This window comes from Arabidopsis lyrata (genome assembly GCF_000004255.2).
Source record: "Arabidopsis lyrata subsp. lyrata unplaced genomic scaffold ARALYscaffold_2, whole genome shotgun sequence".
Lineage (NCBI taxonomy): Eukaryota > Viridiplantae > Streptophyta > Magnoliopsida > Brassicales > Brassicaceae > Arabidopsis > Arabidopsis lyrata.
This window is the reverse complement of record NW_003302554.1, coordinates 13,850,514-13,911,461: the sequence shown is the minus strand read 5'-3', so window position 1 is coordinate 13,911,461 and position 60,948 is coordinate 13,850,514. Positions and strand designations below refer to the sequence as shown.

The following is a 60,948-nucleotide window of genomic DNA, read 5'->3' as shown; positions in this document are numbered from 1 at the left end:
TCAATTACATAATGGAACCTTTTTTTTTTCATCAAAATGGAACCTAAAGCGAGGAAAAAGACAACAATACAGCTCACTCCACGAATACATATATAAGTAACAATTTTTGTGTGTGCATGTTTGCATCATATATACGTACATTTTTGCGTACAGTATTGCGTATATCTCACACAAGAAGACAGAAGCATTTACTCTCTATCCTCTTATTATTAAAAGGGAAGTACAAATTGAAAAATGGTCTAATTTGGCCTCAATTTCAATTTCAATTTTGGATTTTGTACATGGTTAATCAAAATCGTCAAGGGTAATTTGGTCAAAAAAATTTTGACTCTTCATTAATCGTATAGGATCCGCGTGTTTTCAAAATGGGTGGGTCTTGGATCACATAAGATCTAATCAATACACAATTAACTAATCGGGTTTGATCATCTACAAAAATGCTTTCTTGCAATCCTAACCATTCATCATAATTGGTATGTAATTAAAAGCATATTCGAGCAAAAAGATTATCTATATCTCGCCTAATAAGTAAAAGATATTCATGTAATATTCATTCCAATATAATCGTAATTATAAAAGACTCCAAAATATCCTTATTTCTCCTAAAAGCGTGAATCATTCATTAGTTTACCAAATACGAATATATGTTATTTACCGTATCTTATATTTTTTGCTTTTTTCCAAGATTTTCGGAAATCTTGGATCCAAAAACCCTAACAACCTACTACACTATAAATAGAGAACGTCATTATCGTTTCTAACTTATCAAATAATTACTTATATTCGTAACAAACCTCTCATTGTTCCTTTTTGTTTTTCAAATAATGGCACAATCAACTGCTTTCCTTGACGATGTCAAGTCTGCTTGGAGAGGTTTGAGTGCAGGTGCATGTCCTTCGTACCTAGAAAACACTCACGACCAAATTTAGTGAAAATCTACTTATATTTTTAATAACCATCTCTGTTTATGGATGCCAAAAATTAAACTATCGATTCTATATTTTGAATGTATACAGGTTACCAAATGATGGTTTTGCTCTCACAATCTTTGAGAGCAAGCCTAAGCCGGATCTGCAAGTGGATGTAGCAGGACATTTTGTATCTCCAATTCCCTAAGAGGGACATTAAAAAAAATGAGAGATGGTCGAAGTAATATATTTTTCTTCCTTTAACTTTTAAGAAATATGCAATAGTACTAATTTTAATACCCTTTTGTAGTGCAGTCTGAGATGGTTAAGGTGAGTAGGTGACATGCACCATCTACATCTCACTCCCAATGATTTAGTTTTCTTCTTAACCGTGCAAAGGTAAGGACTTTGTTTCTTCACTTTCATATTGCAACATATTCATTTACTTCATTTACGAAATCACGCATGTTAGATTGTTTAGCAATATTTAATCTTATGCTTACATAAATCGATAAATGACCTTAACTAGCTAATAACTATATCTATAAAGCGCCTACAAGAAATCTGAAAACAAGTGTTTGTAATCAATTTACAATTCATACTCATACAATTGAATCAGGTATATTTCACACAATATAGATTTCATATCAATTAACATCATTTCCAATTAAATAATTGATTCTATAGCCAAAATCGAAAAAAATCTATAGCACCATGTATATCAGGCACATACATACAGAGAGATAGAATTACTGATTCGTTGAGTTACTAACCCGTTATCAGCAAGATTGATTAGTTTCGGGCGACACATCGTAATATCGTATCATGAACAATGATGACAACAAAAGAGTTGGAATCCGGTAGATTTTTGTAGAAATTTGTGGTTAATTGCAGAAGTTCTGCAGATCAGTGAAGAAAAAATAGGGTTTTTCAGATATGAATAAGCAAACAGACGAGGAAGATCGGCGAAGATTTGATTTTTGATGCTCGGATTTAAACAACAGATGGGTCTCTTGCCGTCAAGAGACTGCTTTTTTCGATAGTAACTAAGAACAAAAGATGTCGTTTACAATTCTTTTTTAAAAAAAAAAAAAATTATTCGCCAATGACATTTACTTTATTTACACAAGGCCTTATTTTCTAATGTAATGTAAAATCAAGCCCGACGTTTAGTCTTAGATTAAATAATACTGTTTGCCCATTTAATATTTATACTTTTTTAAAAAAATTGAAAATCGAGTATATTTGAAATATTCTAAACAATCCCATATATTTAACTTGGTATTCCAAAAAAATAATTATTCTAAAGTACATAATTATACTTTACTTCATTCTTGAAATATATAAATAATGCTCAAAATTCTATCCATTAATTTCTTCGATTACATTATGTTTGTAAATAATATATATATATATATATAATTATTTATTATGTATATGTGTGTTTGTAAATTCGATAGACTACATAAAATACTGATTTATTCTATTATATTAATAAAAAAGATATTACGGGTCGGGTAATAATTCAGAGATAACGTGTTGAGTAACCGAACAAGTAGTAAAAAATTCAATACCTGATCCTTACCCACGGGCAATAAAAGTATAATAATTACTCGACTTTAAGGTCACTGGTACCCTTATTTTGAAACGGGCCGAATATAGATAACGAGTTTTATTGTCTGGCCTTAAATTACTATACCTACAAATCATCTTATTAAATCAATATAAATTAACACATTTACTTTGCTAATAGAACCACTAAAAATGTCTTATATTAGTTGACTACATTATAATTTCTGCTAACAAATAATTAATCAACCACACAAAAATTCCTATATTTATTTTGTTAAAAAAATTACTTATACAATTTAAAAGATATAGTATAAAAACCCAAATAAAAACCTTCATCCGCGGCATACCGCGGGTTGAATCCTAGTATCTGCTATTTTCTCTTACAAATTACTTCTGTAAAACCGCGGCAATATTCTAGTTATATGTCAAAATATCACATCATATTTCTAGATATCTTAGTTCGATCCTCTTGGACCATTAATTACTAATTAGAACTATTTCCTTGTCCACTAAAAGATAGGATTTTCTAATTATAAGTTATAACCCGTATCCCAAAACAAGCGAATATGTTACTAATGTAGTGCTCTTGGCTTATATGTTAGTATTTTACTAATGTGGTGTTATTGGCTTAATATTCTTTAAATATCTATTATGCTAAAACAAACATTAATTTGGTCCATTTGAAAACGCTGTCATATTATTTTGGGTCGTTTAATCTAGAATTATACTTTTGTCCCAATAATTTATATATAGTTTTGTTCTAAATGAAAGAGCATTAAATTGAGCTGAATTAAAAGATACTCTAAAAAGAGGACAAAATAATTTAGGGTAGGAAAAGATATTCTATAAATATTTAAGGTTGTCTAACTTTTCTTCTTGTGGGAATTACCAGTTTTGCTTGGTTGTATGAAAAATATATATAGGGGACAAGAGCTGCCAAAGGAGCGTTTTCTTCATTTGTTTTTGAATTATTAAAGTAAAATAAAAGAAAAAATTATTAAAGTTTTATATTTCTTCAGTACCCCTCAAAAAACATGTAGAAATTACGACAAATACCGTGGGCTCTAAATGGTAACATAATTTTCAGGAATTTTTGAGAAAAAAATAGTTACATCAGTTGAATGTTGGAGGAATTGTTGAGGAATACTGTTTCAAGATATGGATTAGGAAAGTAGTCCCATCACAGTCATCTTTTTCATTTGATTTGGGTTTTGGACGAGACTTTATATTTTTGAGAAAGTAAGTAATCTATGTTTTTACCAAAACAATATGTTAATGAATTATGTGACTGTTATAATTTAGATTTTTCATATATATTTAAGAATAATGTTTTTGAAGTTGTAAGATTTTTAAGCTTTTCATATTTTGATGTTGTTTAAGAAATATTTACATTCTTGGTAAGTTCTTTGTTAGTTTGTGAGGTAATTATGATAAAAAAAAAAACTTTGATTAGTTTTGTTGACAAGAAAAATTGTAGAAATTGCAAACGTTAACAAAATTTTTCAAAAATCTATTCTTATTTTATAAATTGCAAACATTATCGTTAAATTATGATTTTATCTTATGTTTGATAAAAAATTTCAATATATCAAATTTAGGATTTAATATTTTTATTAGTTGGTTTAATTAACCTTGTTGACAAAAAAAAAAGAATTTAATAAGTATTTCCAAAATTTTATTTAATAAGTTATATAGAAAAATTCAGTCAAATTCGGCCGTTACCATTTACATATTCAGTTATTCAGCCAGATTCAGATAAAAATCACCATAAAATTCAACCAGATTCAGCAATTCAATCAGATTCAGCCGAATTCAGCGGTTACCATTTAGATTTTAAGGAACCTTCAACTTTCTTTCAGTCGTTTTCTCTCTCCATCTCTACTTGACCCGAGGCCTATACGTACCACTTATCAAAATTTAGAATAATATTATCTATAAATTGGTGGTCACACAAACCACGCAAAGCCTATCAACGTCCGTGTCGGCAAATATTCACAAAACTTTCTATCTCGACGTGTACCTCTATAAAAACACATGTATGATCATACGTATTTGTAACTTTATAAGCTGAATAAAATTGCAAATAAATACGGTTGGCACTTTTGTACATATATATAGAAAATCTTAAATGTACGTGAGACAAGTTTAGTGGAAACTGGAAAAGAGATTCATGGCCGAGTTTGGTGGGTGAGGCTGACAACGCCATGTCACTCTCCGACGTCCCGTATGCTCGTTTCCCAATCTCTATTAGGGCTGACATCATTCTCCTTCAAATCATTTCCATTCTCTTAAAAAGGAAGAAAAGACAATCGGACAAGTTCTGTAGAATGCGTGTCATCAAAAAGTATATATTATTTGTAACATTTTTTAAAGAATGTATATTGATGAATGTAAGTAAAAGATGGAAAATTAAGACTCTGGTTTATGCCCGTTGGAGAGGAAAACGATACGAGTCATCAGGGCTGACTGAGAACGCAGGCAACGGATGCTAGGGAGCCAAAATGATAAAAAAAGAAAATCTATTTAAAAAAAATCTTTTGAACTAATTTCTTAAAAATTTGAATATAATTTTATAAAATAAAACTAAAATTAATATTGGAAAATATTATATATGTGTATAGTTTGTGTTCATAACAAAATCATTGAGAAAATTCATGTTAAGCGCTTCAGAACTTTTATCTAAGAAGAAAAGACCATAAAATTCAAATTTTAAAATTTTATAAAAAAGTCAACAGAAAAATAATAGAAGTAGTAGAACATTCTCAAATATATTTTTTTGGTTGGCTGATTCTCGAATAATTTTAGACTAGTCCTTATCATATTTTTCTGTTTTAAAAAATAAAGATAAAATCGATTAATTGTAGTCTACAATTCATGTCGAATTTCAATTCATACATCGATATCAGTATAAATTACTAGGTTATATATGACGCGGTCGAAGTCAAACAGTTATATGATCATAATGAAATATTTATGATTGTATAGATTCTTTTACTGTCTCACCTCTACATGTTGACTTGTGGACTGCATTAAGAACATTCATGGGCCTAGCCCAGTATAAAGTATAAACAAAACTTTGCTGTCATTATATATTTTTACTTATTTAATTTAATTCAAAAATCACTCATTAGGTGGTTAACCCAAGTACAGCTTTTGCTTGTTTAAGGTTCTTGCATGTTTAAGGTTTTGTATTTTGATTCGTTGTTAAGAGCTCTCAAATTATTCGTCCATGGACCATTGGGTGTGTAGTATGGACAGATTTTTATGGGGTAAATTTGGACAGTTCATAATGGGCAATGGTCCAAAAAAATGTCTATGCCCAATAAAGACCATCTTCAGATGAGCAAGTTCTTGGACAACCCATTTTTATTATTTTAATTAATTACAAACCAAATATCATTATTTTGACAGGAAAAATGTGGAATTGTGTGTTTCCCGCCAAAACCGTGAAATTGTAAATTTGTGTTTGCCCGCCAAAATTAAAAAATCACGATTTTTGGCGGAAAAATTGTGAGTTGCGTTTTATCTCAAAAACGAATATCACAATTTTTCAGCAAAAATTTGCGTAATATTGTCTTTCCTTCAAAACCATAAGTAATTTAATAAAAAATAATTTGTTAAATTTAACTATTTCACAAAAATAAAAATTTATAAATGTAAAATATTATAATTTGAAAATTATTTAGCTCTAAATATAATTTAAATTATAAAATATGATTAAAATAAAGACATGTCAATTCTAGTAATTAGGCATATGCCTATTGTCCATATGGTCAAGTCCATATTATCCGCGGACAAAACTGATCTTATGCCCAATTAGACCATTTGTTTTTTGGGAAAAATGTCAAAAAATCATGAACTTTCAAATTTAGGACGATTTAATCATGAACTACGAAGAAAACATATAAATCGTAAAGTTTTTGTTGATTTTAAAATTAATTAACAAAGTTTGGTTAACTAGCCATTTTAGTCATAGCGTTAAGTAGGCTAACAGAAATCTAAATTTCCGTTTACCTTCTCAGTTATGTCAAAATGATATCGTTTACTGTAGCGACAAAACGACGTCGGTTCGACGATTTGGGAAAACTTAAACCTAAATCTTCAAATCGATTTCATTCCCTAACTCTAGAATTTCTCTCTCGCTCCCTCTTTTGAAAAACGAAGAAGTTGGTGAAGAGGGACATGGTATGTGTTCCACAAGAAAATGGAGGTGGTGTAGAGGCAGAAGAAAACGATGTAGGTAGTGTCTAGGCAGAAGTAAATGATGGAGGTGGTGTCGAGGCAGAAGTAAACGATCGAGGTGGTGTGGAGAAAGAAGCAAACGATGGAGGTGGTCTCGAAGAAGAAGTAGGGTTAAGGAATGAAATCGATTTGGGGATTTAGGTTTAAGTTTCCCCAAATCGTCGAAACGACGTCATTTTGTCGCTACAATAAACAATATCGTTTTTACATAACAGAGAAGGCAAACGGGAGTGTAACACCGTAATCATTTTCTGTTAGCCTACTTAACGCTATGTCTAAAATGGCTAGTCAACAAACTTTGTTAATTAATTTTAAAATCAACAAAAACTTTACGATTTATATATCTTTTTCGTAGTTCATGATTAAATCGTCCTAATTTCGAAAGTTTATGATTTTTTTAACATTTTTCTCTTTGTTTTTTTTGGTCTGAACCATAGCCCGTCGGTGTATATTTAGACTTGGCAAGTCCATGGATGACTCGTCCAATTGAGAGCTCTACTTGTTTTAGCTAATAAATATAGGATTACATTGCAACCCCGAAAAAGTTTAAATAATTAAATCCACATGTCACATCACATGTGATTTAAACTATTAAATACTCTCATAATTTTGTTCTTACTTCACGATATAGATTAGACTAGAGTCTAGTGATCGACCTCTTGCTTCATTGATTCGACCCAAATTTTCCGACAAACGTCTTTTGATTAGATTAGACAATTGAACGATAACAAAAGGTTTCTTACAGTAACCTATCAAAGCTTTGACGGGACTTAATACAAGATTATTCGATTTAAATAACCAGTCTTTGTTTAATTATTTGTCAATTAATTTTTTAAATTAAATATTTTTAATAACTTTGAACCAATAGTAATATGAGACAATTAATAAATGCATTTTGAAATTTACGATACATTTATATCAATCAATAAATAATAAAACAAAATCTAAAAAATAAATCTTTGTGGAACAAACTAAAAAGTTAAAACATCAAATTTGTAGGAACAAATGGTGTATAGGTCTTTGACCTCATCCCTAAATCCTTATGGATCTCTTAAGTATGAATTAGTATTATTGTATTAAAATTAAAGACACTCCCACTTATGGGTGTCTAAAGTGTCTATATACCATAGAGGGTTTAGGGATGAAGATGGTCTAAGTTTAAATGTGATATCTTCAATAGAATTTGTGATTTTTTTTCAAGTGTGCACATATTTTTCACGTAACGTGCGTTCAATCAAATACCTTATAGTTCTTATTAAGACATTATAACGAACATTTTTCTGATTTTATCTTGCCCCTGAGGATTGTGTCTAAAGTTTTTGTGTTTGGACAGTGAGGACTTGAAGCTTGGATCTTCATTAAAATGCTCAGTGGTGTCCTCCCGTTTTAGATCTAAAGCTTTGTGTGATGACCTTTCAAAGGGGTTCAAAATAGACTTGCATTCCTTCACCCATCCTTTGATAAAGGTTATAGAAAAGACGGGAAGCGTGAAAAGACGAGAAACTGCAAAAAGTATGACGTCTTATGCATTTCTTATGTTTCTCCATTTGTGTTGATGCAATTCTGATCTGATTTTTAGGATAATTTGGAATTTTATATCTTCATTTTTCTAAATCTTCTGGTTTCTTTTTGTATCAGTTGTGGTTCTGCTTCTCATGAGACCATCATCTTGCTTCATGAGACCATCATCTTCTAGGAAGGAAGAGCAGATAAATCCAGCATCTTCTAGTAGGGAAGAGCTGGGGCGGAGGGAGTGAAGAATTATAGGGGTCAAATGACCCTAGTGAAATTTTGAAAAATATTGAGTTTTTATTAAAAAAAAATCATATTGACCCCTATTGACCCCAGTCCAACAAATAAATTGACCCCTATGAATGTTTAGTTCACGTACAAGTAAACGGAAGCCTAGTAATTATGTTGAATTATACATATAGAAGCCCAATAATTGTATTGAGTTATATATAATATTAGGCCCAACTAAAATCTATCAAAATTAACATAAATATAGAAGCCCAATAATTGTAAGCTAACCTAAATATATATATCTATACTAGTATAATCGCAGCACTTTTTGTGACGGGTGGGTAAAAAAGCTTTCAAGTATATCGGATATCCGACCCATTTTAAAAATTCCTTCACAAAAAATTTGTTGGGTCGGGTTATATTTAACCCAACTCATACACCGGATATTCCATATTTAATAATTTAGATTTTTAGAAGATATGATTAAGATTTATAATTATGATTCTCCTATCATCTTTGTTTGATTTGTTTTTAACTGTTTTGAATCATCATATAATACATAAAGTAAAAAAAAAAATCAATTTTTTTTCTGCATATACTGTGATTCGAAATTTTAAAAACGGACATATATTATCCAATTGACGAAAATGTGTGTTCAACGTTCTACATCGATTAAAATATTTAGACAATGATTCAGAATCATATCATAAATAAGAACATTAATAAAATAAATGAGTTTTTTGGCGGGATGGGTTTGGCGGGACGGGTTTTTGAATCAACAATAATAAAAAGATTAAAATATCATTAATCCGCCGCTTCAATACGGATTTAATCCTTTTTTTTAATACAAATCACAGGACGGGTTAAGAAGTTACGGAACGGGTTATATTTCGGAAATGATTTATATGGCGGACGAATTTGAATCAATATTTATATACCGCTTTAATACGGGTTAAATCCTTAGTTTATTAATAATTATCTCGTGGACTCGTGGTATACCGTTACTTAATAACAATTGTAAACTATAATATAAATAAATATGTTATAAGAAGATACAATTTACAAAATATTTTTATACTAACTTTAAAATTAAATCATCCCGCGGTGTACCGCGGGTTAAAATCTAGTATATATATATTTTAACAGCTAACCTAAATATTTTTACATACGTTGTTATAGCCTAAAACGATTCCAAGATATGAGTGAGCGTAGAGTCATCTTTAGAATCTATATTTGTGATGACATTGTTATGGTTTTAGTAAAGTTTAAACTTTTGTTTCGTTAAAACTTTTTTTGACCCCAGTGAGTCGTTGTCCTGGCTCCGCCACTGGGGAAGAGGAGATAAACCCAAAGGATGTTGAGAGAGGACCAGATGAAGAAGAAGCGGAGCGAGAGTTTGTGTTTTGGTTCTCGCTTCAAAATGAACATGTCCGTGCACGTGGTGGTGGAGTGTTAGAATTTGCTCAAGCAGGTCAAAGACAACATGTACTTTCATGGGATCACCCCCGGGATTCAAGAAGCGACTGCCAGAAATCTGAGACTGTAAAAGACGAATAATACAGAAGAATAATAGGGTTGTGCCGACCCTGTTTCAGATTTTACCATTGACACAAGCCGGTACTTAGTGTTTAGTTCTTTTTCAGTTTCATTCTTCTCCCATTAGTGTTAAAAACACACAAAACAGCAACATTGTTTATCATTACCGCAATAACTGAAATTAGTATATAAAGAACACATGATCATATGATCAAAAATCAAAAACTCAGGGAAGCTAATGAAAAAGAATTCACCGATTCAAGGAAAAAGGAGAAGAAAACTCTCTGTTTTTATTCAAATCCAAAGGTGCCTAAGGAAATAAGATCCTATTTATAAAGTTCCAACTACTAAACCTAATAGGATCAAAAGAATAACTAAAATTACAAGAAATCAAAGTACTTCAAAACTTAAACAAAGCAAACTTCTACAAGACTTGCAACATCAACTTGGCAGGCTTTGAATCGTCTTCTCGTTTCGTATAGACTCAAGCTGAGGAACCGAAAAGATTCCAGTCATTGACTTTGAAGGTAGAAAGTGATTGTTTAATGACATCACACATTGGCATAATTCCAGATTGTGAAGCTGGGACAGCTAAACCAGATCCCACAGCATCCGCGCTTTTGCTCAGAGGGCTGCACAATACGCAAACACATGAGACAAAAAGTAGACATGTGAAACAGCAACAATCTTTTAATATTCCAGTTCTGTATTAAAACGATGCATATCTATCTATATTCAATTGCTTGCAATATATCTACTATGTGACTCAAAATTTCAAGTTTGTGGGACTTACTTTATCAGGATTGGTTCATACGCAGTAACTAAGACATCTGTATCAACTCCCTTAAGACGAAGATTTGCCACATATACCTGCAGAATAAAACACCCTCTCATATAAACCAGTTGTGTCTCAAGTAACAAACCTTTAGAATTATGAGACAGAACAAGGAAAAGCTTCATACTCTCACTAAGTTTTGTGCTTCTCTTCCTTGTCTTCCTTTGGATATAGCCTGTAATGATCGTTGTTAGGGAAAACAATTACAAGGAAACTCATTTGCAAACAAACGAAAAGATCATGTGTATGGGCATTACCATCTCTCCAATAGCAGTCGTCGCAATGGCAGGAATGTTTCTGAAAGACAGTCCAGGCGCCTCAATGACCTCTGATTGCTCTATCAACTGAAAATTACACAGCAACATTACTAGATTGTCTTCATATATATCAATCTTTGTAAAGACTAACCAAAACAAAACCAGTATTAGTTCTATTTCGACTAGTTTCAGAGACTGAATCAACAATAACCAAAATAAAGCCTCACTAGTATTATCTCAGGCAAAAAGGGTCCAAGTTTGGGAAATCTATACTTGTTAAGCTCTATGTTTGTACTCAAGAAACTAGATCTACTCTAGAGAAATAACAACACTAGTTCTTAAAGTTGATTAGTCTACCAAAAAAAAACATAAGAAGAGTTCTAGTGTAGTAGTGTGTTACCTGAAATCCTTCAGCATCTTGCTCACGAGCAAGATCGTTAAGGAACCAAGAAGCACTGCCAATGTCACCAACCTCAGTCTTGAAATCCAACAACTCAAAAATCAAACTCTCATCTCTTGAAGGATCCACAAACACTTCCTGTGAAAACCAACAATCAAACGCCAAATACAGAGTAAACTAGAGATTCTTCAGTACATCTTAATTAGAAATCCTTGACTGAGAATAGAACCAAACCTGATGATCTGGAACTTGTCGGATATTACTCACATCCTGAAGATTCACAATAAAGAAGAAATGAGGAAACCAGTGAATTTCAATTAGCAGCGAAAAGGGTTATTGACAGAACCTGAAATCTTTGAGGGAAGACGGTGGAAATAGCGCCACCAAACAAAGGCCTCACCGAACACAACTCGCCAGACATGTTTTGCTACATTCAAAAACATAATCCAATTACAACTCTGAAAAAAACGAAACTTTGCCAAAAAAACGGTAACCAACATAAAAAAAAAAATCCTAAAATTTGAGATTAAAGAGAGAAAGGATACCACTTTAGAAGAGAATTTGCTATAAACTGAAGGTTGCAAGTTGCGAGCAAATTAAACAAATGAAGTTGACTACTTATATCAAAAGAAGCTTTGTTTCAACGCTATCAAGAAGCGTTTGCGTTATTTTAACGCGACGAAGAAGCTAGACTTTTATAGTTTTATAAACTTTTAATTGTTTGAGGATATAACAGAACCGGAAAAAAAATTCTCAAATTTAATTCCAATTTTGGTCCTTCCAAAAATTGAAAATCTAAATTTTTTTTTTTTTTTAAATGTTTCATGTGATTTTAAGGTGATGGAGACCAAAAAGAAAAAAAAAACGAATTACCAATAAAATCAACCAATTGCGCCACTACGTAAAAGCTTTTACATACTTACCAGACTGAGAAAAGTGAAGGTTTTTAAGGAATGTTCTTCAATGTCTATCTGTGTCTCTGCGAGTTCGATTTGGAAGAGAGAGGTGAGAAGCTGAGAAAAACATTGAAACGGCGTCGTTTATTTATCACAGATTTTTAACAAAATAACAAAGCCTTATTCTGGCCCAATATAGCTTAAAGCCCGTTAACTTCTTTTATTATCTTACGGTTTTGTTTGATAAACGAATCGAACCAAGGAGATGAAGTAACAAGAGAGGTAATCAAAAGTCAAAACCACTGGGATAATAATACTAAGCACAAAATTAAAAAAAAAATGACACCTTTTTCTTCCGCTTCATTGCTATCATCTTCAACCTTCAAATTCTTCATCACAAACCCTAACCTCCGATTTCTGATTCCTCGATTGAGCTAATGACTAATCGATTCTTTGTGATCTCTCTCGTTTTTTGGTTTTCTATTTCAGTTTTTTTTCAACATGAGTAATCAGAAGAAGAGAAATTTCCAGATTGATCCAAAATACGCCGATAAAACTTGGAAGATTCTGGAACATGCGATTCATGAGATTTACAATCACAACGCTAGTGGTCTCAGTTTCGAAGAGCTTTACAGGTACTTCCATAGATTCACTTTGATTCATCTCTTGTTATTGTTCTACTAAACTTTGTGTTGCTTCTTTCAGAAACGCATACAACATGGTTCTACATAAGTATGGTGATAAGCTTTATACTGGACTTGTTACCACTATGACATTTCATCTCAAAGAGATATGTAAGTCTATTGAAGAAGCTCATGGAGGTGCTTTCTTAGAATTGCTTGATAGGAAATGGAATCATCACAACAAAGCGTTGCAAATGATTATGGATCGGACTTACGTTTCTAGTACTAAGAAAAGGCATGTTCATGAGCTTGGACTTCATCTTTGGAGGGATAATGTTGTGTATTCGAGTAAGATTCAGACTAGGCTTTTGAATACGCTTCTTGATTTAGTTTATAAGGAACGGACCGGTGAAGTTATAGATAGGTTGTTGATGAGGAATGTGATTAAGATGTTTATGGATTTGGGTGAATCTGTGTATCAGGATGATTTCGAGAAGCCGTTTTTGGAAGCTTCTGCTGAGTTTTACAAGGTTGAGTCACAGGGGTTTATTGAGTCTTGTGATTGTGGTGATTATTTGAAGAAAGCGGAGAAACCTTTTGTGGAAGAAGTCGAAAGGGTTGCTCACTATTTGGATGCCAAGAGCGAAGCGAAGATTACTAGTGTTGTTGAAAGAGAAATGATTGCTAACCATGTGCAGAGACTAGTTCATATGGAGAATTCAGGTTTGGTTAATATGCTTTTGAATGATAAGTATGAGGATATGGGTAGAATGTACAGTTTGTTCCGCAGGGTTGCCAATGGTCTTGTTACTATTAGAGATGTTATGACTTTGCATCTTAGGGAGATGGGAAAACAGCTGGTTACCGATCCAGAGAAATCAAAGGTTCCCGTTGAATTTGTGCAGCGTCTATTGGATGAGCGGGATAAGTATGACAAAATTATCAACATGGCATTCAACAACGTTAAGACGTTCCAGAATGCGCTGAATTCTTCGTTTGAGTATTTCCTCAACTTGAACACCCGTTCTCCTGAGTTTATCTCCTTGTTTGTTGATGATAAACTACGAAAAGGACTAAAAGGTGTGGGGGAGGAGGATGTGGATCTTATTCTTGATAAGGTGGTGATGTTGTTTCGCTATTTACAGGAGAAAGACGTTTTTGAGAAATACTACAAACAACATCTGGCAAAAAGGCTTTTGTCTGGAAAAACTGTGTCGGATGATGCTGAGAGGAATCTGATAGTTAAACTGAAGACAGAATGTGGGTATCAGTTCACTTCGAAACTGGAAGGTATGTTCACTGACATGAAGACCTCACACGATACACTGCTAGGATTTTATAATAGCCATCCCGAGCTTTCAGAAGGACCGACACTTGTTGTTCAGGTTCTCACAACCGGTTCTTGGCCCACATAGCCAACCATACAGTGTAACCTACCTGCAGAAGTTTCTGTTCTGTGTGAGAAGTTCAGGTCATATTACCTCGGGACTCACACCGGCATGAAATTGTCTTGGCAAACCAATATGGAAACAGCAGATATCAAAGCAGTGTTTGGAAAGGGTCAGAAGCTTGAACTAAATGTTTCGACTTTTCAAATGTGTGTCCTTATGTTGTTCAACAACTCTGATCGACTGAGCTACAAAGAGATCGAACAGGCAACTGAAATCCCCACCTCAGACCTAAAGCGTTGCTTGCATTCAATGGCGTGTGTAAAAGGTAAAAACATGCTAAGAAAAGAACCAATGAGCAAGGAGAGGACTCATTCGTTGTGAACGACAGGTTCGCAAGCAAGTTCTACAAAGTGAAGATAGGAACTGTGGTGGCACAAAAGGAGACAGAACCGGAGAAGCAAGAGACAAGACAGAGAGTAGAAGAAGACAGAAAACCTCAGATCGAAGCAGCTATTGTGAGGATCATGAAGGCAAGACGAGTGTTGGATCACAACAACATTATCGCAGAGGTCACCAAACAATTGCAGTCGCGGTTCTTGGCAAACCCAACAGAGATAAAGAAGAGAATTGAATCGCTCATTGAGCGTGATTTCTTGGGGAGGGATAATACAGACCGAAAACTTTACCGCTATTTAGCGTAAAAAGTTTTGAGATGATTGATTACGAGTCCCTCTGTTTATTTAGCGTAAAAATATCGTTTTGTAAAAAGAAAACACTATTTAATGTTTTATCTTGAATACCCTAAACTCCAAGATTCTTCTATATATATTTTACCAAAAAAAAAAAGATTATATATATAAATACATATCTTTTTTTTTGGGCAAAATACATACATATCTTGTTCATTGTTTTTAGGGTTTGACGTCATTTGAGTAAAATGGGTTCATGTTCGCCAGCAGTTTCTAGAATTGTGGAGAATTGGAGAGAGCATCCTCCATCTTCGTATTCCCTCAAGATTCAAAACTTCTCCCAACTTGAGAACTCCACTGCCTCCTCTGATCATAAATACCAGTCTCGTCTTTTCTCCTCTGGTGGATATAACTGGTATGGATTTATCGTTACGCACCATGTATATATAAGGCCCAAAATATCTTATCTAGGATCTAGCTAATGTTATATGTTGTATATAAAAACAGGAGATTGATCCTTTATCCGAAAGGAAACGTAAAGGACAATGGGAGTGGGTTTATTTCGATGTACGTTGAATTAGACAGCACAAGCTTGATGGAATCCATACCACAAACTCAAGTGTTTGCTGAACTTCGTTTCTTTGTATACAACAAGAAAGAAAACAAGTATTTTACTATTCAAGGTGAAGTATACATCTCATGTTCTTTCTTCAATATTTTTTTTTTGAATAACCGCGGGTCTCCCAAAGGCTTCCTAGGCCCAAAGACTAATCCCACGAGGCTGGCAATTCCCCTATGTAAACCTGCCAGTGGCCGTGCCTCGAACCCCTTTATCATTTATTAAGTAAGTGATATTTATATATGCAGATGTAGAAGTAAAGCGGTTCAATGCACTTAGAATGGTGTGGGGATTGATCCAAGTTCTTCCATATGATACATTCATTAACCCTGAATTTGGATACATCTTTGAGGGAGGTGAATGTGAGTTTGGTGTTGATGTCCTTGTTGCTCCACCCCTTACTAATTGGGAAATCCTCTCTTTTGATGAGAAACTCTCTCATCCCAAGTTCTCTTGGACTGTTAAGAGTTTTTCTGACTTGAAAGAGGATGTTTACACATCAAATAAATTTTCCATGGGAGGAAAGGAATGGTTAGTAATATAAATTATTTTCCAAAATTTTGTTTATGGACTAACAAGTATGTTTCTATATATACACATGTATGTGAATGTTAACATGTCCATACTTAATGTTTTGTAGGATTCTAAAGCTGTATCCAAAGGGTGACTCTCCAGCAAATGGCAAATATTTATCCCTTTATCTGCATTTAGCTGATAGTGAAACACTAAAACCAGATGAGAAGGTTTTCAAGCAAGGACATGTGCGAGTTCTTAACCCGATTGGATCTAATCACGTGGAAGGCCAATGTAGTTTCTAAAAAATTAAGTCTTCTAATTATACCGAGATATTCATTTGGAGTTCGGTCTTTCTCATTAACCATGTTTCGCATTTTACTTTCTTGCAGATAGCCGTTGGCACAAGGAACCAGGCAAGGGTTGGGGTTGGGATCAGTTTATGTCTTTAGCTGATCTTCGGAAGACCTACTTGGACAAAGAAGATGCGTTGAATGTTGAGGTCGAATTCAAAGTTGTTTCTGCTACCAAATATTCTCCCATTTGATAACCTCTATTTTTTACTTTTAGAATATCAATAATCTACCATTCTTCTACTATAGTACTACGGCACAATGCTATATGTCCTGGACCAATTTGTTATAATTTGAGTTCTCTAGTTTTCCATAAATTTGCTTTTATAAGAAAATATGTTGTATATTTTGTTTCTTCGTTTTTTACTAGAAGGACTTTTGTTGCTTCCATACTGATATGCTCTAAGTTTACTCCAAACATTTTGATTATACATAAATAGCCAAAAGATCACATCTCTTCTCTTATAATTTCTCCAGTTAAGCCACTCAAGTACCACACATTCTCCAGTTAAGCCACTTAAGTACCACACACTATTTAATCTTTCAAACAGGACATGACTAGTATATGCATTTTTTAGCCATCTACGATGTATACTTTTATATAATAATGTAGTAATATTTTCATTACTGATCGTAGTTTTTTCTCACATGTTTTACATTTTTTGGATTGATAATATTAAAAGTTAAAATTACAAAATTTATCAAAATCTTCTTAGAGAAAAAATGGGTTATTTACAACTGATGAATCTGGTGTAAAGTTATCTAAAAAAGATATGTACTTTACTAAGAAAATCTGGTCTATCTCTCTTTATTTTCCTCTATCCCTATAAATTTTTTTTTTTTTTTTGTTAAACGATAGTGTTTATAAAACCCTAATATTTATCTCGACGCCCCAAGATTCATCTTTATATATTAATCAATCATAGTTTTAAGACTTGCACTGTGTTGAAAAAAATAAAATGGGTGCATCATGCTCAGCACCAGTTTCTTCTACAATCAAGAAAAACTGGAGAGATCATCCTCCTTCTTCTTATTCTCTCAAGATTCACAACTTCTCACAATTTGAGAATTCTACTGCCTTCTCTGATCATAAATACCAATCTCGCCTTTTCTCTTCTGGTGGATATAACTGGTATGGATTGTATTTTCATGGTTTAGCATTAATCATTATATCTTATCTAGCCAATGCAATATATGTTTTTTTATAAAAACAGGAGATTGATCATATATCCGAAAGGTAACGTAAAGGACAATGAAAGTGGGTTTATTTCTATGTACGTGGAATTAGACAGCACAAGCTTGACAGAATCCACACCAACTGAAGTCTTTGCGGAACTCCGCTTCTTTGTCTACAACAAGAAAAAAACAAGTACTTTACTAAAGGTGAACTATATATATACATCTCATGCGTTTGCCCAAAAAAAAAAAAAAAAAAAAATACATCTCATGCTTCTCTTTCTCTAAATTCACATTCTAAAATCAGTCATGGATGTATTTTATATATTTTTTAGTAGGGGTGGGCATTTAAACCGAACCGAACCGACCCAACCCAACCGAACTCAAACCGACCTAAGCTGAACCCAAGCTTATACTCAAACCATTCGGTTGGGTTTATTCTCAACCCAAATGGGTCGGTTTGGTTCGACCGATAACCCAATGTGTTTATTTAATTAATTATTTAATTATATTAAATAAACCGAACCGAACCGAACCCAAACCGAACCCGAAGTTAAACCGAAATGCCCACCCCTATTTTTTAAGTGTTAAAATAAAGCGGTTCAGTGCACTTAAAATGGCGTGGGGATTGCGAAAAATTCTTCCTTGTGATACATTCATTAACCGTGAAAATGGATACATCTTCGAGGGAGGTGAATGTGAGTTTGGTGTTGATGTCATTGTTTCTTCACCTCTTACCAATTGGGAAATCCTCTCTTTTGATGAGAAACTCTCTTATCCCAAGTTCTCTTGGAGTGTTGAGAACTTTTCTCAGTTGAAAGAAAAGGAGTTTTACACATCAAAAAGATTTTCAATAGGAGGAAGGGAATGGTGAGTATCTATATAAAAATTGTATCTCTATAGACATGTGTGTATGAATGTTCGTAATATTTAATCTTTTGTAGGTTTCTAGAGCTGTATCCGAGGGGCAACGCTAGAGCAAATGGCAAATATTTATCCGTTTATCATAATTTAGCTGATAGTGAAACACTAAAACCAGATGAGAAGATTTTCACGCAAGTACATGTGCGAGTTCTAAACCCGCTTGGATCCAATCACTTGACAGCCCAAAGTAATTAATTACTAAAAGACAGTTGCATTATTATCTTAATAGTTTATAATCTTTCTATATACAAACTGAGATATTAATTACTCTCATTGTAACTATGTTTCACATTTTATTTTCTTGCAGTGAACTGCTGGCACAACCGCACAAGGAATCAAACTTTGTTTGGGGTTGGTATCACTATCATTCTTTAGCTGAAATTCGGAAGACTTACTTGGACAAACAAGACACGTTGAATATTGAAGCCGAATTTAAAGTTGTTTCTGCCACCAAATACTCTACCATTCTCTAAACTCTTTTTTTTTTTGTTTACTTTTAATTTAGAATAATATTATCAGTTATCTGTTATTCTTCTACGTACTATGAGTAGAGTATTAAGACACAATGCTATGTCTTGGACCAGTTTTTAATTTTTCATTCATATTCTCATCTGGATTCTATTAATTTGTTTTTATAAGAGGAAAAAATGATTCCTTTAATCTCCCAATCTATTTTCCAATGTTTCTTAGCAAAGGTTTTTATCTTCAATATCGAAAAATGAGTGTCGGGTCAATTGGATCCTAGTAGCTACGGGACGAATAGAACCAAGGCCAAAGTAAAACTAAACTCGAGACGAACGTCCAAAGGGAGTAAATGGAATGGTTGGAACCTCATTCAAAAGTAAATTTGAAGTAGAAAAGTTTGTTTGGATTCTATTTTTGAAGAAACTCCTATGATTTACTCCCCCCGACTTAGATCTTTGCTTGTCCTCAAGGAAAGCAGAAATCCTTATCAAAAGAAGAGGTTTGAAAACACGAGAACTCACATTTTCTTCGGGATCATGATCTTATCAATTGCCTGCAAACCACTATCACAAAACTCATCAAACCGTACTAGACTGTACTTCGCCATAACCGTAGCAACAAAATTAAGTCCCGAGATCTAAAAGAACTTTCAGAATCAGATAACTTAACCTTTTAACATTTATTAGCAGTGGCGTGTATTCTCACAAAGGGGGTATCGAACACGTTATGGGCTTGGTAAAAAGGCTATTTGGTGGCTCTAAGTGTTTCGGGTTCTCAAACAGTGTAAAACGGATGCATGTCATTATGCGAAATCACAGTGAGACACAAACCAACTAGGAGGTACATAGCTTCCCTTAAGCTCGGATCAAATCAACCAACACACTATCCCAATCAAATCAATAAGTACCCCTGATGCTTAACAATATAACCAATAGTAACTCGACATTTCCAGTTCCAATCACTCTCCTTTCCCGCTTCTTCTTTTTATTTTCGTTTTTTTTTTTTTTTTTTTTTTGAAGCGGGGGAGTGGAACCGGTGTCTCACAAAAATCTGCATCAAGAACAATCGCAAACAGCAGCATATACCCATGAATATAACCTCTAAACCACAATGGCTCAATCTCATCACATATCGACAACCAGTAAACTACAACTCACTATCCTAACAAAAGGAAAGCTATGTCGGTCCGTATACTCCGTAGTTTTTGCACATGGATGCATATCATGATGATCATATAAGAATGCATGAGGTTTCAAACAATGGGTGGGGAAACAGGTGCGGTACTAGACTAAAAATGAGTCTAGCCATTCAGAATTAGCAAAGAGTGGTAAAAGTGATGCGAACAAAACTCTGAATGTATGATCCATTACATGATTCTCAAGCCCCTAAGTGAGATAAATTAAGTCCATATTAAGTTCAAGTATATAAGATTAAGCTCAATTCATCCAAATTTCAAAGAGATAGGGACTACTATAGAGTGATCAAGTGATGGATTTTCCTGAACTTCCAAGTTATCGAATAGTGCTAAAATGGTCCCAAGGCAATGAAATCAAGCAATGTGCAATTTCCCAAGAAAATATCATAGTTCTCAAACAATTTTGACTCAATAAAAGACACAATTTTGACTCGATAAAAACGAACTGACTGACTCAAACGAAAGCAACAAAAGAAACAACCAAAGCAAACTCGATTAGTAGACAAATGACATCATCCCCCCGACTTGCTTCACACCGACTCGGTATGAAAACAATTCGAAGAAACGATGCCATACACACTCAAAAGAAAAAAAATGAAAATGCGAAAAAGAAAAAGAAAAAAAACTTACTTGGGATACATTGTGGGTTGCCTCCCACCAAGCGCTTATTTTAGGTCATAAGCTTGACCGCTTAACACAATTATTAATCATAAGAATCAAAAGGTTGAGCCAATGGACCTTTTGTCCTTCTCCTGTTAGTGCAAGAAATGAGATGTGCCAAGTAATACATAATTATCCATGGTAATGAGATAAAATTCACATAAAGAAAAATTACTACAAATGTAGCATATACTTTGAAATATTCCTTGATGGTTAAATGCTCATGAGGATCAAATGCATTTGGAGGAAAAATAAAGTCAATTTCCGGCTTACATGATGTTTGAACAAAATAATCAACTTCATCCCCACTGATCTCATATAGCACAATATCTCCATCCATATAATCAACCTCAGGATCGTCATTCTCATGCAAAATCCTATCAATATCAAGCATAACTCCTAGTAAAGATTCATCAAGAAGAGATCTAGATATTTCAGGCATTGAAAACTTAAACTCGAGATCATGAACATTCAAAGCACAATGATATTCAATATCAAAACATATTTCATGGTAATCCCTAGCAAGTTTTGCTGCTCTTAAAGTATCTAGTCGTTGAGACTCACATATCAAATCGTAACATTCATCAATGATCATGGAAGTATGCAAACTAGAAGTCACATCTTCAATGCATGACAACTGAATATCCTCAATATCATGAATTTCAAGGGTTGAAACGCATGTACCTTCTAATTCGCTTGGTGGAACCCAATATATTACCTTTTCAAGCGCACGAGCTTCTTGTTCTTCATAGAATGTGACTTCTCTTCCTTCACATGCTGCCCGGTGTGATAAGAGATTACACCGGATCAAGATCGCTAAATCACTCCTAACAAATGTCGGATGTTCGTTGTGAAGTTCATCTAACTTCACTTTTTGTTCCGGTGTAAGAACACTCTCATCAAATGGTGGCTCCGTATATGGCTCATCCTCTTCTTCTTCTAGCCAATCATTATATTCCATGGCCAGCACAGCACCTAAAAAAAACAAAAGTGATAGTTAGCAAAAAAATAAAAATACTTTAGACTAAAAACTAATCCTAAATCCTTAGGTAACGCAATTGGTCCCCGGCAACGGCGCCTTTTTCTTTTTTTTTTTTTTTTTTTTTTTTTTTTTTTTGAAAGAAAACATGATTCAATAAAATAGAAAAGGAATAGGGTTTAGAAATCTTCTCCAAGTGTCAAGAGGATGGATTCCTTTGCCCAAAGTTATTTACAAACCAAAGAACCAAGTTTAGAACTCAAAAATATCAAAGATAATGTGTAAAGAGTCGAGCATAGGGTTTTAAAACAATAGGAAACGAGCCGGGTCGGATCTGGAGTGAATCGGGTCAATTCTGGGCCAAAAGTACGTCTCGGGAAGGGATCGAACGATCCGGTGGGTGGATCGATCGATCCCGAGTCACTGGAAACTGCTTCTCGTCCGCAGAGGATGGGATCGATCGATCCACAAGTGGATCGATCGATCTGAATCTTCTGGTCTCCAACTCCGCAACTGCTTCAAATGCTCGGCAGAATGACCTGTCTTCACTAATTCAGGTATAGCTCTTGAATGCACCGTTGGATTTCCTTCAAACCACTTGTAAACTCAAGATAACATCTTCATCTAACTTGTGTCAAAAATGCAGAAAGATCTAACGGTGGGAAGTATTCCATCTGAGGAAAAACGTCTGACATTTCTAAACGAAACTGCATCTCCAAAAGTGTGTTTATACCCCAAAACAGCTCGTTTTCCTCCGAAGCAACCTAAAACCTGTAGAGACTCGATAAACGACTAAAAGACTCTAAAAACACACTTTGACTCGATAAAACATATGATGTAAGAAAGAAAACAAAGACTCAAAACCGATAAAAACACAACATATCAATTTTTCAAAAACATTTTGTTCAAGGTAAAAACTAGTAGAACCGCATAGATTCAGTATAGTAGAAATAAAATATCCTGACATATTTATTCTTGGAAAATTGGAGTAAATAACCACAAAAAACAACAAATTAAGTAAGTAACCATAAAAAAAAGAGGTAACGATATTCTGTATATATTATGTAATATACACATTTATACCCCCCCTTACACGGTCCTCATCAGTTTCTAATCCCGGCTATGTAATCTCCTCACACCACCCTCGTCTCTTCCTTTCTCCACCGTCGAATCCAGATCTCGACGTCGTATTCTTCAGGAATCCTCTCCGACTTCATTCTTCCGTCTTAGGGTATTCAATCAAAATTTTTGATTTCGTTCTCTTTAGATCTAATCCAGGCTCATTCGACCACAAATCGAAACTTCTATACGCAAACATGCTCAACGCTCAGATATTTTGTCGGTTTCTCCGCAACGTTGCCGCCGGTAATGGCAAAAGACTGTAGCTCCGATGACAAAAAAGCTGTGTTTTAAAGTTGTGGCAATTGAAAAAATAGAGAAATAATGCAGGGCTAAACTTGTAATTATTTAGGGTTTTTAGTTACTTACTGAATTACTTAAATCAGATGGCTAAATTCTTTATTTTTGGTCTAAATATGGCCACTGAGCTAATTCACCCTTTATTCTTATTGGTATCTATCGGGTTTTTTGGATTATATTCATTCTCATATATATTCGTCGCGACTATTAGCGGTCTCAATTTTTATTTCATCCAGAGGAATCAGTACATATCGGTTTCTTTGTGGGATAATGTTTCAAGAACAATCTAATTCGGGTTTTGGTCATCTCTTACAGACGGTTGCAACTTTCTTATCATCATCATCTCTAGTTATCTATCATTCTTAAATCTTAACCATTTATCTTTCATAGATCGTTTATAGATTGCTAAATATAAAAGACGAGATTTTCTTCATTCAAATAGTATTATCGATTTTGAAAAACTGCGGATATCGAAAAATAAATTTAAAAATTGGAAAGTTTGTGATTAATTTCATTAATTATGAAAGCTAGAAAAGTTGAATTTTACATTCATCATTCAAATGTTCAAACTTACGGCGTCGTTTCACAGACGACATGAAACTAAAACGAGGAACAAAAGTACAAAACCAACCAATCACGCCATCGCTAACAGTAATAATCAAACAAAGTAAGTAACACGTTAACGAGATATTTCTTACCGAATCAACCGTAATAATCGCATCAAAAGTTATAAACGCTCCAAATTCTGCCACGTAGATAGACTCACTGTAGATCTAACGACACTAGATAATTAGATATTTTATTTTATTTCTTTCAATGAGTACAGTTCAGCCACGTCTGTCTCTCAGACCAAAACGCAAGTATCGTTCTTTGTTTTGTTTCTTCTTCATCGTTGATTTGTCAAACTCAACGACGCCAAACCCTAAAACAATCATCGATTCAACAATCAAATTTCCCCGATTGAAGGATAAAAATCAAACCTTTAGCAGTTTTCTCTGTTGATTCCTGTGATAAAATCTTTCCTTTTTGCATCAATTGCGTTTGGTTGATGAAGAGGATCTGAAGAAGCTGAGATTTAGGAATGATGGGTTTTGCTGTATCGGATGAATTGTTGGGTACTGTTGCTCCAATTGTGGTGTATTGGTTGTATTCTGGGATTTATGTAGCGCTCTCGTCTTTGGAGAGTTATAGATTACATTCAAAGGTTGAAGAAGAAGAGAAGAATCTTGTATCGAAAGCTTCTGTTGTGAAAGGTGTTCTTGTTCAACAGGTTGTTCAAGCTGTTGTCGCTATCCTTTTGTTCACGGTAAAGTTTTTCTCTTTTCCCATTTTTGAGTTTATTGCTTTTGTGAAAAGTAAGGTAACAAATTGGGGAAATTTTAATAATCTGATACTGACGTTTTATGTGTGGAATTGGATGATGAAGGTTTTTGTTTTAAAAAGGTTGACTCTTTTTGTGTTGATGTAGTTTTTCCACCCATAAAGAGAAATGGGTTACGCATTAATGATCTGATATTGGCATGTTTTTGACCAAATTCTAAAGTTAAATTGCTAAAATAAAGGATTTTTCATCTGAAAGTTGGATCCTTTTATATCACTAATAGTGGAATGATTCTCAATCTTTCATGACCGTTAAATCGTTATATTAGTGTTAGAAAAATAGTTTTGAGGAAAGCTTTAGTATCAATAGGGATTGAAGAGATCAGTGATTTGGCAATTGTATTTGGACTTGGGAGAGCTTAGGTTGCTTTAGAAGTCACCAGAGGGCTCTATCTTAGGCCCGGTTGGTCCTCTGTTCCTCACTTGTGTTTAGATTCAGAGAGGACTGGTTCTTATCAGCTTATCTGATGAGAAAACTTTAGTCAACCAACAAACAGCTGATCAATAATAGAAAACCTTGCTAATTATGATCTTTTTGCTTAAGCAAGGTCTTTTGTTGAATATAAATGTCCGGAATGTTGTTATATTCCGTGAAGCGGTATCATGGGTTCTTGGTTTGCATTTGTCTGATCCTGAGTACTTGTAATATAGACATGCCTCTGATAGATTGATTCATCAATAACATGGAATATCTTATTTTCTGTTTGTACTGGTTTTTGTTTTTAGCCGTCTTACATATATGCTTCTCCATTGTCTATACAGGTGACAGGAAGTGATGCCGAAGCAGACAAAGCGCAACAGTTTTCCCTATTGGTCCTGGCAAGACAGTTTGTGACTGCCATGATAATCCTAGACACATGGCAATACTTTATGCATCGATATATGCATCACAATAAGTTCTTATACAAACATATCCACTCTCAACACCACCGTCTTATCGTCCCTTATGCATATGGAGCGTTATACAACCACCCAGTGGAAGGTCTTCTCTTGGATACTGTTGGAGGCGCCTTATCTTTCCTAGTCTCTGGTATGTCTCCAAGAACTTCCATCTTCTTCTTCTCTTTCGCCACAATCAAAACCGTGGATGACCATTGCGGTCTCTGGCTTCCTGGAAACTTATTCCATATGGTCTTCAAGAACAACTCAGCTTACCACGATATCCATCATCAGCGCTATGGAACCAAATACAATTTCTCTCAGCCTTTCTTTGTTATGTGGGATCGGATTCTGGGAACTTACATGCCTTATTCGCTTGAGAAAAGAGAGGATGGAGGATTCGAAGCACGCCCGACTAAAGAATTCAAAGACGATTAAAGATTTTGGAATTTGGATATATGTTATGTATCTGCCCTGGCCCCTGTGGTTGGATAATGGATGGTACTTTGTGTTATTGGAGGTGTAGTTTTAAATCAGAAACAGAACTGGTTTGCGTTTTGCGTTTCTTCGCAAGAGCGAATCTGGAGTTTGAGATTTGTATATAAACATTATTGAGTTGTTGTTCTACTTTCGGTTTTTTTGTTTTGCGTGTAACATTACTACAACAAACTTGTTTTTTTTTTTTTTTTTTTTTATAATCTATTTATCTACGAGCCCATTCTTGAAAGATTTTGTATTAATTTGTTTTATAATTTTATTGGATATTCTTTGAATTTTTGTAGAGCAAGCTGAAATCTTACAGATTTAAATTGACGAAGGAGAACCACCGTCAAGAAGAAGAGGAGATAGGAACTAACAATAGTCTTATCTAAAATATATAGAGTTCCAGTTTTGTTAATGTTTGTGAATTAGTTTCCTTTTTCTTTTTCGAAAAAAGAAAAGTCTTAAAGAAGTTTGATTTCCAAACCTAATGAGAATAGGAATTATAATTCACTATATAAAGGCTTCTGGTGAGATTGGTGGAGACAGAAAGAAGCTCAAGCGATACAATAGAAAGGAAGAGGGGGAGTTACTTACAGGAAAAGCAACCTTATAAACCCTAAGAGAGCAAAAGGCAAAAGCGGTGATCTACAACAAGCGCTAATGTGCACTTCCACAGCAATGAATGAAGGAGACGGATGACAATTCTGATGCTTCCTGATGATGTGGTATTAAACTGCTTAGCCCGCGTCTCAAGATTGTACTACCCAACTCTCTCCTTGGTCTCTAAGAAATTCCGTTCTCTCCTTTCTTCAAAGGAGCTTTACCAGACCCGAACCCTCTTAGGCCGCACCGAGAGTTTTCTTTATGTGTTCTTACGGCACGCTTCCCCTTCCAACTCTAACCCACAACGTTAGTTCACTCTCAGCCGGAGACCAAATAGTTCAAAAAGGATTTTGGTCCCGATTTCATCTCCTAATTTTCCATCTGCACGATGGTCAAAAGTTGCGGCGGTTGGTCCTAATATCTACTCCATCGGCGGATTGGAACATAACATGTCAAGTAAGGCTTCGTCTAACGTCATGGCCATGGACTGTCGTTCTCACACATGGTGTGAGGCCCCAAGCATGCATGTGGCCCGTGAATTCCATTCTGTTTGCGCCTTTGATGGGAAAATATATGTAACGGGAGCAAACGAAAATCTTGATTCAACGAATTGGATGGGTGTTTTTGATACAAACACCAGAACTTGGGAGTATTTACAGATCCCTGGCAAGGAGCTATGCAGAGCCTCTCAGTTAGAAAGCGTATGGTATGAAGGAACCTTGTATGTGAGGTCCGAGAAAAAGAATGTAACTTACAAGCTGCATAAAGGTAGATGGAGAAAGGTAGATTATGCTATGAATTATGGATGGGGTCGCTCATCATCTTATTGTGTGATAGAGAACGTGTTTTACCATAATTTTGGTACTACGATATATTGGTTTGACTCCCAAAAAAGATCATGGAAAATTCTGAAGGGTTTGGAAAGTTTGTGTAAGTCTCTTTGCAATAAAAGCGCCAAGTACTTGGTGGATTATGGTGGGAAAATTGCGGTTTTGTGGCAAGATTATGTGTCTCTCAAGTTCCCTAGAGAGACATCGATTTGGTGTGCGGAAATTGCGATTGAAAAACGCGAAAACGGCGAGATTTGGGGGATGCTAGAGTGGGTTGACATTGTCTTTACAACCGATAATCCATCTAATTTAGTGCATGCTCTTACTACTACCGTTTGATGAATATGAGTCATGATCATGTGACCATTAATACTCCTCCACATGTTAGATTACCACATGGAACAATTCTTTGCTACTCGTTAGCAGTGTCTACAGTCTACACTACCAGTACCTGCGAAGCCTCTTGCTTGTCCCACAAGAAACACATCAGATCCCAAAGTTCATCAACAACTAAATAATCTCTTCATCAAACTCATCGTTTCTGGGAGATGACACAACACCCATATATCACATCCCCAAGTTTTCTTTTTGTTCAATGCTCTGCTTTTTTCGATTCTATTTCATTAAATTAATGTGTTTTCTTATATCTCCAAAGCCCATTAGGCCCATTACAAATACAAGGCATCCATACTTTAAAACGCTGTCGTATTTAACTGTAGACATGATGTTTTGTACAACTGTTGATCGATCGATACTCTCTAAGTTTTTAAGGGTTTCTTATCACTTCGATATTTTTTTCCTTTCATGGATGAAGATGGAGATAAACATGTTCGTGCGAAAGGATCTGATGAAGTTGATTGGATAAGCAAATTACCAGATTGTTTGCTATGTGAGGTACTCTTGAATCTTCCCACAAAAGATGTTGTTAAGAGTAGTGTTTTATCCACTAGATGGAGAAATCTCTGGAAACACGTACCTGGTTTAGACTTAGACAATTCTGATTTCCAAGAGTTCAACACATTCTTGAATTTTGTTGATAGCTTTCTTGATTTCAACACTGAATCATGCTTACAATACTTTATGTTGAAGTATGATTGTGATGATGATGATTATGATCCTGAGATTTCTATTATCGGACGTTGGATCAACACTATTGTCACGCGCAATGTTAAACATATCGATGTTTTGGATGATTCATATGGGAGTTGGGAGGTTCAGTTGCCTTCAAGCATTTACACTTGTGAGAGTTTGGTATCTTTAAAGCTTTGTGCATTAACTTTACCTAGTCCCAAGTTTGTTTCTTTACCTTCACTCAAAGTTATGGCTCTGCTTATAGCTAAGTTTGCTGACGATTTGGCGTTAGAAACGCTGATTACGAAATGCCCGGTTCTTGAAAGCTTGACTATTGAGAGGTGTTTTTGTGATGAGATTGAAGTTTTACGTGTGCGGTCTCAGTCTTTGTTGAGCTTTACTCATGTTGCGGATAGTGATGAGGGTGTGGTTGAAGATCTTGTGGTTGAAATTGATGCTCCTAAGCTTGAGTATCTGAGGCTTAGTGATTATAGAGTTGCGAGTTTCATACTAAATAAACCGGGCAAGCTTGTTGAAGCGGATATCGATATTGTGTTTAACTTGTCTTCCGAAAATAAGTTTAATCCAGATGATCTACCAAAAAGAACTATGATTCGTAATTTTCTCGTCGCGATTTCTACTGTCAAAGATTTGATCATTTCTTCGAGTACTCTTGAGGTACACTACAATGTTGAATTTGCTTTTTGAATGTGCAACTTTATTCTTTCCTGATACTTTTATTTTCCTTGCAGGTTATCTATGATTTCTCAAGATGTGAACGACTACCCTTATTCCGTAACTTATCTGTCTTGTGTGTTGAGAGTTTTACGGCTACAGGTGGGAAATGTTACCAATCTTTCTTGAGAGCTGCCCGAATCTAAAAACTCTTGTCGTGGTGAGGATTGTCTATAGAACCATGAACTTCTTATCTTAAGATGCAAAATGGTGAAAGTATCATATATTGAAATTGTGTTTCTTCCACTCTGTATGTGCAGAAATCTACTAAATATCAAGAGAAGCAAGGAGATATTGTTTTCTCCGGACCTCGGCGTTTCCTATCATCGCTCGAGTATGTTAAGATAGAAAGGCCATTGAAAGGAGAGGCGATGGAGATGAAACTTGTGAGTTACTTACTTGAGAATTCAACAATCCTCAAGAAACTGACTCTATGCTTGGATGATTCCATAAAGAAAGAAGAATCTGTCATCCTAAAAGAACTCCTTGCCATTCCAAGTCTCTCTACATCATGCAAAGTTGTCGTTCTCTGATGACCTTCATAGTCATCACCAATAAACGTGCAAGGTTGTCTCTCAGTACCTTTTTTTTTTTTTTTTTTTTGGAACACCAGTCTCTCAGTACTTAATTATGAATTTCTCAGTACTTAATTATGAATTCTTTGTTTTCTCTTAGTTTGTGATAATATTGAAGTGTTCTATTTCGTAAAAGAATCATATTTTTGGCTCAAATCAATCAGTATCACTCCACCGTGGTTAATATATGCGGCTAAGATATGCTTTGGAAGTAGTTAAGAGAGAATGCTAGTGCTTTCTTCTTTAGTATTGCAGGAGTTGAATGAAACTGTAAAAAGTTTTCAACTCAAACTAGATAACATGAGTATCAATACGAAGCTTCGAGTGTAAGAGAATAGAAACGTGAAAAATTGAAGTTGTGAACTCAACATGAACAAGAAACCAAAATCGAAAACGAATTGTCGACAGAGCCAAAGATCCGAAACCAATACAAAAAAGCTTAAAATTTTTGATGAGTACACAATGTTTTTTCTCTGCAACCAGTACTATCGCTAGAACAGAGCCATAAAACATAAAAACTAATAGGGTCTAGCTCTTGGGAGCAACCTTTTCCTTTGCCTTTTGAAGCTTCAAAACCTTCTTCACAATCTTTTGCTCCTCCACAAGGAAAGCACGAATGATTCTGTAACACAAGAACCACCATCAGATTTTGACTTTGGTTACAAAGACACACAATAAATACAGAATAGAGCTCAAGAACAAACCTTTCCCTAACAGCAGAACCAGACAAAACCCCACCATAAGCACGGTTCACAGTCCTCCTGTTTCTTGATAAACGAGACCTCTTGTACTCAGATGGCCTCAAGTGAGGGATCTAAACAACCAAAGAGATTAGATTATGAAGGAATAGGCAGACACAACTACATCTACCAAACTATGATTTGCAAGATTATTTAAGATTTCTGCCACCAAGTATAAAAGTGATTCCTTACATACAAAAGGAGAAAACTTGAAAAGACAAGGCGGCACTAAATTTAGCTTATGATAAAGTTATGTACTGATGTGGATTCATCTTAACCAGCACAAGACCGTCAATAAGCACAAGAAACAATCAATACAATACAAAATCCAAACTAATACAATTGCTACCATCAAGATTGCAAAACAAACATATCTACACATAGTGAAAAGTTTCCAAGATGATTTAACATTTCTGCCACCAAGATTAAAGAAGACTCATTAGTCATTAGAGAAAACTTGAAAGAGACAAAGCGGCACTAAATTTAGCTTATGATAAAGTTATCTACTGATGTTGAATTCATCTAACCAGCACAAGACCGTCAATAAGCACAAACAAATCAACCTAAACTACTACATTTGCATCAAACAAATACAATGGGTCAATCCAAAATCAAACAAAGGAGACAACTTTAAGCTCAACAAGTACCAAATCGAATCAGAGAGGGTATGAATCAGAAGAATACTTACACCCTGAATACGCTTGCCGGTAACGGGACATTTAGGTCCACTAGCTCTCTTCTTAGTGGTCTGATACGTCAATTTACCTCCTGCACATCAACACTATCATCAATATACAAATACATTTCAAATCTTATAGATCGATGGATACAGATTTGTGATTTCAGCTGATAGATTGAAGAAGATGGATGAAGAAACAAACCTGGAGTTTTGACGATCCGGTGCTGGTTTGATTTGGTGGCGTAACTGTGTCGTGATCGGTAAACAAGACGCTGCACCATTTTCGCTTCTCTCTCTCTCACTCACCCTAGGGTTTTATCCTCAGCTTGACGGAGCAGAGAATTGACTTTCTAAGCTATATTATCTTTATATAGGGACTTCTTTCACTTCGACACCTTAAGCCCTAGATCGGACGGATCAGATTACATCTTGAATTGTGATCATCAACGGACGAGATTTTATGGGCTTGTTAGGTATTATTAAGCCCAATATGACTCCGCCTATGGCCCAGCTATCGAATGTTATAAGAGGTTTGATGAATCAGAACACATTGCTACTTGCCTCTTCAGTGTGTGGTCCAGGTCCTTGTATTGAAGATTCATGTTCATGTAACAAATGTTCATCAACTTTGGTTGTGGTACTTATAAAAGTTTTTGAGGTGATTTTAAAATGCTAGTCAAAGTTAACAATAGATTTGTCGATGTTCTTGACATTACCATTAGCACAATGAAAATGTACACTCGCCGGCGAATCATTCGTTGTAGAACAGAGTACTTGCAACTTCATATCTGTCTTTGTGATTATCAAAGTATGAATTATCTTCTTTTCTTTTGTGGTTTTTTCTATTGATATTGGATTAATAATACACTAAGCTACTATATATATCATCACTAGATATATATTTGTTCTCAGGAACAACAACAAAAAGACATCTTCCCGGATCTGAAGCCATAATATTCCAATATCTATGATCTAATCTATAGACAGAGATGGCTCAACAAGGTAACAACGAGAAAGATGGTTCAATGTGAATCTTCCGACCGTTGAAGCTGATCCTATCAAGTTTCTCCCTACACCAAACTAACTTCTCGGTGGTAAGTTTCGACATGTTCATCACTCTTGAAACCAGTCTCAGTTCAATTTGAGCTATCAGTAACTCATCCTTCACACCAACATTACTCTTTGACTCATTCTTCTTTATCTTCTTCACTATACAGCTTTGGCTTCTTAGTATTTCCTTTAGCTTCTTATCCTTCTACATTAGGCCAAGAACAGGTTCTTGAATTATTGAACATTGATGTAATCTGACAAAATGAGAGCGGGAAATTGAATAACGTAAATACCTTTTGGAGATCAGTTCTGATATCTGTCAAGAGCTCAAGGTCTAGAGGATCTTGTGGAGAGACTTGAGTTTGGTGAGAAACTTTTATTATTGAAGTAAACTCATCTTTGTCTACACAAAGAAACTCCCAAAAAACACTCATCGATTCTCGGATAATCTCTCTCAACATTTCAATCTTTACCGCGAATTCCCCTTCGTTTCTACATTTCTTGTTAGTCTTTGAGGAACGATCATCTGAAAACAATGCAGATTTTGGTATTAGCACAAAAGAATGGTTCAGTATAAACTGAAGAATAATGAAAACATGTTTTGTTACCTCTAACAAGTGGAATCTGAAGAAAATTATGGAAATGGCGACGGTTCTTTAAGTAAGTCTCAACTCTAGAGGAGTTCTGAAATGGTTCATTCTCCACAAACCGTTGAAGCAGAACTTGGAATAGTTGAAACTCTCCAGCAACTAAATTGTATTGATATGTAGTAACCTGAGAATCAAATTCCAAGACTTTAGTGTATTGCCATCGAAGCATCTCCCACGAGAGACAAACTTGGCCTACATAGACAGTCTCAAAGTCTCTGCTTGCTTCTTTCACAAGTCTCTCAATCGGGTCACATTCAAGCTTATGTTTCTTGAATGGCCATATATTCTGATGCAGAGACGATTTAGGCGGTTTATCGGTGTTTCTGCTCGGTTCAGATGATTCCTTTAGCTTTAGCAAACCTGTTAAATCAAATCTAAAATGTTACTATAGACCCCACAAACAAATATTGTACTGTGAGTAGTTGAGACAACATTTAAGAAGGAAAGAGACATTCTTCAACAATCTGTGCTCACAATCAAAGTAAAAGCTGGAATCAGACAAAAATTTAAGACTCTGAAGATATGGCATTGCTAATGATGTCACACTCTGCTAACAACATTGATTAGAAAATTGAATTGAGAATAGATAGACTTACTGATGGAATGCATTGTTTGAGAATCGATGACATCGAGTTTTCGCATTTTAACCGCATAGTTCTTGTAAACCTTGTGAATTTCAGCAATTCTGTCTTTGTGTTGATCTGGTTTTGGTTCGATCTTGAGTGGTTTCAGCTCTTCTAATGGAGTCTCTGATTCCTCAAGAATAGTGCACAATCCTCCTGTTCTTGCGGCCCTTAGTTCTGTTTTCAACTTCTCAATCACATCACTATGCTCAAACTCATCATCATCCGAATCTGAACCATCATCAAACTCATCATATACCTCTTCTTGTTCATCAAAACCCATTTTCATCTCTTCTTCTTTCTGCATAAACTCTTCTTCTCCATAAGCAAAGTTAGAAATCTGTAAACTTGGGTTTAGTTCTATAAACCCATCATCATCATCAAACAAGTTTTCTTGACCACCAACAAAATTCTCGTGAACAAATGATTCTTTTAAAACACCACAACTCATGAACTCATAAACCAACATCTCTTCTTTCACGTGTTCCTCCTCTGATTCTGATTCCTCCAAAACCATGGAACTCGTGTTTTCATCAGAGAAATTCCCCATCTTCTTCTTCTCCTCCTCCTGAACAGTACTAGCAGAGTACTCATGAAACTTAAAGCTAAACGCTTTAGGCTCTTCTACAAAACCAACGCTACTTTTGTCTGAATAAAATTCGCATCTCTTGCTATCCGAAACCAGAGAACCTTCCATCTGATCATCGTCTTGTGTTCCACAAATTTGCTTTTGATCTTGATAATCTCCGTAAACAGAGGAACCGTTTGTGTTCTGTTTCTCGAACACGACCAAACTTGTCTCTTTGTCTGAATCAACTCTAAATAAACCCATTAACCGATAAGTAAATTTGCCCAAAAAAATAAAAATAAATAACCGATAAGTAAATTAAAAAAAAACAGAGAACAAAGAAGAATAAAGAAGAAGATGCAAAAACGTTTACCTGAAGAAGAAGAGATTAGAGAAAGAAACCCAGAAAGCATCGAGAACTATGAAAGTGTTTCCGTACACAAACTGTTTCAAACTACCAACACCAAAACCTTTATTGGAGAAATCGAAGTTAGTATAAGTCTTCGTCGTAACAATTCCCACCATCGTTAATTTCAACGCGTTAAAGTAAAACACAAAACGTCTTCAAGGGTATACACATGATTAGTGGTTTTATGATTTTTTCTCTCCAAGAAAATTCCAAAATTTTCGTCAAAATCTTGTACTATTTGGAGAAGACGAATTCGGACATAGAAAGTGTACAGAGTCACTAGATATGCGTTGAAGAAAGACAAAAAAAAAAACTGATCAATTTATGGAATCAGGTGCGAGATTTGTGGATGGGAAATTATTTCACTCTTACACAACTCTTCTTTATATATATGTGAAATTTCGCTTTCTCATTAAATTTCCAAATTTTACTTTTTTTTCTTTTCGATATAAATGTTATTTTATTTTATTTTATGAAAAATGAGAATTACCTTGTGCTTAAGATGTCCGAAAGGAGGAAGAGAATAAAATGAATATTGATATAAAAACATTAGGATTTTGAATTAAAATTATTCGAATAACTGTAATGAAACTTGTTTTCTTACTTTGTATTGGAGAACGGACATGGTTCGACGTGGGAGAACTCAAAGAGTCAAAGTTTACATTGCTTTTCGGGTTCTTCTCCATTTGTCACTTTGCTTCAATCATTCATTGGCTCACTTGCCCTTTTTTTCTTGGAGTTTCAACTGTTTCATTTTAATTATTAAATCAGCTCTTTTGTTATTTTTTGTCAGAAAAGAAAAATATCATCTTTTAAAATTAAAAGTCATAATCTGAGATTTTCTTTAATTGTTTTTTTGGTCAAACATGAGATTTTCTTTACTTAAAATCATCTTTTAACCTAATTTCTTTTCTAAAATTGCAGATTGTAAGTTTGGGTGAACAAGCCAAAAATAGGATGATATCGAATACCAAGCGGGTAAAAAATATTTCGAAATTAAAAAAGAAAAATTATTTTTAATTTGTATATCTAAAAATCACAACTCCAACGAGTTAAATTCGGATTTGAGTCATTTTTAAAATTTCAGTATTCAATTGGGTAGTTCGAATATTAAAGATAACTAACTAGCAATTCATAATTATTTAGATAATTACTTTTTAAATAAATTCTTTTGATCCTAACAAATATTTTAAATTTTATTATTTAGAAAAGTTGGATAGTAATATATAAATCGAGTAGGGTAGGATCAGATCACAGCCGAGACCGGAATATACAAATGCCTATGGGCGGTGACCATCAAAAGATATCAGCAATTTCATGTTGTGTAGCTTCTAGTGAACACTTGTAGCCTTGTAGGTGTAAGAATGGGTTCGGATACGTGTAGATAGTCGCGTGAGAGATATGGCCTTCGACCGTCCAAAATGGCCAAGTCACGGTCCAAAAACAAAATTGATTGACAATGTAGGAGAGTATTTGGCAGATGATGCTCATCTTATGTTGAAATTGAAAATTCCTTTTTAATTTCGAGTGCGATCGTTTATTGGTCCTTTTCTATTAGGTGTTAAGCAAATTAATAATCATTTTTCTTTTCATTTTCAACGTGCAATAGAGATGCAAGGCTACACGTGTCTCTCAATAAATCTGGACCAGACACTGATGCTGACGTATCCCATCCTCTTTAAATGTAGGATAGTTGAGATTTTGTAAAAAATGGAAAATAGATTTGGTAAAGTGTAATTGGTGCATGTTTAATTTGGTCACAGTCGTCATATACATCTCCAACTCAAAGAAGACTTGTCTTGATAATCATTTGTCATACACTAATACAAAACTAGATAGATGATAAACATGTTCCATATGGTGATTAACTTATCCATATCTTATGGCCAATCCAAAACTAGATAGAATTCATGATGAGTTTTCATGAGCTGCTACGACTCCAGATGCAAGATCCCCACTGAACCGGATTCTCATCTTCGACTTGTATTCTAGTAGGCTTTGACGGTTTACCTTTCCAAATCTCCCTAATACTTAGGTCGATTAATGTCTTTGCCTCTTTGGTGTGTTATTGGGTCTAGTCTGAGAAAAAGCTCTAATGGGCTTAACTATATAAATAATGGACTTTTGAAATATTTTTCTTTCTGCAGTTCCAACAGAAAGAAGTAATGGACTGTCATTTGAAAATTTCATCAAAGGGATTTTGCAGGGTTATTGATTATTTGAGATTCTAAAGTTTTTTGACATATAAAATTTATCAGAACTATAACATCAATTTTTTTACGACAATAATATGTTGCTACATAGTACTTTTTTTTTTTTTTTTTGGTTGCTACTTAGTACTTACCAACAAAATAGTAATAAATTTTATATATTTTTAAATATATCACTAATACTAATGCTGATGCGGCGCATAAACTTTTTTCATTGTTAATTAACGAAATGAATATTATTCATTGCTATTTTATTTTTTGGGGTTTAGTGTCTAATTTGCTTTGTTATCCATCTATTTTACATCGTTATATAACATGTCTTCGGGTAGTGTGTATATTTGATATCTACATTCATTCATCGGACCAATAACATCAAAAAATTATGAGATATTGGAATATTGTCCAATTGGAATTTTTTTTTTTTTTGAATGAATATCCAATTGGAATATTAATTAGTAGCATACAAAATTTTCATATCATCCTACCATATGGTGATTATGCATAATCACACACCGATCTTTCATTTATATTTTACCCGCAAACAGTGGCGGAGGTAGTGAAGAGGGAGGGAGGTCAATTGACCCCATAACATTTATGATTTTTGGTTTTTAAGGTAAGTCTAACAATAATTTATGTATATTTTTTGTTTACTTTTTCCATAATGACCCCCATGCCATCAATCAATTTTCTTAATTTGACCCCTTACATGTTAATTTTTTTAGCATTAATTTATTTTCCATTTTTTGTTTTATGTTTTTTCTAATATATGGCTACAAATCTTTAAAATCGTGATAAATATTAATTTTTTAGACATATTCTATTTTTTTCCAAAATTATTCTTAGAGATATTATATTTAGTTTAAAACAAATAATTTAATATTAATATATAATTAAATAAAAATTAATTAATTATATATGACCTCTATAAACTAAAATTCTAGCTCTGCCACTGTCTGCAAATGATAATACAAACATAGTGTAGACCATATGTTGATCATTAATAATGCATGTAGTAGGCTAGGGTAAAATATTCGTTAGATCCGCTTCGACTCGGTATTCGTTTTGATTCGATTCGAAAAATCCGAATATCCGTAATATTTTGGAGCAAATCAAATAGAAAAATGTAGTATTCGTAAAAACCGAAGCAAATAACAAATATTGTTTTTTTTAAAGTTTGATATCCGCTTCGATCCGTATTTTTCGATATATATTAGAAATATATACATATATATATATATGTGTATATCGTAATATATTTTTGGCTTGTATTTGTAAACTCAGTTTTTTATCTTTCGGACTTGTATTTGTGACACAATTTAATAGTTTTTATTAGTGAAGTGGAATTTATTAAAAAAAATCAATATCCCTTAAAAATAAGAAGTTGGAATCCTGTGAAGACTACTTTTTCCCAAATTTTATATTTTTCTTCGTAGCTTTACATGCGAGCGCTTAGCTTTTTAGAGTTTTAATAAGTGCAGAAGTATCGAAGCGGATATCCGCAAATATCACAAAAAAATCCGGATATTCGATATTCCGAATATCCGGAAATTTTCGGATCAAAGCAAATCACAAAATCAAGTATTCGGTTAAATCGAATCGAATAACAAATATCCTAAATTTTTCGGATATCCGCTTCGTGCCCAGGCCTAGCATGCAGTTACTTACTCGGATCTACATAGAGCTTTTGGCATACATTGATCTGTCTGGCATGGATGATGGATCGGATCGTACCGCCGTACCGGCTTGTCTTTTTTAAGGCTTTGGGCTTGGTTACTTCGTATCTATATGGTGAAATACTTTTGTCTCCAGCATTAAACTTAAAACCATTTATACGTGATAAAGCATTCGCTATGATTCGTTAATACTGTAATACATGATAGAATTTTTGTATGAAAAGATAAAATGAGTTATTAATATCAGTGGTGTGGGGAGAGCCAAATCTTTGCATAGAGACAGAGTAGATATTTTAATAATCGTAACATCTGTATTATTCTTAATTAGGATAAATAAGCAAGGTCGTTGTTGCCGAAGCTTATCCCTAAATGGAAAGAGATAAGCCCGCATTTTAATAACTTTTAATCCTATCATATAGATATAGTATACAAATAATTAACAAAATGTGCCGCCCAGATGACCTAATTATATTCCGCCACGACATAGTTTGTTGCAATTTTTAATAACCACGTCGTCGTATCTTCATTAAGCAAACTTTACTTACTCTTTCTCTAAAGTTCAGGAGATTATTTCTAATAATGCAGAAGATAACATAGAATATATAATAGCAAAGTAAACAAATAAACGAATCTTTTGATTTCACGATCACAATTAGCGATTATGCACTTACTATAATTAGAAATGCTCTATCAAATTTCGTTTTAACCTCCGATTAAAAACCTTATTTATTACCAAACCCATTTATGATCTCTGACCACATCTCTGTCAAAGTGGATACAGAAAAGATCAAACTGCATAATAATATATATCAAGATCGATTACATGTTAGAGAAAAAACACTATCAAGAAGATTTAAAACCGGTTAATGGTCATATTTTCCCAAATTAAAGTATCCTAATTCGGTTTAACCCAAATCTTGAATCTTTCTTCAAGAAGACGAAGACCCATCACCATCATTGTTACAGCTGTGAGTAATAGTGTTCAGACACAGACCATGTTCGATCTCTCTGATCTTGCCATTGAGAAGTGAGTACTTGTTGTTATGCATCCACACTTTAAGAACTCCTCTCTCAATCCCAACTTCGTTACAAAAATTTCTCACAGACTTTTCATCACAGCCGTTGATTTTCCAACCTGCTTTCTCAGCGAACGCTCTCATCTTGATCTTCTGCTCCGGCGTGAATTTGGTTCTGGTTCGTTTCCTCATTGCTCCTCTTGAGCTGTTCTCTGACCTAACCACCGTTGGATCTTGATCTGACGGTCCAGGAAAACCGGAGCTAAGAGAGAGAATCACGTGATGTGGAGGAGCTGAGGTGTAGTAAGAGCAAGGAACAGGAGAAGACACGTGACGAGATGGCGGCGACTCAGTGCCGGAAGGAGAAGAAATCGGCGGCGCGGTGAGGAAGTTGAGATTCTCGGAAGGGTCACGCCGGTGGAAGTTACGGTGGCAGCCACAAGCGGCGCAACGGAGAGAAGAAGGATCGGTGGAAGTAGCGGTGGGACTCGGCATAAACTCACCGCAACCGTCGAGAGCATGGCCGCCGAGATTAGCCGCGTGGTTTTTCAAACACTCTTTGTAACAAACACCCATTTCTCCGGCGAAGGAAAGAGAGTTTATAAGTTGTTGTTTTGGTTTGGAAGACAAATCCATAGCTTTAGTTTAGTTCTGCTTTTATAGTGTGTTTAATTAAACTCTTTTGCTTTGTGATTAATGAGAAGATTAGGTTTCGTAGTTTTATTTTATTTATAAATAAAAAGATGCATGTGACGATGATGTAATTATATCGGTAAAGAACATGGCAGTGATGAAAGATAATTAGGACTTGGAAAATAATAATAAGTGCTTACTCACAAACGTCCAAAACATACAGCAAAAGAAAGAAAACATTCACTGTATATCAAAATGAAAATTCACAACTTCTTTTTTACTTTTTCTTGTTTAGGTGAAACAGAGATTTTTTTGAATATTTTAGTCACTAGTTTTGATATCTATTCATACGTTATATAGACAGACTATACACTTTGAATCTGTATAAAATATTGAATATAAAGTCTTACCAAAAAGCAATGATTTTACGGGGACATTTGTAAGATATGGGTTTTCACTTTTCACCAGTGGGTAACTACTAACTTGTGTAAAACTAAAAAAATGTGAGTGTGACAAATATTTTAAATACATAGAATAAAATTTAATTAATCGAATATATTCGAGGAGAGGATGGGATTAGTTGGAGGATTTGAGTACAATGTGTATACGTGGCAAAAGCCCATTACATGCATCGTACTAAAGGACAATTACAGCTGCCCTGCAATTTCCTATTCCACTGTACATATTACAGTTTCTTATCTTTTAAAGTTTACGTTATTGCCCCGTACTTTTGTTAATTTTACTTTATCACCCCGTATTTGTATCTTGGTCCGTTTAACATTTTCCAATTTGATTTTGTTTAGGGACCATTTTCCTATAAAGATAATCTAACTAAGCAAATAAGTCATGAAAAAGTTTCTTTCTAATATAGGTATTACGTGTTCTAGTGATATATTTGACTTCTGCTAAACTGCTAATGTACTAGAAATTTTTGTATATTACCAAAAATGCCCCTCAAAAACTTGTTTCGCACGAATACTTTATATGTATGTACTTACCCCAATAGTGGAGCAAAGAAGAGTTTGTTGTGACAATTGCCAAACTTCATGTTTTGCAATTAATCATGAAAATAAAATGTCTAAATTCCTTAACCACCATTTGAAAGACTCTTATCTCTTACCGACCTCTTATTCTCACTTCTTGTCATTAGTGTGGCGCCGAAATTTAGTGTTCTTTTGCATTTTGTTTACGTTATTGATTAGCTTTGGGTCACAATTATGTGTGTATGTCTTCAAGTCTTTCCCTTCTAAGTACCCCACAATTATTTTCAATTTTCATTATCATCTTCTATATCGTATAAATTTTATGTATGGTATATTTACAGCAAATATACTGTAATTTCTAACAAAATTATAAATTGTGTATCGCTAACGCTATGTTTAGTTAGCTTCTAATTATGGATATAATTTTGTTTAACTGTGGTTAATTTAGTTTTACACGTGTGTAATGATGTAATTTAATTATTATATAACTACATACGATGGAATATGCAAAAAAAATCACATTTTTTGTAGTTTTGAATATGATATTCCAAATGTAAAATTATTGAGTCAGGAAAAAACAAGACTCTAGTTTCTTATAGTATAATTGAAATTCAAAATCAAGTGTAATATGTGAATTGATAAAACGTAGACGAAAAAAAAAAAAAAGAATTGACAAAACGTCTCTTATATTATTTTGTATTTCAAATCATTTTTTACCTGAGATTTCTAACGTTTAGATGTTATTTCCAGTGTCGACTATAAAAAAACATGTTAACATTTGGAATTGATTATTTATTCGGGTTTTAATAATCTAAAAGTAAGACGGTTTGATAATCTATACTTTCCGCATAGGAATTTCTTTTGAAGGACCATTTTGAGATTAGTTACTGTTACGTTAATGATGATCCATTTATAAAAATAATGATGAACCTTTTCTTATAAGTTACAACTTTTTACAACCCGACTCTGATAATTTGATATGAGTTTCCGCCTTCGACCTTGCTCTAGTAACATGTGCCGTGAGAAAATTAAAATATTTAGGCTTCTTTCAATGGGTGATTTAGGTGAATAACAAAAAAAAAAGAAAAATTAGCTTTTTAGAAAGAAGGTAGAGAGAGATAGGAAGAGAAAGAGAGTGAATAGAGGGGTTAGAGGTTAGATATTTAATTTTGTTTTTTTTTTAGGTTATCTAGTGCAATTTCTCTCCTTCAATTTTAGTTTCTTTTTGAGAATAAGGTTAATTAAGTTTGGATGGTGATTCTTTATTAATCATAAAAGATTTTTATATAGACCTTCGTACAACTATATAAAAGAAAAACCACTAATTTCTTAGCCTAATGCCCTATTGTAAAGAAGAAATACGTATAGATTATATAATTCATTAATGTATAGTTAAGAGTCTGATCTCCTTCCTGAATATCACACACCAACCACATACCATTATCGATAAAATGAGACAAAAAAAATTCTTTCCAAGGAGTAACAATGAATATATTACAGACTACAGTTGGTGACTTGGTGTTACGTTTTGTCGTTTATCATAAACCTAGTCACCAATCACGCTTAATTAGAATCCAAATTACAACTATCGGCCGATATTTGACCATACAATAAAAATAATTAAATAAACATATTTATAGTTTTGCTAATAATTTCGTTGACAGAGACATTGATTTAACAATTTCTTTACTAATTAGCTATTACAATTAGAATCATAAAGACGGATTAGAACAATGTCCTAACGATCTTGTCAATGACCAAAATAGCACGCGCATCACGCAAACTGGCCACTAGGGTTGGAGAAAAAGTACAAATTGTAGCCGAAATTTTAGATGTCATATAATCATTAGGACATTTTTGCGTATCGTTTCTATCTATAGACCTATTGAATAAAGTAGGTAAATTACACAAAATACGATTAAATTAGATAAATAACAAATGCTAAATCACTACAAAAAAATAAACAAATAAAAATTTTACATGTTAGCTTCTAAAAATATTTTTATATATCCATCACATCATAAAACAAGATCATATAGTAGAATTAAGAATCTATTTGATAAATTAGATGTTTATTGATAGACAATGATAAATATATAATCTTCTATGATCTCAACTATACAAGCAATATATTGAAAACTTTAATGCATTCGAAACATATAATATTTAGAGGTTTTTAGAAGATATAAACTTGCTAATAACATAAATATTATGGAAAAAAACAACATACGTATTACGGATTAGCTATAATATTCATAGGTTTTCTTTAACGTTGTTTTATTGATCAAAAAACGTTTACTTAGTTTTGAAATAGCTCAAATAAACAAATAAAATGATAAAAGTAAAATTATGAAAAAAAAATTATGTTGTCGATGTGCTAATTTAGCTAATTTGTAGTTTTATAATCATACAATTTTTTTCTTACTTAAAAAATAACATACATATTACGGATTTGCTATAATATTCATAAGTTTTCTTTAACGTCGTTTTATTGATAAAAACGTTTACGTAGTTTTGAAATAGCTCAAATAAATTAACAAACAAAATGATAAAAGTAAAATTATGGAAAAAAAAAACTCTGTTGTCGATGTGCTAATTTAGCTAATTTGTAGTTTTATAATCATGCAATTTTTTTCTTAAATTTACTAATAGATGGCTATTTTGAAAAATTTAATCATCAAGCACAAAACATCTCAAGGCAGGGAAAAAAAAAAAGTCTAAGAACTAGGCCCAAATAGATTTCTCTTTATGGACTGGGCCTAACAACTAAAAATAAGCAAATAATGTGATATAGCGAATCCCTCCCTGGTACCGTTAGGCCTTCTCGGCGGCTGAACCGTCGTGAAAAATGGCGGTTCCTCGCCGTATAAGAAAACTGCTGAGGCGGCGGCGGATTTTTTAGCTCATCGGAACGGTAAGTCCTCGTTCTCCTCTGGTTTTCATTGAGCCTATTTTTTAAGTGTCTTCGATTTTAGGAGTTTCATCTACCGATTATTAGATGGATCGCATCGCAATGTAGGCGTTAGTTCCAACAAATTCTTCGTATTGCAATTGCTTTAAGGTATGGCTTTATGTCATTCATGATCCGAGTTTTATTCATAAGTAGTGAACATTAAGAATCATTTTAGATCCGAAAATTCCAAGTTTTTTTTTTTTTTTTCGTGATTTTGAGATATTGAATCGTATTTAGCTTTAAGAGATTTGTGGGAAAAGAGAGGTTGCATAGTGAAGTTGTAGAAAATCAAAACTTTTGAGATATGTTATATACATAAAGACATGTTTTGGTGGGAGTCAAAGGATTGCACAAAGAACAAAACTTATACGTACTAATGCAAACAATAGAGTGAAGACTTAGTCAAAGAAAACAAATATGTATTCTCCTGGTGTATCTGAACAGACAATGCCGTTCTGAATACTGATAGCTTCACCAGCCAATATTGTGTGTTCTTATCAAAACCTATACTTGAAAATTAAACCCGAGAATAACCAACTAACCTACCTCCATCTTGATAAGGTTGATTGTCCGTTTCTTCTTGCATTTCTATAGTATATTGCCTTTTTCTGTTATTTGAATGCTCTTGTGCCGCTTAAGAAAATGGCTGAGCTTTGTTGTGGATAGGATCTGATCCTCGTCTTACACGTCTCTTGCTTGATTGGAATGTGTCATCTGTCTTATTCTTTTGTTCTTGCGTCTCCTCAGCTTTGACTGTATTCTTGTTAACCTCCTCCAGAACGCGCCTGTTTTCCCTGAGCATTCCTTGGTCTTCAAGGGTGTGTTTGAATTGAAAACCGATGCTCCTGACCTTAGAAATTTCCTCTGGCTGTGTTTGTTTGAGGAAAAACTCTCTATGTCTCATGGCTGAGACCTTATATCTGTTGTCTGCTAGTAATCCTATGCAGACAAGAAGAAAAAGCATCGATCTTGTACTGGAACCCAACATTTCTGCTCTTAGGCAGACAAGAAGATTCAGAGTATCTTTCTTTTCTTCAAAGAAATGAGAGGGTTAGGAGTTGTGAGATTATAGCCCTTCTGAGTTCTGATTTTGTGTGTGTTCCTTCCTGTAGATATAGTCTTGTTATATATCAGTTATTGGGATTTGGAGGAAGCTTTAAAGTGTAAAAGCACAGTGGGTCCCTGGGACCCTGGGGAATTTAGATTCACTTAAAAAACATTGCTTTGGAAATCTAAGTAGATTAAGGCTGTTATGAAAGAATCTGACAATGATTGTACAAAAGAGTTTGGTACACGAAAACCGCTGGCAAGTTAAGTATCTTTCTTCATTGGTTTCCATACATCTCTCCATTTATCCTTTGCTTTTGTCTAACCATATCCATGTCATTCCAATCTTGACTGAATAATTGGCCCAATTTGGGTTTCTGGAGACCTTCCTAACTAGCCACATCGTTGAAGGCGACTGTTAAACTGACACACTTGCACTTTCTTGAACATCTTTTCCAGTGAACATGTTTAGTGAGATTCTCTGTATACACCATCTATAAGCTGCCTTTCCTAATTATGTGATTTGGTTATAAGCCAATTTCCTATGCTGTTATAGTTCCATTATATGCTGTGTTCCTTTCTGAATATATCGACGAATAGTTTAAACTAAACTACGAAAAAAAAGCAGCATGAAAAAGTTGAGTTACGGTTCAATGGCATTGCATATTCATTGCATCGGAAGCTTTTTCCTTGATTTCAAAATTGTACTTCGAAGTATACAATACCTTTAACTTTTCAGGACAATGGGTTATATCCTAATCATTCAAGTTTACACTCTTTAATGTTGTGGATTATGGCTATGTCATAATTCCTTTGTTGTTAAGGAAAGTGGTTTTGTTTGATGTTTTGTTAAATGGCAGGAACACAGCGGACCGGAGCTGTGGGCCACGCAAACCGTTGGTACTATTCCATTACTACGACCTACAGGAGCTACTCATATAAAGCATTAAACTTTGGCAAAAAAAAGGTACAACAGAGTAACCCTCTTCGAAAAGAAACAAATACATTGTTTTTTTTCCTCTTTAAGAATGATTCTTTATATTATTCTAAGATCTTCCTCCCCTTCACTTTAGGATCCCTAGCACACTTTTTTAAGCAACAACATCGGCTGCATGTTTATTTGTGCTACTTCATCTTTATATCTTCTCACAAATATCCACACCAATATCGAAAAACAACCATAACATAACTCCTCATAGTCACTTTTGCCTGCAATACTATGTACTAGTTGTCTAAGATAGAATTTACTGAAGATAGTGTATTTGATGGAGCACATAAGTCATGCATTTGAAATATTCTGGACCCAAGAAATAATGAATGAAGAAATCTGTAGTCTCTACTGTTGAAATTACCATTAGATTCTAGCTTGAGGGATTGATATTTGCTTGCCAAGCTCAAGAATTATTACTCTGTCCGTGTTTGTTTATGCTCTCTTAGTGCTTTTTTCCCACCTTGCTGATTCATTAACAGATCTTAATCCTCAATGCAATGATTCAAAAAGAACCACTTCTGTTTGATATATAGCTCCCTTAATTATGATTTGTTCTTTTTCCTTATCTGATTTATTCATGAGGGACGATCTTTTTCTTTATCTGACTACACTTTTCTTTACTGTTATCATTTATATTTCTTTTAACATTAATATTTTTAATCACATGCAAACTAAGAACATTCTGAAGCATCAGGTTCTGTTCTCAAAGTAACATATTTTAAAACTGAGGATTGGATATTGTTTGCAGGCTCAAAAACAAAGCAAGCAGGAGACCAGTCGTTGGTCCAAAAAACAAAAATACCCATTTGCTGATTTTGAGTTCCTCTCCCTTTGCTTTTTCTGCATTCTCGAGGTTAGTCCTAAAGTTGCAACTTTTCCTTTACTTAAAAAAACCCAAAACATACATTTTTTTGAAATATTGTAAGATAGTGAAATCTTGAATGTTGTTGATGGAGATTGTTTTGTTTTTCGAATTTAAATTAATATTATTCTTATTCCCATGAGGGTTTTTTGATGTGACCAATGAGATTTCTGATGTGGTCGGAGGGATCCAAAAGAAGTTTAAAGCAAAGCAAAACAAAGCAAACTTGATGTTATTATTGGATTATAGATGATGGTGATATATTCCCTCGGTGGATAAAGGTCTAATGCACAATCATTAAAACAACTGGCTGATGACAGTAGCAAATTAATTAGGGATGCGACTATGCGAGTCGTTTTGACCCAATCTTGATTTAGTCGGGTCCAAATTTTGTCCTGATTTGAAGGTTTAGGCTTTGGACCGGCTTGTGGTTGACCACTCTAAATGAATAGGCAGATGTGTCCATGGCCTGCGTCGGTGGGGTTTATAGGCTTTAGCCTCATGCGGACTAAAATGGACCTAGTTGGAAAATTTGCAAATTGGTCCATGGAGTCTCTTGCCAACATTCCTTGTTTCTAGTAGTATATTGATGATGTCCAGTCCATCTTATGAATTATGAAATATACTGTTGGCCAATTGTGCATTCTTGATTAGAGTGTGTAGACTAAATGAGTAAATGTAGTGTTAGTGTATATGGGCATAGCTATTTGACATTCTGAGGAAAACGGGCCTATGTATGAGATGGGCTTGATTATGAAACTTTTCTTCCTTGGCCCAATTTGTAGCACTTTTTTGAGTAAATGAGCATTTAGTATAATCTATCTATGAGGTAATGCGTTGTGAAGTACATGATGATTTTTTCTTCCTTGTGAAATTACTTTGATATGTTAAAAGAGTACAATCAAAGAAAGATATGTGAAATTTCTTTGATTGTACTCTTTTAACATATCTTGTTTGGATACGTTCGAATAAATCAAGCTCGACATAAGATGCGAAAAGGTGGTAACAGTATCATGTGCATATCAGACAGTCTCGTTACACATCAATCAAACGCAAGTGATGTATGACATTAAGCTTACACCCAAAACTATGTTTGGTTATAGTTAAATCTTATTAATTCTTATATAAGTTTGTGTAACTAACTTGTCACAAGAGGAATTATTTCGTTCTATAACTTTTCCTAAAAATTGGGTTTGGTTGGCAGAAATTAATTGGTGTTTGGTACTGTTTCGAATCCGAAACAACATTTTGACTCAATCCTTATAATCACTAAACAATAATTGAAATTATATCAGCTAACTATTTATACCATAACTATGCATAAACTTTGTTAGATGGTTTCTACCGCACCGACCGTATACTGCAATATCAGAGCTATAATTTACACGGCTTGGACGATACCAAGAACGTTTTTCCATTTTATTTCAAACAATGGGAAAGCAAAATATATAATTGAATTCAGACAAAATAAGATTTTGGCTATATAGATGATATATGTCACGGGTTCTATAAAATATATGCTTGGACGAGACAATGGAAAAACGTCTATAATTTTCATATTTCTCTTGTCTTTCACGATGTTCGCGCCGCGACCGTATTGAACTGTTTCTATGCATCAAATACGAATTATTTTCCCTTAGGTTATTTACAATGGTTCGATTACTCAGTAACCCGCCGGGTGAAAGAAAAGGCGAAATTAGGACGTGCATTATAACTTTCTTTCTTTCCCTAGTTTTTCTTAGATAGCATCTTTTCATCATTTCTTTCTGATAAATAACATTTTAGCTTTTTACCATTTTCATCAGTAAATAACCCAATACACGTTTATATCTTTTTCTCATTTTCTGTCTTGTAGGTTACCTTCGGTTTTTGTTTGAAGGCGAATGTCAAATTAATGAGACCGATTGAAGAGCTCGTCGTGGTCTGAGCTCAGACAAACCTTAAGACGGTGAGAATTTATGATTTTGGAGTTAGGGTTAGTATTTCATGATTTAGAGATATAAAAATTAGCATTAACAATGAACAAAAGATAAACAAAGTTTGTACTATAAGAAAAACACTTGAAAGCTTCCAAAAAATTGCCAAACTTTTTCAAAAACTTGCTAGATATTAATGGAAAAAGCAGATTGGAAATCTGTTTTTAAAACAAAATATATAATAAACAATAAAGTTTCTAAAGATTCTAAAAACTTGTGAATATGTTTGAAAATCTATTAAATGAGAAAACGCTCCATGTGAAACACTGAAAAGTTTTTTTGAACTGAACTAAGATTGTGTTCATACCCAAAAAAAAAAAAAAAATAACTAAGATTGTGTTAAACACTAAGTCAAATCAGATGTTAAATTGTTTAAGTTTAGGAGTAAACCTGTACGGAAAAAAAGATTTTATCCCAACAAATAAACATATATAATCAAAAATGTTATCTAGGAAGTTACCAAAAGAGCAAATCCAAACCACCGGAACACCATGGGTTATACATAAAGGTGATAGATCTATCTTTACTTCTTCATTTGGGGTCAAAAAACAGATAAGCCTCGTTTTCATGAACACGTGACTCTCTTTCTTCTAGGAGTATAACAATTAGTAATACCTTCTCTCGCATGGGGTTGGAAGATATATTCAAGATGGCTAATTAGTAAATAAATTAAGGATAGATATTCGAATATTGCTTCGCAGGACTCAAGTGTTGGTTTGTCTTGTCATAAAACAACCACTGAGAAGCCAACATGCTTATCATGGTCGGAACATCATGATAAAAAGCTCTCTCTAATTTAATCATTTTGCTTCTTTCATTGATCATAAAAAGTTTCCCCCAAATCCGCCTTTACCACACCCACAAGCCTCCCTACCTAATCTATACACACATATCACACATTTTCTATATAATATATTATATCATGTTGTTGACTCATATAGAATATTCCCATGCGTTCTTCACCGCGACTTACTCACAAAATCTCTACAATAATCTATGGAAATCTACGGATATATATATTATTGGATTCTTTTAAAACATTTTTATATAACTTTAGTAAAATGTTTCTTTTTTTCAATTAAACCCTAGTCATATGTTCGGACACGTCTCCATGTCTTTCTTGTAACTATTCAAACTCAACCTCAAGAGCTCATCATCATCAACTTCAAAAGCCCTCTTCATTAGAGGCTGCTGTTCAACACAAACGACGTCGTTTAAGCTTCTCTTCTTACCTGTTATCACTTCAGATGTGATCTCCATCAACGGAAGCTCAATTGATTTATTAAGGTTATTGTCATTTTCCAGTTTTATCTCTGAGCTTTCCGAAGACGTCAACGAGCTCTCTACTGAACATCTCAGCTGACTAATTCCCCTGTTTCCTGGTTTCTTGCACCAGAAGAAACCTTCTTCTGCTTCTTCCTCTTCTTCTACTTGCGTTAGCTCTGAGAATGAAGAACTTGGACAGCCTCTGTTCACCATTGAAGCTAATCTAGAGAGCTCCGTTCTCGCGAAATCCATGCCGAGATTTGAAGATGTGTAGCCAGCGAGAGTTTGTTGAGCTTTCATTAAAACTGACTGTAAATACTTTCCTTGTGCCTCAATCTTCACCTGCAAATGCCTCTGAACCTGAAAACCAAAACATTTTTAAGACCCCAAAGAGAAACTGTTGTGCTTAGAATAAGGAGATTTGATTGATGTGATTACTTCGATTTGTTCATGAAGTTTCTTCTGAACTTCCATCTGCATTTGTAAAGCCTCCGTGATTTGCAACCCTCTGCTTCAAATAAACAAACAATTAATTTCCATCTTTATAAAAAAATCTATCTATAAAAGATTTTATTCTTTTAGATTCTCTGATCATTACTCTTTAGCTGGATTGCTGTTTTCTTCTGTGACACTGCAGCCGCGGAGATCTCTAGAATCATTTTTGCTCTCAGGTTCTTGATTTTCTGAAGCAGAGGAAACTGCTACATCAAGAAACAAAACATACATATTAGCCCAATTTGGTCAGATCAGAGTTCAAACTCAAGAATATGTTTCTATCTTCGTCTTAGAAACATTGTCCATGTGTTAATGTTTGATCAGAAATATCAAACCTTCGAGCTTGTTATCATCGAACTTCATGCTTTTCCCTAACCGATATTTCTACAGAAAAAAAATAATATAAAAATAACCCGAATTAGATTTTCAAGAAGAAAAAAAAAAAACACTGATCCGATCAAAGATTCTGGTGAACACGGATCCAACCTGTAAATGACTCTTGAGATGGTATAAGGTAAGCCCAGGAATCTCCATAACCTTCATCAAACCCTTAGGTGTTGCTTCTACAAACACAAACAGAACAAACAAGTATTAAAAAAAAAACAATCAAGAAACATGAAAATGAAGATGAAACACACAAAAGTACGTACTGTTAGGTCCTCCAAGTTGATTAACGGCTTCGATGAATTTGTGATGAAGATCACAAGTCCATTTCAATCTTGGCTTAGCATCTGTTGACAACACAAGGCTCATCTTTGCCTTGTGATTATTATTAGTATTAGTATTGTTGGCATTATTGTTGATCTCCATTAATAAACACATACAAATTTAAGAAACGACCCAAGAAATTTAAATAAAAACGAAAGGGTGATTTGTTTCCAAAGATTGTTGGGTTTGTTGGCAAAGATATGGAGATTAATAGATATATATATATATATATATATATATATATATATATATATATATATATATATATAAATCTTTGGAGTGGTTGATGTTTTTTTTTTCTTTTCTTTTTCTTCTTCTCTCACTCCATATCTGGAAACATGAGTGGGGTTCTGTTGGAGAAGAGAATATATGCTCTCTTGACCCTTTCCTCTTTCTTTCTTTATGATTATTATTATTTTTTTGGTTAATATATGTTTTTTATTTCTCGTTCTTCGATCATTTCCCGATTTCACACCACTTTCTTCTTATTTGTTGCCTTTTTGTAATTTTCGTGTTACTTTTTTCTTCCATATATGAGGCAATAAGATCAGATAAAAAAGGTTTGTACACTTCGTTTTTGGTCGTATAGACATCGATCGATCCTAATGGACACATATCGTATGTTCAAATTCTTTGTTTGCAATTATTATCACCGTTTCATATCCTATTTTTAATATGGTCCTCTATGTTACTTTCTTCTTATGTAAAAATGGTCTATGTTATATATTATTGCAACATGGCCTTTTACGATTTTGCACGATCCGTATAAGTTGCAATCTTATAACATATATAACATACTTTTAAAACGTTTCATTGGTGGATTGTCTGGGAATGATCAATTAAGAACAATAATCTCTTGATATAGTTCCAATCTTATTAATTTTCTATTAAATTCGGTTTAATAACAAGCAAAGATATCCACCACACGGATATTTTTTTGTATAATTAATATATCAGGATAGACAATGATGTATTATAATTAAGTAAAGGTGGTGTATAAATACAAGAATTGCTCCTAAAAAGAAGGTAAAGAAAAAGTGTAAGGTTTGTTGTGTTGTGTCTCATCTCTATCTTGGCTTGCTCTCCCGTAATGTTGCCCCCACCATACTTGTATATATGTCCCTTCATATAACATTTTTCAACGAAGAATCTACATATATATAGACTCATCGATATCGACAGAAGAAAATGATAGACTCACATATGTGTTACCAAAATTATATGTACGCATGTCGTATGTTTACTCATATACATGTAATTGTATTCATGATGCAGATGAGCTACTTTTAACTATGTGATAGCAATTTTTTTAGTGTTGTCTTCTATTTTGACTTTTTGGGTAAAAAACTTTTCTTAGATCGTTTGTTGAGTTGTGGAACATAAATGTCTTGGATCCGGTATATGACTCTCGACTACTGGATAATGAATCAAAAATGGATATTGAATATCTATGTACAGCCCTAAATGAAAATATATAAACGTTTAAAAATGTCATATATGTTCTTGTAAAGCTAGGCTATAATATATCTTTTTCAATGAAATAAAAGATGGGAGTGATTGGCAGATTCTCTTGGTTGTATGTAGAGGTGAGGGAATCTAACCTCAATATAATTTTAAAAAGAACAATCCATTCCCCTCTCTGCCTTATTTTTCTTTATAACCACTCACACAATGAATGTGAATCCAGCCAGATTTCGTGTAATAATTAGATTAATATAATAAAATCTTTATAAGTCAAAATCTACATATACATTTTTACAGGGGATTTTTGCAAAAAGTCTTTTGGATCCGGGTTTGACCCGGTTTTAGTCTATTCGGATTTTGGATAAGCAATTTTAGGGATGTTGTCTTAATTTCAAACTAATAAATGAAGCCTTTATTAATTTCAAACTGAAAAAATTTATGGCAATATTAAAACGAAATTAATTCCTTTATTAATTCATATTTGTTAATTTCTTTAACTTCTCCCCACACCTAATTATTAATTTTCTTTAAGAGAATATACGTATAATAAAACAAATAAGTTACCTATTTTAATGGTAAATAATCTTATTTGTTATATATATATATATGATATCTTTAAACTAACCATATTTGTTATTTACCTTAACTACTTCTAACCATAATTATCTAACTACTTATTTTTATATAGAAAGAATATGTGATTAAAATAAATATTTTGTAAATATTAATTTGGGGACAAATTCTTACGAAAATAATTTGTTTTGTTATAAAATTTAATGTTTGTTATTTTTCTAAATTATTTTTGAAACTAAATTACATAAATACTAATAATAATTTGTCTACACCATAAAATGAAAATAGTTATTTATTTTAAATTTTTATATAATATTACGTAATTTGTTTTAGTTATATTTTCTGATATAGGTGAACAAATTATTTTCGTATTTATGAAAATTATAAAATCTAAATTAGTTTAAAATTTGAAATAACTATAATCCTAAATTTTAATCTTTATGCGTAGGTTTTTTTTGTGACCAAAAATATTCAATTGGATCTTTCTTTAAATTTTGGCAATATCCAAAACGAAATTAATTTATAAACTCTAAAATATCTATATTTTTAACTATTTCTTTATCTAAACTCTTTATTTATGACATATATTCTTCACGATTTTTACAGAAAAAGATATAAAATATGATGAGTTAATGCTAATTAACAAATTTGAGCTAATTTTTTACAATCTCTCGACCTAATTTAAACAGAATTATATAATTCTCATTTCACTTTTATTTGATGTTATATTTATATTATTTTGAATTATTATAAAATAAATGTAGTTAATAAATTGGGTATTTTTGATAGAAATAATGATAATCGGATATATGAGTATTTTTGACAACAAAAATAAGAAACCTTACCGGACTTGTATGGTAACTTCTATGTAAATTATTCAATTTAAAATCGAATATTAAATCAACAAATACAATTCCGAAGTATATGGTAACTTCTTCGTTATTTAGGGAAAAAATTTCGCTAAGATATATAGAATCTTCTAATTATCAGATTAACCATCAAATATTCTCTACGATCTTGAACTATGGAAAGTCATAAAGTTGGTTTACTGCAAAATTATAAAAATCGCGAAAGTACAAATCAAATATGTTAAGATCTTTAACGATAGAAACTAAAATTAATTTCGTTTAGATATTCTGATGCGATTAACTATAGCATATCTACGCTAATTACTTATAGAATATTTTGCAGAATATGCTTTTCTTAAAACCCTAATAAAGCAACCTAATTCTAAACATTATAAATATAGGCTCTGCTATTCGGCAAATCATTTTTCATTCATCCACACAAACTTCTCTCAGCATCTATGCTTCAGTTTTTGAGCAATCTAATTTTTATTTTTCATTGTGTATTCTCTATTTTCTATTAATGATGTTATGTTTCTACGATTTTAATTCTTTTTTTTTGTTTTGATATCTCAGCATCTATGCTTCAGTTTTTGAGCAGTCTAATTTTTATTTTCATTGTGTATTCTCTATTTTCTATTAATGATGTAATGTTTCTACGATTTAATTCTTTTTTTTGTTTTGATATCTGTTTAATACAAACGCGTGCGGCGTGTCTAAGTATATGTTTTCCTAAAAACATAGTATTTTCCTTACCCCTAAAACATTCATTACCAAGATTTCAAAATTCCATTTTACCGCTAAATCATAATTAATATGACAGATTTTTATTGTAAACAATTTATCATTTTTTCATACACTACACAATTTTCTCTACTAAAAATATACAATATTAAAATCAATGTCACAACATGTAAAATTAATATTTCCAGCGGTATACCGCGGGCTCTCAACCTGAAAAAGAAAAATTAATTTTATTATTTAGTAAAATTATAGGCCCGCGGTGTACCGCGGGTTAATTTCTAGTCGGTAAGTAAAAATATATGAAAATTGTAACAACTCTATGCATGGTCTTGATTCATGACGAAATATAATATATATGGTCCATAAATGTCAACAACAAGATATAATGAGCCAGAAAGATGGCACCCCAACACAAGACTATATACTGAAGTTTCATGATCCACTTCAGAGAGAATATCTCTCAGGTGTTCTCGGATCTGATTTGATCTCTTGCAAGGTTTTATTTATTTATTTTATTTTAAACATATTTATTTCAACGTATTGTTCAATTAATATTATTATACTAGATCATGACCCGTGCTATACAGCACGGGATTTAATATTTTTCATGAATTAAATTGTATATTTTGTTCGAAGAAATAAAAAATAATATAGTATAATAGTATAATATAAAAAGGAATATATAATAATATTTTATATTTATTACTATTTAGATATAATGTTATATATTTTATTTGACTAAATAAGGAGAAAATATTGTATTTTAGAGTTTAATATATTTAGCAGCATTAGATTTGTATTTTTTATATGAGATTAACAATTTCTTTGGTTCAATTAGGTATTGATAATTTTATTGTGTAATTGTGAACAAACAAAAAAAATAGTTGTATTGGGTCTAAGTTTTTTAATGGATTATATTGGGTTTGTGGGCCCAGTTTTATGGTTTTTAAAAAAAGGAAAAAAACGGTTTAACATACCTTTGGAATTTGCTAATGTGTTCGTTTTTTATGTCTACTTGAATTTTGTTACCCTGTAATTAAAATAAGATGACTTAAAACTTACGACTCATATATTACAAAGAGAATTGTATAAAATTTCAATGGTACTTACAGCCTCATCTGTCAAAATCATTTCCAAAGACATGCCAGAACTTTTTGTAAAATAAATCCACGAATGAAGTATACTAACTTGAATACACCAAAAAGTCTTGACAGGCTTCAAGTTGTTAAGAGGAGTGTAGCGACTAACCATAGCCATTTCTGCTGTATTTTTAATTGTAGGATATGAGAATGGTGCTGAGATGATTTCGGTGAGAAAGGTACGTCAAACCTAAATGGATATTTATAGTTGTAGATTGTTTGTGATAATTAGGAGAATCAGAAATATATTAATTAGCATAAAATAGTTAGATAATATTTTAGAAAGGTATATTCTAGATTATTTCGAAGATAGGATCAAAATTATCTAACAGAGAGATTTAACAATCTTTAGAAAAGATTTTAAGGAAACTGAATAGCTGATTATATTGATGCGTGATTAAGCTAAACAAAAAACGTAAAACTAAACAAAAAAAACGATCTAGAATATAACAACTATTATAACTTATTTTTTTTTATAAAGGGTTTTAAGGAAACTGAATATATTCTCAAAGATTTTAGGGAAACTGAATATATTCTCAAAGATTACGAATTGCTTGAATACGTATTTATATCTAAACAAAATATAACAACCTAATATCTTTAAGATCTTTAAACCCGTTTTTCGTTATTTGACCCGTTTTTTAATTAATTTGTTAATGTTAGTGACATGAAATTAAAATGATTATGATTAGAGATCTCTACTGGCATATATTATAATTTCTTACAAAATTAACGTTACGACTTATAGGATGTACCTCCCAAATAATAGTATAGGATATAACATTTTGAATATCATTTTCAATAACATTTTCGAACTATATGAGTATTATAATTCAAAATAACATTTTTTATAAATTGGATTGATATAAAATGTTTTCAATGATATATCATTTTCGTTAATATTTTCAATAACATTTTTTTATAACATGTTCGAATAATGGATTACTATATAACATTTTGAATAACATTTTCAGTAACATTTCCGAATAATATATTAGTATATTAGTATAGGATTTTTACTAATTGTGTTACATTTTCGAATTGATTAGTCTATAACATTCTCGAATTATATTAATTATGTATTATATAAACAAAATCTTTTAATATCTTTAAATCAGTTTGACCCGTTAATATATATTAGTGAAATGGAATAAAATGATTATAACTAAAGATCTCTAATGGCATATATTGTAATTTTTTACAAAATCTAAGTTATGACTCTTAGGATGTACTTCCCAAATATTAGTATAGGATGTATATGAAATAAATCTTAACATGAAACCCACCAAAAAATTTCATGTCGGTGACTTAATACATACAATAGTTCATTAAAAAATAAAAGTTAAAAAGGAAAAATAGTGTTTAATTTTAGTGTATGCTTGATGTGTAGTATGTCTTTAAATTAAAAATGTTGACCTTTTATGATGCTCAGAATTTTTTGGTCAAGATAACCACATAATTATTGATGAAAGATTTAATATTTGTCGTCTCATGCCGTAAGATCTATTCATTAAAAGCTTTTAATCTAACTTATATAATAATAATATGCTTAAGTATTGAAAGTCTATTTTAATATTAATTTTATCATCAAACTATACGATAAATCAGATTCAACCATTGAATCGTGAAAGAAATTTACAAGTCTTTTGAAGATACAATCCTTATTATCAAATTCAAGATATTTTTGTTTTCACATATACATGTTTTGGTCTTATGTGCAGGGCCACTTTACGAGAGTAAATATTTTTAGCCAATCAAACTGGAAGTGGACTCCATCCAAAACTTCAACTCTCAAGACTCTCGTAACATGTTTTTGTTGGTTCAACTTTAACCATAATTATAAGAATTTGTTTCTTGACATCATAATTATAAGAATTCAAAGTTACTATTTTTTAGAATAAATAAAATACTTTTTTTTTTCTCTTTTACACAAGTCTTCTCTAAGGCAAGTCTTGTTGTAGAAGCAATAAATAAATATATTCCAAAATAAAAAAAATTCTTCGCTAGCTTTAAAAGGAAAAAGAATTCAAATGAATATAATAAAACATAAAATGTTGCAAATTACAATTCCTTGAAAAAGATACTGAAAATAAGAAAAAGAAAGAATGGGTTTTATATTTATGATGGCTTATAGAGAGCCGTCGGTAAAAGCAGAGAATCTGATCGAGCTTTAAATTTTATGGCTTTGACATCTTTAGAATCGAAATCCAATGATTATTCCCTTCATCCCTCTTTTCTTTCTGAATATACATTGCTTAATTTTTCATGAGTGTAATTAATCACCCACCCCTTGTAATATATACACACAACAATATATACTCAATTTATGCAATAACTTGTTTTATGTCTTCATTTTCTTACTAAAAGGATATACTAATTTAAATTCTGATATATACATATTTTAAATATTAGTTAGATTCACATTCTCCTATGTAAGGAGTGGATTCACTCGGATTTGTTATGATATATGGCCCTATGAGGCATAAAAATCGTAAGATTCTGATTTCTCTTTAGAAATAAAGAAGGAGAAAACTAAGAGAGAAATTGGGGGACCCAATGTGGTAGCTTGATGTCGTGGTGAAGCATCTTCTCCTACTACGAGTTTCTGTTTTAGTGGACGCCTTTCATTTGTTCATTTCTTAAAGAAAGGAATATTATTAATCATTCAATCCAACTTCACACACACACACATCACACATGCATGCATAACTATGCATATGAATGAGAGAGATATTAACATATATGTCGATCATATGTGTGGCCCGAATGTTTGAAAAACAAGCAAAGAAAATCACCAAAGCCAGTAGAGGATAATGATCATAGAACTTTCTCTTTAACATATTTTATATACTTTCTTTTAATGAAAAAAGCGAAAAAATATTCTCTAATAACTTGTTGAAAACCATCTTAAGAAATATGGAGTAAATCGAATCAAGCTTTTATACATCATACCACATGATGAAACGTTACGTGATATATACATAAGAATCAAGTGCTACATGCCGTTTAAGAATGATACTGACAAGATCCATCAAACTATCGAAATTTCGTGTTTAGATCAACCAAACATAGTACTCGGATGTGATTATCTTACAATAAATTCGAGACAACGGTTTGATGGATATGATTAATTAAGATATATCAGCCATGAAAACTTTAATATAAACAGAATTAGTGATCATCCTATGTTATGTTTCTCCTTATGATAACTTCTATAGTAGACTTCACTGTCTTCTTCTTTTACCAAGATTTATACAAAAAAGTACTTTATTATAAATACCCTTTAGATTAATCTAACGTATCTTTTTCATACACTGTAATGAAGAAGTCATGAGATAAAATGAATAAGTGATAGATAGATGAAAATTATTAAAGAAGAAAACGAAAGGAGATTCTTGAATAATGTTGAAATTGGATCGAAAGCAGTCTGAAAGAGAGATGCCTCATCGATTATTATTCTCTTTTAGCTTTAAGGGGCCCAATTCAATCGAATGTGCTTGTATTGCACAGATCCATATGCGCAAAAAAGAACACCTAAATTTAATTAAAATATTTTAAAATCCGTAAATCCATTTTCGAACAAACATGACATCATTCATGTGTCACTTGGAGACAATAATTCAATGAAAGTTTTTAAATTATTAGGGAAGGTAATTCAATTTGCATGTAATGTAGATCATAATAAACTTTTTTTTTACAGCTAAATTCATTTTAGAGATGTTGTTAAATATTATTTTATAATTTTATGTCGATTTTCTTACAAAACAAGATATTGTTAATATATCACCCAATCAAAACAAATAAATTTGGGATTAGGAGGATTAACTCGCTCAAATAATCTTGGTCCTTGTGGTGGAGTGATCGTAGTAGGATTAGTCCAATTGGAGAATTGAGGAAATCAAATGACACAGTGAAAAGAGTACTCTTTTCTAGACGCTGTCGAATTACCTGTCAATGGGCCTTGGGGCAACAACACAAAATTGTCAGATTATGGCCTGTATATTGCAGACTTTTCCGTTTTTGAACATTTCATAGACGGGCCTAAACTATACTCTATAGATCATGCCCTATTTTAACCCATTAACAAAGGTTTAAGAGTCCATTCACAAAATAAAGAGCCTCTCGTTTAAAATTACATAAATGTTATAGACCGCATGGTCGGATGGACTCCATAACCGTTGGGCCTAATCCATATTCTAGAAGGCCCATGTCCATATTCTAGATGATTCTCCTTATGACGGTCTATCTTATCTTAGTGGGCTTTTGGACTTTAGGGTTTACTAGCCCAATGGGAATTTGTCTCCCCTCATCATGTATAAATATGTATCGAAACCCTATTCATTAATCAATAAGAACAACAAGTTCTATAACACGTTATCAGCACGAGTTGCTCTTAACGAAAACCCTAAAACTAAAGTTGCCGAGTTCGCCCACCGCTTGAAGCTACCAACCGCCGACCGCTCGCTTTGCTCCTTGATCGGCGATCTCCTCCTAGCTTCATACGTTCGTGATAAGCTTGATAACCGAGGTCTTTAGCTCCCGGTTCTAATCCATACAACCCCAAAAGGTGAAAGGTAAAAACCAAAACCCTAAAAGCTAAAGAACCGATCATGAATCTGAACCTAACAAACGGTGGAAACCTAAAACGAATCTTGATTGTATAAACGTTTGTTTTTGCTTGTGAAAACCGATCATGAACT

At 33.2% G+C, this 60,948-nt stretch overlaps 12 protein-coding genes and 2 long non-coding RNA genes across 19 annotated transcripts; 7 read left to right on the top strand and 7 right to left on the bottom strand.

The window, feature by feature from the left end:
* Positions 1-622: 622 nt before the first annotated feature.
* On the bottom strand, positions 623-1,964 carry LOC110231098. Of its 2 annotated transcripts, XR_002334197.1 has the most exons (4): positions 1,682-1,964; positions 1,209-1,353; positions 1,022-1,112; positions 623-902 (listed from the first exon to the last, which is right to left on the bottom strand). It is a non-coding gene; the product is annotated as an uncharacterized LOC110231098 (long non-coding RNA). The 2 variants fall into 2 exon arrangements; XR_002334196.1 differs by having other exon boundaries at positions 623-1,112.
* Positions 1,965-10,237: 8,273 nt separating this feature from the next.
* LOC9324794 (probable ran guanine nucleotide release factor) lies at positions 10,238-12,521 on the bottom strand. Of its 2 annotated transcripts, none has more exons than XM_021035691.1 (8): positions 12,417-12,521; positions 11,840-11,920; positions 11,728-11,763; positions 11,494-11,631; positions 11,094-11,180; positions 10,964-11,011; positions 10,795-10,871; positions 10,238-10,633 (listed from the first exon to the last, which is right to left on the bottom strand). In XM_021035691.1, the coding sequence occupies exons 2-8, from the start codon at positions 11,912-11,914 to the stop codon at positions 10,486-10,488; spliced, it is 609 nt and encodes a 202-aa protein (XP_020891350.1). In that variant the 5' UTR covers positions 11,915-11,920; positions 12,417-12,521; the 3' UTR covers positions 10,238-10,485. The 2 variants fall into 2 exon arrangements, with proteins under 2 accessions (XP_020891350.1, XP_002887249.1); XM_002887203.2 differs by lacking the exon at positions 12,417-12,521 and adding an exon at positions 12,039-12,167.
* Positions 12,522-12,653: 132 nt separating this feature from the next.
* LOC9324793 (cullin-3B) lies at positions 12,654-15,215 on the top strand. The gene is given in 4 exon segments (XM_021035690.1): positions 12,654-12,671; positions 12,879-13,024; positions 13,095-14,761; positions 14,764-15,215. Coding segments are annotated over 3 exon segments (2,142 nt in total). The 5' UTR covers positions 12,654-12,671; positions 12,879-12,890; the 3' UTR covers positions 15,105-15,215.
* A 77-nt stretch (positions 15,216-15,292) lies between these two features.
* LOC9324792 lies at positions 15,293-17,025 on the top strand. The gene is made up of 5 exons (XM_002888683.2): positions 15,293-15,507; positions 15,600-15,775; positions 15,960-16,242; positions 16,352-16,518; positions 16,617-17,025. The coding sequence occupies exons 1-5, from the start codon at positions 15,341-15,343 to the stop codon at positions 16,769-16,771; spliced, it is 948 nt and encodes a 315-aa protein (XP_002888729.2). The 5' UTR covers positions 15,293-15,340; the 3' UTR covers positions 16,772-17,025.
* A 398-nt stretch (positions 17,026-17,423) lies between these two features.
* Positions 17,424-19,305, top strand: LOC9324791. The gene is given in 6 exon segments (XM_021010182.1): positions 17,424-17,709; positions 17,792-17,943; positions 18,323-18,623; positions 18,698-18,864; positions 18,985-19,001; positions 19,004-19,305. Coding segments are annotated over 6 exon segments (957 nt in total). The 5' UTR covers positions 17,424-17,536; the 3' UTR covers positions 19,151-19,305.
* A 4,915-nt stretch (positions 19,306-24,220) lies between these two features.
* LOC9324790 (sphinganine C4-monooxygenase 1) lies at positions 24,221-26,339 on the top strand. Its single transcript, XM_021034112.1, has 2 exons — positions 24,221-24,701; positions 25,538-26,339. Exons 1-2 carry the CDS (start codon positions 24,477-24,479, stop codon positions 26,090-26,092), a joined length of 780 nt encoding a protein of 259 aa, XP_020889771.1. The 5' UTR covers positions 24,221-24,476; the 3' UTR covers positions 26,093-26,339.
* A 474-nt stretch (positions 26,340-26,813) lies between these two features.
* LOC9324789 (F-box/kelch-repeat protein At4g23580) lies at positions 26,814-27,924 on the top strand. The gene is given in 1 exon segment (XM_021034111.1): positions 26,814-27,924. A coding segment is annotated over 1 exon segment (1,077 nt). The 5' UTR covers positions 26,814-26,832; the 3' UTR covers positions 27,910-27,924.
* Positions 27,925-28,300: 376 nt separating this feature from the next.
* On the top strand, positions 28,301-30,107 carry LOC9323313 (F-box/LRR-repeat protein 13). Its single transcript, XM_021034109.1, is given in 4 exon segments — positions 28,301-29,319; positions 29,394-29,459; positions 29,462-29,536; positions 29,637-30,107. Coding segments are annotated over 4 exon segments (1,359 nt in total). The 5' UTR covers positions 28,301-28,374; the 3' UTR covers positions 29,910-30,107.
* A 194-nt stretch (positions 30,108-30,301) lies between these two features.
* Positions 30,302-31,767, bottom strand: LOC9323312 (60S ribosomal protein L34-2). The gene is made up of 4 exons (XM_002887202.2): positions 31,573-31,767; positions 31,380-31,459; positions 30,656-30,765; positions 30,302-30,573 (listed from the first exon to the last, which is right to left on the bottom strand). Exons 1-4 carry the CDS (start codon positions 31,649-31,651, stop codon positions 30,480-30,482), a joined length of 363 nt encoding a protein of 120 aa, XP_002887248.1. The 5' UTR covers positions 31,652-31,767; the 3' UTR covers positions 30,302-30,479.
* Positions 31,768-32,179: 412 nt separating this feature from the next.
* On the bottom strand, positions 32,180-35,053 carry LOC9323311. 2 transcript variants are annotated; one of them, XM_002887201.2, is made up of 5 exons: positions 34,635-35,053; positions 33,667-34,511; positions 33,029-33,430; positions 32,714-32,946; positions 32,180-32,625 (listed from the first exon to the last, which is right to left on the bottom strand). In XM_002887201.2, exons 1-5 carry the CDS (start codon positions 34,784-34,786, stop codon positions 32,365-32,367), a joined length of 1,893 nt encoding a protein of 630 aa, XP_002887247.1. In that variant the 5' UTR covers positions 34,787-35,053; the 3' UTR covers positions 32,180-32,364. The 2 variants fall into 2 exon arrangements, with proteins under 2 accessions (XP_002887247.1, XP_020889767.1); XM_021034108.1 differs by having other exon boundaries at positions 33,667-34,500; positions 34,635-34,764.
* Positions 35,054-39,218: 4,165 nt separating this feature from the next.
* On the bottom strand, positions 39,219-40,499 carry LOC9323310 (zinc-finger homeodomain protein 11). Its single transcript, XM_002887200.2, has one exon. It carries the CDS (start codon positions 40,203-40,205, stop codon positions 39,483-39,485), a length of 723 nt encoding a protein of 240 aa, XP_002887246.1. The 5' UTR covers positions 40,206-40,499; the 3' UTR covers positions 39,219-39,482.
* Positions 40,500-43,902: 3,403 nt separating this feature from the next.
* Positions 43,903-47,592, top strand: LOC110224289. 2 transcript variants are annotated; one of them, XR_002328967.1, is made up of 4 exons: positions 43,903-44,099; positions 46,046-46,152; positions 46,925-47,029; positions 47,451-47,592. It is a non-coding gene; the product is annotated as an uncharacterized LOC110224289 (long non-coding RNA). The 2 variants fall into 2 exon arrangements; XR_002328966.1 differs by lacking the exon at positions 47,451-47,592 and having other exon boundaries at positions 43,921-44,099; positions 46,925-47,191.
* Positions 44,386-46,036, bottom strand: LOC9323309 (CLAVATA3/ESR (CLE)-related protein 45). The gene has a single exon (XM_021010312.1). It carries the CDS (start codon positions 45,124-45,126, stop codon positions 44,773-44,775), a length of 354 nt encoding a protein of 117 aa, XP_020865971.1. The 5' UTR covers positions 45,127-46,036; the 3' UTR covers positions 44,386-44,772.
* Positions 47,593-49,804: 2,212 nt separating the features above from the next.
* Positions 49,805-51,715, bottom strand: LOC9324788 (myb family transcription factor PHL8). 2 transcript variants are annotated; one of them, XM_021010114.1, is made up of 6 exons: positions 51,426-51,715; positions 51,262-51,338; positions 51,111-51,159; positions 50,879-50,981; positions 50,719-50,788; positions 49,805-50,640 (listed from the first exon to the last, which is right to left on the bottom strand). In XM_021010114.1, exons 1-6 carry the CDS (start codon positions 51,595-51,597, stop codon positions 50,104-50,106), a joined length of 1,008 nt encoding a protein of 335 aa, XP_020865773.1. In that variant the 5' UTR covers positions 51,598-51,715; the 3' UTR covers positions 49,805-50,103. The 2 variants fall into 2 exon arrangements, with proteins under 2 accessions (XP_020865773.1, XP_020865774.1); XM_021010115.1 differs by having other exon boundaries at positions 50,879-50,978; positions 51,426-51,712.
* Positions 51,716-60,948: the final 9,233 nt, after the last annotated feature.

Excerpts from the sequence above, each read along its gene's own strand:
- LOC9323310 (XM_002887200.2), bottom strand. The coding sequence starts at position 40,205 with ATGGATTTGTCTTCCAAACCAAAACAACAACTTATAAACTCTCTTTCC.
- LOC9324790 (XM_021034112.1), top strand. The coding sequence starts at position 24,477 with ATGATGGGTTTTGCTGTATCGGATGAATTGTTGGGTACTGTTGCTCCA. Across the intron at positions 24,702-25,537 it reads TCGCTATCCTTTTGTTCACG|GTGACAGGAAGTGATGCCGA; the intron begins GTAAAGTTTTTC and ends TTGTCTATACAG.
- LOC9323309 (XM_021010312.1), bottom strand. The coding sequence starts at position 45,126 with ATGTTGGGTTCCAGTACAAGATCGATGCTTTTTCTTCTTGTCTGCATA.
- LOC9324794 (XM_021035691.1), bottom strand. The coding sequence starts at position 11,914 with ATGTCTGGCGAGTTGTGTTCGGTGAGGCCTTTGTTTGGTGGCGCTATT. Across the intron at positions 11,181-11,493 it reads AAGATGCTGAAGGATTTCAG|TTGATAGAGCAATCAGAGGT; the intron begins GTAACACACTAC and ends TGTAATTTTCAG. Across the intron at positions 10,872-10,963 it reads AAGCACAAAACTTAGTGAGA|GTATATGTGGCAAATCTTCG; the intron begins GTATGAAGCTTT and ends TTTATTCTGCAG.
- LOC9324788 (XM_021010114.1), bottom strand. The coding sequence starts at position 51,597 with ATGTGTTTATTAATGGAGATCAACAATAATGCCAACAATACTAATACT. Across the intron at positions 51,160-51,261 it reads ATCTCAAGAGTCATTTACAG|AAATATCGGTTAGGGAAAAG; the intron begins GTTGGATCCGTG and ends TTTTTTCTGTAG. Across the intron at positions 50,789-50,878 it reads AACAGCAATCCAGCTAAAGA|AGGGTTGCAAATCACGGAGG; the intron begins GTAATGATCAGA and ends TATTTGAAGCAG.
- LOC9323312 (XM_002887202.2), bottom strand. The coding sequence starts at position 31,651 with ATGGTGCAGCGTCTTGTTTACCGATCACGACACAGTTACGCCACCAAA. Across the intron at positions 31,460-31,572 it reads CCGGATCGTCAAAACTCCAG|GAGGTAAATTGACGTATCAG; the intron begins GTTTGTTTCTTC and ends GTTGATGTGCAG. Across the intron at positions 30,766-31,379 it reads CCGGCAAGCGTATTCAGGGT|ATCCCTCACTTGAGGCCATC; the intron begins GTAAGTATTCTT and ends TTGGTTGTTTAG.
- LOC9323311 (XM_002887201.2), bottom strand. The coding sequence starts at position 34,786 with ATGGTGGGAATTGTTACGACGAAGACTTATACTAACTTCGATTTCTCC. Across the intron at positions 32,947-33,028 it reads TCAGATTCCACTTGTTAGAG|ATGATCGTTCCTCAAAGACT; the intron begins GTAACAAAACAT and ends CATTGTTTTCAG. Across the intron at positions 32,626-32,713 it reads TCAGAACTGATCTCCAAAAG|AAGGATAAGAAGCTAAAGGA; the intron begins GTATTTACGTTA and ends GGCCTAATGTAG.
- LOC9324792 (XM_002888683.2), top strand. The coding sequence starts at position 15,341 with ATGGGTTCATGTTCGCCAGCAGTTTCTAGAATTGTGGAGAATTGGAGA. Across the intron at positions 15,508-15,599 it reads TCCTCTGGTGGATATAACTG|GAGATTGATCCTTTATCCGA; the intron begins GTATGGATTTAT and ends ATATAAAAACAG. Across the intron at positions 16,243-16,351 it reads TCCATGGGAGGAAAGGAATG|GATTCTAAAGCTGTATCCAA; the intron begins GTTAGTAATATA and ends AATGTTTTGTAG.